Source organism: Camponotus floridanus, unplaced genomic scaffold (genome assembly GCF_003227725.1).
Source record: "Camponotus floridanus strain SB8 unplaced genomic scaffold, Cflo_v7.5 scaffold416, whole genome shotgun sequence".
NCBI lineage: Eukaryota > Metazoa > Arthropoda > Insecta > Hymenoptera > Formicidae > Camponotus > Camponotus floridanus.
Window position 1 is genome coordinate 1 of NW_020229566.1, and position 59897 is coordinate 59897.

The 59897-nt window shown below is 29.4% G+C and overlaps 2 protein-coding genes, 1 long non-coding RNA gene and 1 other non-coding gene across 4 annotated transcripts; 2 read left to right on the forward strand and 2 right to left on the reverse strand.

Moving 5' to 3' along the window:
- Nucleotides 1–1078: 1078 nt before the first annotated feature.
- On the reverse strand, nucleotides 1079–6704 carry LOC112638980 (the record flags this gene model as incomplete). Its single annotated transcript, XM_025411666.1, has 3 exons — nucleotides 6541–6704; nucleotides 6207–6340; nucleotides 1079–1277 (listed from the first exon to the last, which is right to left on the reverse strand). Coding segments are annotated over exons 1-3 (341 nt in total), but the record flags the coding sequence as incomplete, so codon positions are not given.
- A 2585-nt stretch (nucleotides 6705–9289) lies between these two features.
- Nucleotides 9290–9362, reverse strand: Trnas-gga. Its single transcript has one exon. It is a non-coding gene; the product is annotated as a tRNA-Ser (tRNA).
- A 13249-nt stretch (nucleotides 9363–22611) lies between these two features.
- Nucleotides 22612–27673, forward strand: LOC112638978. The gene is made up of 3 exons (XM_025411665.1): nucleotides 22612–24433; nucleotides 24595–26781; nucleotides 26994–27673. Exons 1-3 carry the CDS (start codon nucleotides 22612–22614, stop codon nucleotides 27671–27673), a joined length of 4689 nt encoding a protein of 1562 aa, XP_025267450.1.
- Nucleotides 27674–33885: 6212 nt separating this feature from the next.
- Nucleotides 33886–37502, forward strand: LOC112638979. The gene is made up of 3 exons (XR_003123237.1): nucleotides 33886–34051; nucleotides 34784–34978; nucleotides 37466–37502. It is a non-coding gene; the product is annotated as an uncharacterized LOC112638979 (long non-coding RNA).
- Nucleotides 37503–59897: the final 22395 nt, after the last annotated feature.

A 59897-nucleotide genomic window follows, 5' to 3' on the forward strand; every position in this document is an offset into this window, starting at 1 on the left:
TTTTTTTCTATATAACAGTTATTTTTATTTAAATACATATTTCCAAAGAATAGTATTTTAGAAGGGTTAGGTACAAAATAATTTGAAATAAAATTTAGAATACAATTTATTTACTTTGGGATTTTATTATAACAAATGTTAAAAATGTTTTTTATTGTTTTTTAAGTAACAATAAAACCGAGTTTCAAACTAAACGAACATTTTGAAAGACATCCGTTGGAAGGAATAGCTTTATACATATTTCTTTATACGATCATTTAATATAAATCGTTATATTTTTCTATAAAGTTTTATAAACAGTAGATTTTAAATGCCTTTACAGAAAAAATTCAGGTGAGTTAAAAATCGATAGTTTTTTTTTATTCATCTTCTCTCCAATCCATTTTTGTAGGAATTTTGTGTAGCTGAATAGTTACTTCTACTCTTATCAAGAATGGCTTAGTTCATGGAAGGGATACAATATATTCTTTAGATGTATACTTTTGACGGGTTCTAGAATAGTTTTATTGTGTATGAGGACAATTAAAAATTGTAAAAAATATTGTTATCTATAATTATTATATATATAATTGTTATATAAAATTTCATTGAAAAATATGAATAATTTGGTAAAGAATTATACAGAAATATATAACTACTTTAGCAGATATTTTCTAAAACATATTTATTTAGAATTTTTGGAATCATCTTTATTATGTCAAATATGATTTCTCAGAAAATATTCAAATTAAAAAATTAAAAAAAAACAAACATGATTGTAAAGAAAATCACAAGAAATTTTAAAATGATGTACTCACTTAACCTTTATTGTCATTTAAGCTTTTTGAAAAGCAACAACGATGAAGAAGATGAAAGACAACATCATTGAATTTATCGTATCGATATTCTCTTGGAGAAAATAGCTCCTTTTCGTATATTTTACAAAAATTAGTTACAAAATAAACAAGGTGACAATTTTTCCAAATAAATCACTGTATACACACACACACACACACATATATATTTATATTAAAACGTTTAATTAAATTTGATTTTTATCTACATTGGGATATAAATCGATTTGATGGTTCATTGTCACCTGTAACTGCTATCGATGATGCTCAATCGGCCTTGATACCTGCCAGATACGTGTCGGACAAATCTTATTGGAAATACACCGGACACTTTGCTGATATAATAAATTGGAAATAAGGCTTGGTATAGATCACTGTTTGCCGACTTGTTATTACTCGTCACATTAGGATTTGCCACGTCATCGTCCAGGTTTGAAGGCTTGTCTATATACATTTATTCCAGATTATCGATTTAAATTGTCGACACTCACGATTATACATACACACACAGACATATATATATATATATATATATATATGTATATATATATATATAATGGTCTTGGACACCCTGTATGTATGTGTGTGTGTGTGTGTATAAATATATACATACAGAGTGTCTTAGACCACTCGCACATCCCTTTTAAAATGAAAATAAATTATTTTTATAAAAAATCGCGAACAATTTTTAAGTAAATCCGGTACGCTCTAATAATTATATTTTCAACTTTTGATGCTGACCGGAAATGCGCCATCCGGAAGTTGAATTTTTTTAAAGGAATATGGTACTTTTATTACAGATTCGAATTGTACGTGAAAAAATAAGAAACTTTTGTATCGAACGTTTTTCCTAAAAAGGCCTTTGTTGATCTTAACATTTGAAGATGATTATTTCATCACAATTACTTTCAAGGTCAATTTTAAAATAATAAAATGTACCATGTTCCCCTAAAAAAATTCAACTTCCGATCCGGATGATGTATTGCCGGTCGGAATTAAAAGTTGAAAATATCGCTATTTGATAGAGCTTACCCGATTTACTTAAAAATTGTTCGCGGTTTTTGATAAAAGCCATTTATTTTCATTTTAAAAGAGGTGTACGGATGGTCTGAAACATCCATTATACAGGGTGGGAAAAAAGTATGGAAACAAACAATTAGTTCCGAAATTATTCATTTTTCGACAAAATGTCTTAGACATAATTTTTATGGTATGAAAAGATGTATTATGTGGCATAGACAGCATGACCTTGAAATGACCCCTACGAGCTGCATACAAATAACGTAAAAAATTTCAAATGGAACTCGTCAGTTTTTGTTACAGATTCTTGTAGCTGATGTCAAAACGTTTACAAAACACTGCATATGAGCCCCATTCCCTTAAAAACACTCCCAGTTACGAAACAATTGTGATAATTCGTATCTTCTACTTTTGGCTTATCCTTTACGGAATCTGTTTCATTAAATCGTTGAATTGTCTTAGCAACGGTAGATCTTACTATGCCCGGTTGTCCGATTCGAAAAGTTTCATTAAACAAAACTGTAACTTCATCGTGAGTTCTTTCATTCTCACCCCAACCACGCATCATCAACAGCGATATTCGATCTCGTTCTGTTAATCGGGCCATCGTGAAAATAACATTTGAAATTACAGAAATGAAAATCAGTAACAATTCCTATGATAGAAAACGACAAAAATAGCAAATTTTCAAAACACAATATCCGAAACTTGTATACCAATTGACACTACTTTTTTAAGGATAAAATAAATGATAATAATAAATAAGGTAGCGATGATCAAGAAATCAAAAAAATTCTATGAATACTCATAGACAGTGTATCATATGACAACAGGTACAATTACATGTTATTAGTGGACGCAACTGAACGTCATGATGCGAAATCAGTAAGCAATGTCAATGTGCATACAAATTGTTTGTATCACAATTGTTTCGTAACTGAGAGTGTTTTTAAGGGAATGGGGCTCATATGCAGTGTTTTGTAAACGTTTCGACATCAGCTACAAGAATCTGTAACAAAAACTGACGAGTTCCATTTGAAATTTTTTACGTTATTTGTATGCAGCTCGTAAGGGTCATTTCAAGGTCATGCCGTCTATGCCACATAATACATCTTTTCATACCATAAAAATTATGTCTAAGACATTTTGTCGAAAAATGAATAGTTTCGGAAATAATTGTTTGCTTCCATACTTTTTCCCCACCCTGTATATATATATATATATATATATATATATATATATATATATATACTTATCATATTAAACAAATATAATACAACAAGATTCTTCACGCAACATGATTGTCAAAATTTGTATGTAACATGTTTCATAATTCTTACAAATTCTTACAAACTTTTATATTTGTGCCGCATTTTTTAATACATTTTTAAATAGTGATTTTATTTTATTTTTGATAAATATAATTGATTAAATATAATATTTCAAAAATATTTAGATATATATTTAGATACCAATGGAATATATCTGACACGATTTTGCCAATTTCAATGCCAAAGATCATAATCTTGATCAAATATTTCAAAATCATCAAATTCGATAAAATTATTTATTTTTTTTAAATGATTACAACAATCATTTTTATACCTATCATAAAACGGATCTGTAACGTTACATTTTTTCTGTAACTATAAAGGCCATCGCACATAAGCATCGAAAATTATGCCACCATTTTATATATAGACTTACTTAACATATTATAAGCATAAGTATGATGCTCATTGATCCATATGGTTTTATGATATGCATATGCAGCTATGCAATTTTATGTGCGATAGTCCTAATGGTAACAAATTGTCACATACATTAGTTACTTTTTTTAGTAACAATAACGAATTTATGTTATTTTTCATATTTTGAACATATTTATGACATCGACAAATATTTTTATGTATTCAATCTTCAATCATCATATATATACCGATATTCATATAATAAATTCGGATGATGCAAGGAATATTTATACAAGGAAAAAAATAAATATTAAAAAGAATAAAAATAATTTTTAAAAAAGCCGGTTGTGGCTCTCAAATATGTAAGTAAAATGAATAGTGTTTTTTGTAGATTTTGACCTTCTGAATATGATAAAACTATTAAAAAATTTGTAGGGCTTAGGAATATTCTGAAAATTAAACAAGAATATGATGTATTTATAGAAATTTGGACGAGCTATTATAAAACGAATTCGTGTGTGAGTTGTTAGAAGAGAAGAGCGAGAAAGAAGGTATGTTTTGTGTTTGTATATAAGAGAAGTAACTGAATGCGAGAGGAAGAGATTTAGGGAATAAATTAAGATGAAAGGACTACAAAAACCCAATGTAAAATGAGTAGGAAGACGTGTTTGGAGTAGAATGTTAAAGAGTGAAATAGAGAAGATTATTTCTGTATGTCTAATTATCTAAACTGAATCATTTTACAATGCTTCTATAAATCAATTTAACTGTCCATTATATAATCTTATTATTATGTCATATAACAAAAAGATTAAGTTGATTTAACTCTCATTAAATCTTTTGCTACTTTTAATTCATTCTCCATTTAGATTCGTTTCTTTTCGAGCCCGGAATTGTAACAAAAAGGTGATATGTCGATCTTATTTTTTTTTTTTTTTTAATTTTCTTTATATATTGATCATGCCTTTAATTGGGAGGATGTGCAGATTTTAGATCGTGAACCATTTTTGAGTAAGAGATTAATTTCTGAAATACTATATATAAAAAGGCAAAAAATGGTTTAAATTTGCAAACGGACACTGAACGCTTACCCGAAATTTATTTAACTATTGTAAACAACTTGTCAAAGATTTAACTTAGTTTTCTATCATAACAGGTCTGCGACTTTGCTATGTGTACATTTTTATATCCTTTAACTCACTTTACCGTTTATAAATTAGTCACATCTATCTGTTAAAGACTAGTCGTTCTTTGTCTTTGGAGATGTGGACTTGTTTCCATTTGTCTCCTAGACTCGCCATTATCTTCGATGTCTGGAAGCATCGTCAAGATAATGAGATATCGAGACATTTAATATTACTTTGGACGGCATCCTATTTTATCGATTCAGATATGTAACACCTTTGTTATATTTTTACCACATCATCACATTTGCGCTGAAGATGACCCAAAAATAGAGTCGAAACGTTCGCTATTCTTTCGTATAATTTTATTTTTATTTTTTATTATTTTTTTTATATTTGTTTTATGCCTTTATTTGTTTTTATATTTGTTTTATGCCTTTGTTTGTATAATAAATAAATAAATATGTCATAACATCGACGCTCGACTCGTATTGCTATTGAAATTAATTTGTTAATTTTATATGTCGAATCTTATACCTCTATTATTTATTTTTATATATTGTTATATTTTATATTTTAATGGATTTTTTATTTAATTTACTTTTTACTTATTTTAATTTCAATTTTATTTATTTTTATTTATATTTTATTGAATTTCTATTTTTTGAATTTTAACACTTTTTCTATTTGTTTTTTACATTTTGATTAAAAAATCAATTAACTTATTAGGCAGTGTGTTTGAAATCAAAACTCACGTGGATATGTTTTGTGATAGCTTCATACATCGCCTGAATTTCAATAAATACACCATGTATTTACTCAATTGTCAAAATGTTCTTTAAATTCCATGAATTTTTTGATTGTTTTATTATATTGATGATATCAAAATTTATAAAAAACACTACACTTCTTCTTATTTACATTTTTGAAAGACAAAATTGCCTTCTTCTTAACATCCTCTTTTAACATATATTTTGTGATTTAAATAATTCTATATATTAATCTAAATATAATGGTCCTTATAGTTTCATGCATTTTAAGAACAAATAAGTGTAAAATTATCATATTAAAATTTGTAAATATAAAATTAAAAGTACAAAAAGAATATAATTTTGTGTTGTGTGACTGTATTTATAAATTTAATAAAATTCAAAATTTATTTGCTTTTAGGTTTTAAGACTTTTCTTCTAAATTTTTTATAGTTTTGCAAATTTAAAATAAAAAATTTATTGCTCTTATTAATATTTCAATAAAAAATTACAAAAAGTACAAAAAGTAAGGTTTTTATTCAAAAAAATTTTTTTACTTTTATCTCGTTTCAGTATTAAAATGAAAAAAGGGAGAAAGAATCGTTATTTTAAATAGTGATAACTAATTACTTTTAAAAATCAATAACTAATAATAATAACTAGCTTTAACTCAATAACGGTTAGTTATCTAGTTATTTTTAAAAAGTAACTTTCCATTCTTTGATTTCATATCAAATAAATTTCAAATTTTATCTAAAAATGATGTAAAATAAAGATATATCATCTTACTGTTTGTCTTATTTGTCATTTGTCCATTATCCAAATCGTTCCATTGCACATGCATTTTTCTGGACATGAGGGTAGTTTCGTTGATGATATTCATAGACGCGCAAAATAATTCGCAAGCTGTATTGAATAGACTCCTACGAGCACATGTAATAATTAAATTTACTACTTGTTAAATCTTTACTTTAAAATTTTATTATTAGTATTAAAATGAAATATAAAGTGAGTGTACAAACTGTATGTATGTAACATTTAATGTTAGTATGAAATGAAATGTAAAATGTATGTATAGTTTGCAAAAAAAAGAAATAAGAGCTAATATGTGTGTAAATTTTACCTTTTCATCACATTCAGCGGAAGAAATGAAGACACAAGATCTTTTACAAAAATACCGTTCCTTCGCGCAGAATATACTTTATAAGAATCATCGCACTTTTGTCAATTGCATCATTGATTACTGGAAAATCTATCTTTGCGAGATTTATCGAAAATTTACGAGAATTTGAGGCGTAACCCGCGCAACTCACGGAATGAAATGCGACGCAGCTGAAATTCTCTCTGCGTTTTATGTCCCGCTCTTTCCATTCATCTTCTTGTCAGGTTGTCAACGGATAATTGTTGTTGATCGAGCGCTCGCGAGAGATGCGTATCCTTCGAAAAATATATACTTGTCTATCTCCTATATGTATATTCAAACACGCGACAAGATTTTCGCGTGCAAATATAACGAAATCTATACAAAAGGCTTTACGATCTCAAATAAATTGGTAATTTTGCTCGTATGATGGTTATCTCATTGAAAACAAAGGGAAGAATTCTTTTCAAAACGATAAAGTCTCTTGGATGTTTTTCGCGTATGATCGGATCAATAGAACATAATTCTCGCAGCATATTTTTTTCTACCATGCAACGTATGAGGCAAATATTAACTGAGAATATTAAATACAAACCGTGGAGTATTATTATTGTTGTTATAACTCACGTGCAATTTTTTAACATGTGCATCTTTTAACATGCAATATTGCACAATACTTTTAATACTTCATACAAAAAATATTTAAATCTTTTGTCTAAAATTAAGTAAAAAGAAAAAATAATTTTTGATTAATTTTCGTTAATTTTTTTGTCTTATTTTCTATTTTATTGTAACAATTTCTATAATAATATATAAAAATATAATTACATGTTTACACACACACACACGCGCGCGCGCGCGCGCGTGTGTGTATATATATACATACAGGGTGTCCCAGACCACTCGTACATCCTACTTTTAAAATGAAAATAAATGGTTTTTATCAAAAATCACGAACAATTTTTAGGTAAATCGAGTATGCTCTATCAAATAATGATATTTTCAATTTTCGATTCTGACCGGAAATGCCATCCGGAAGTTGAGTTTTTTTAGGGGAATATGGTACTTTCTATTACAGATTCGAATTATACGTGAAAAAATAAGAAACTTTTGTATCAAACATTTTTTCTGAAAGTGGCTCAGTATTTCATCACAGTTACTTTCAAGGTTAATTCTAAGATTGACAGAGACACTTTTAGAAAAAACGTTTAAACAAAAGTTTCTTATTTTTTCATGCATAATTCGAATCTGTAATAAAATGTATCATGTTCTCCTAAAAGAATTCAACTTCCGATCCGGATGACGTATTTCCGGTCTGAATCAAAAGTTGAAAATATCACTATTTGATAGAGCGTGCCCGATTTATTTAAAAATTGTTCGCGATTTTTGATAAAAACCATTTATTTTTATTTTAAAAGGGTCATTTATTTTCATTTTAAAAGGTGTACGGGTGATCTGTTACACCTTGTATATACACGTATATATACAATATATTTATACATAAATTGTACATATATGTACATATAATGCAAATAAATTTGTATATATATAATCCTTTATATATATATATCCTATATATCCTATATATCCTATATATATATATATATATATATATATATATATAATAACATATAAAGCAAATCAACTTTTGCACACATCGTGTACGCGCGTGCATCAAGCAACGCGGTAACGTCGCGACGCCAAGTTTTTTTACATAAAAAACTGATAAGAAATTGGATCCGAGCATTGAGAGTCACTGTTCTCGACGTTACCAAGTAGCTTATCCGGACCTTTTACGTCAAATTGACGCCAAATAAACTTCCAATTGAAATATTTTAGAAACTAGAGCCGTAATTAAAAATCTAACGGCATTTTTCTTACGACCAGATTGAATAAAATGCTGTCAATCCCGAGAAGTGATAATCGCATGTCAGAATTATGACATTTTTCATAATAAGATTTAGACTCACGTACGGATCTTTGCACGCACACATTCAAAGCGATCTCCCTCAAGCGACGTTCACAATGCGCATCATATATGATTATCGCTTTGGTGTACAAAAATACTTTAAGATCCAAAATCATTTGTGTACAATACGTGCGTGTACAATACGTGTAATATGTGCATATGTGTGTATACGTGCGAAAGATTAATTTATCGTAATTTTTCAAAAACTCCTGTGGGGTGTCTTTTTATCATGCGATACCGAAATCCTAATATATAATATCCTAATAATATATCCTAATAATATATATAATCCTAATATATAATCCGTTTATTTTAATCCGTTTATTTTATGGATAAACTGACTGTTTGATTTGATTCTCAGATATTAATTAGAATTCCTGAAACGCTCGGTGTTGTAATTAATAGTGAAATGTATAAAAAATTTTGGACATAAAGAATTATATTTTTACAAACTTAAAATTTGTGATGTATCGAAAGCTCAACAAAGTTTAAAATTTAGAATTGAGAATTTAATAAAAAATATGTTTATAATAATTTGTATACGATAGATCAACAAATATAATAATGTGTAGTATGTTCAGTAAAGATAAAGATGTATGTGGCAGGAGGTCGGACGTGTCTTTACGCCCATTTCATCAACGACAGAATCCATCAGTGGCAATGGCATTGATCCTGTGAAGAAAGCATTCACACATTTTTTAGCCTAATGAATAATTGCTAGAAAACAATATTCGCAGATTAGAAAAATATGTGAGGCGCAAGTGGCTGAATCGGGAATCGAACCCGAGTCTTTCGCTTTCCAGGCAACTGCTCTAGACCACTGAGCTATCCAGACCTCACACATAATGCTGCTTTTGAACACAATGATATGCAACTCCAGAACGATGTTGTGTATCTCATTCGATGGATGCAATGCCGATTGACATGGAGAATCTCTGAAGATCGCTTGCTGACCAAATAAGTGCCGGTATTCGCGTGCATGCTGGCTTCCGACTGACTTTTCGTATAAAAACGGCACCAACGAGCACAACGCCATACAGACCACATCCCCCAAAATCCCTCTACTTTATTGCTCATATATGTATATCGTCTGTATATGATATACATTAATAGAATAAAATAAATTACGAAATATGCGATTCGAGAATTTTCGTCGCGATATATATATATAGATATTAATTATATGTTATTTATAAAAATTAATTAATCATATTATTATAATAAATAATTTTCCGATATTGATCGCGATCGTATCTATAGAACAGAAATTTAACGGCGTATCATTATATTACATATTGGAAAAGATTAAACAATAGGATATGAAATTATATAAATCGTTTCCCAATCGACATGAAGATATTACAAAATGCTATCTGCATCCGATTTATATAATTTCAAATGTCTAATATTTTCTAATCTGTCTTTCTAATTATTATTGTCTAATATTTTCTAATCTGTAATATTAATGTCACGTTGAAGGCGGATTAAAAGGTGAACTCGAAACGTTCGTGTTTATTGCATGTATTGTGACGAGTAATTTGAAATATACTAATAATTTGAAATATATTAATAATTAAAAGAAAGAGAGAGATTTTTTCTTGTGCTCCAAATACTACATCTTTTACTGGCTCTTAGTTATCAATTGTTTAATTAATTTTTAATTATTATTATTTAAGCCAATTGTACGTTACCCACTAAAAACATTCGTAGATATTAACTTCGTAGTTCACGTTCAGTTTCACGTTTTTACGTTTATAAACGTAAGAATAGATTCTTAAATAGCTTTTGATATATGACTATAGGGATTTTTAAGTGCAAAGAGAAACTTGTATTTTATTATTTTATTATATAAAATAATAAAATACAAGTTTCTCTTTGCACTTAAAAATCCCTATAGTCATATATGTTCTGCAAAGTACAAGAGAGAGAAAAAAAGATCTTTTTCCTCTTCCTTTATTTTATAAAGATTCTAATATAACACAAACTAATTTTTAATTTTTTTAATAAAAATTGTTTAATGTTAGGCATGTAGCTATTATATATCTCCTATAAGCGATAAGCTTCTGTTTTTTTCTACAGTTGTATGAAAAAAACATATAAAAGAAAAATGATTAGTTTATTTTTAAATTAGCCCCTTTCAATTGCAATATAATATTCTAATCCACAATAAAATATTTATAAAACCATCAAGGGTTTGGAAGAATGACATCTCGCAAAACGTTATTAAAAATATAGCGAACACGGTCAAGTCACGGCATTATGTCACGAATATCCTAAATCCTATGTTGCATTATCATTACAAAATCATGCGTAAGGACTCGATTACAAAGATACGCGTGAACATTTTTTGGTGACACAAACAAGATTATTTGTTACAAAAACGATTTGTCTAAGATTGTCAATTATGACTCCAGACCAAAAAAAACTGACTCGCTTTTCTGTAGTGTATTATCAGAATGTAAACGTGAATTAATATTTAAATTATAACGAGAAGCGCCGTAATTTATTCTTGATCTCGAAATAGTTTGACGATTAATTTAGTTGAAGTAAACAATAAGCTTGTAGATGTGGAATTAAATTTCGATAAATACAATGTATTCCGTTTGGGTAGAAATATTGTAAATAACGATTATTTATTTTACACGGAAGTGACGTATTGATAGCAATTTATAACAATTCATAACAATTTATTTTATTGCTTTAAATGTAACTGTAACATGTGTTGAATATCTTTTTGTCTACATACGATTAAATCATAAACACATGTTATTGACTTTTGCTTCTTAAACTCGGATTCTTCTGTTTATAATTCACATTGCCTTTGTGTTGAAGAAATGATGACAATGTGAGTTAATGCTGATAAATTAATAATCGGAAATTATAACTTGCTTTATACGTATTAGCATAATAATTATAATTATCTGTAATACTTGTAGTTAATATCATATGAATAAATAGGCAAATGTGAACTTGCATTATTTTAATTTCTATTGGTATAATAACATTGTTAATGTAAACAGTTAGGCATTAGATCTTTTTTTGTAATATCTCAGGATCTTTAGTACTAGATTCTTTATGTATTACAATTATTATCACACACAAATTGGGGGATTTGAATATCTCTCGATATTAGTGAAATTATTTTCCTTTCCCCAGTTTATAAATGGAAGTCAAATTTTAAGCAGTCCAATTATGAGAATATTAATTACTATCGTATTAATAATGCTATTGACTTTTTATATGATCGTCTCTAATATACGATTTCTGTTTAAATTAATAATAAGCTAATTATGTCTGCTTAACGTTTAAATTCAAAAATTTATTCATTAAAAATTAAACATTGAAATTGAACATTTAAAATAACATAAAATAAAAAAATAAAAAAATTTAATTGTAAATTTTTCAAAAAAATTTATTTTAAAATATTATTATATTTCAAAATAATTTATGATTTAATAGAAAGTTACTGCAATATGAAAATGTTTCTTTTAAAGCTAAAGCAATATGTAATGAAAGAAAAGTTGTAAAGATTTAAATACCTCAGACAAGTAGCTTTTCGAACAGATTACTATTGCGACACAATGGTTTTAACCTAATAAGAGGCATTTCAAGCTAATAAGGAATATTTCATTCAATATTTATTTTATGCTATATAAAATTTTATTCTATAAAGATAATATACATAATGTTGTACTCAATATGCTCGAATCGTCTCAAGGAAATCATCAAGGAAATCATCCCGACCATCTCATATATTTTTGATGTTCGTACAAAATTTATCCTATTGAAGAAACATCAATACCGCTAAAAATCATTGGAGAAGCGGAACGAATGTAGATTATAATATAAAGAAAATATAAAGAACAAGTTTCGCTCCTTTGGTGGACCTCACGGATCGAATCAAATTGTGATCAAAATAATATCTAATAATGATGTATTTCTTTGGGAAAAATTTCAAATTAAGCATAGGAACGGTTTTAGAAATATGAAGAGTTGTATAAGTTATTCAATTCGGCAAGCGAATCCATATATCATCATAAGCTATCATTAGATCACAATTCGATTTTATAATTCAAAGTCCACGAAATGGGCCAAAAAACATTTTGCAATTGCTCATCGATAAATTAAACTTTTGATCAAATCGAGAAATGCAAATTAAGAATATATACATATTGTACATAGATAATTGAAATTATTATATAGAATAGAACGTATTATAATTGTGCATAAGCATGATATATTCGTTGAAAATATAAATACTCTCTCTCTCTTCTTTCTTCCCCTCTCTTTCTCTTTCTCATTTTCTCTCTCTCTCTCTCTCTCTCTCTCTCTCGCTCCCGCTCTCGCTGTCTTTCGTTCAAATCTTAAAGTCTCAAGGTCCTAAATATTTTCAGCAACTGTTACCAGGAGAATAAATGTAAATAAATCATCTGAACAGTATTAAAGTTAGTAGTATCAAGATATTAACATACCGTGACATTGTGGAGAATTAAATTAATAAAACTCTTAGATATTAAGCCGTTATTATAACAAAAACTTACATAACAATGTTTATATAGCTCAATAAATTAATAATACAATTGAAAATGGATGAAATTGAAATGGCTCCCTTGGAAAATGTACAAAAACCGGGGGAAATTCAGGTCTCGCCAACGTTGGCGTTGTCATAAAGGTACGCAGTTTTATTTTTATGAAATAATCAGAGTTTAATAAATTTTCTTTACAAAGATACTTGTAGAATAAAAATTTTTTAAATCAGCATTATGCATTTTGTATTATAAACTTTTTTATGCATTACACACACATACATACACACACACACACACACACACACACACACACACACACACACACACACACACCCACAAACACACACAAAAGTATGTATCTATATAATTTATTTACTAAAAAAATTGTGGATATATATTATATAAATTCAACATTATTATTTAAAAAATGTATTATGTATATAAATCTGTTTATGATAGGTGCGGAAAAAAGAAAACTCTTATGCCTATGTAAGTGTAGAGAACTTCGTCAAACAAATAACGTTATGCACGTTCATTGTATGGAGGAAATGGCAAATACTCAAGACATAAATTATTGCCCATCTTGTTTCGCTTACTATCCATTACGAAGAAAGCGTAAAACAGTATCAAATGTGAGGTCATAAAAGATCTAATAATCATCAAAAATTTATAGAAAATAGCAAACTAATGTTTTAGAGAAATAAAAAATACTTTCTATTTTAATATGTACATTTTACAACTTAAGAAACATGTTTTCACAGAATAATAAAGAGATATTAAATTTAAAAAAGCAATAAAATCGTTAAGTCAAAATATATAAGAATATGCCACAATAATAAAGCTTAGTAGCAGAACTTACATTATATTATTTATATGTACGATCAGTTTGTAATTTTTTTCATATTTTTAAATAAAGATTTTAAATATTTGGCATATTTTGATGGGCAAACAGCCTACAATAATTAAGTGTGAATAAATTGGTCGACTCGATGATAAAGTCAAAAGAATTTAAAACTTAAACGGAATAATTTATAGATGTAATTATAACAATTCAATAAATAAATTACAATATAAATAAGAATATTTTATAAAGTAAAATGATAAAATAATTTGTATGATGTTCTATAATTTTAATGTTCGATGATTTTACTTATAATAATATTATAATAATTTATTTAAAAAGTTATTAATTTTTTATAAAATAATATTAAATATACGTCTATGATACAAATATAATAATATTATAAAGATGGGAACAATTTGTTTCAGATGCTTTGGAAAGTTCATGCCGCTTTTTTTATGATAATATTTATGTTGATTTTATATTTAATACATGGTAGTCTAATGATTTGGATGGTAATCGGCCAGAATACTCATACGATATCCATTTTTATGAAAATCCTTGCCATAATCATATATATTTGGTTTATTTTTGCGTCAAAACATATTATAATTGAAAGGTATAAGAGGTAAGAGTACATTCGATTAATAATAAATTATTCTAACATTTTACATTCGGAGATTTCGAATTATTAAAAGTATATGCACGAACGAACACTGAAGTTAATAAATCTAATTTTAACAATAAATTATCCGACAAATTTTGGACTTAATTTTTTTTCTCAAAACAAAATGATTGAAAAAACAATTAAAGTCAATTATACCTTATTATTACATCCGAAATGTAAATGAGTTAAGAGAATTCCTTTCCAAACAAACTTCACGACTAATAATCATATTTCTCTCTCTTAACTAATTTAAAATTTACTTTTACATGAAAAAAAATTAAAATTACACTGGTTTACGAGGTTTAGTTACAAAAAGCAGAGTAGATGAATTTGATTTGAATTTTGTGACGCTGAAAACGAATCTGGCCGCAGAATTTCCCTGTACGTCAAACTTTGTATAATTTGTAGTTGAATGGCCCAAAAATTGCAATTTTGGTCAATTTTATGAGTTTATTGTGAGGAAACCAAATTTTTTGGAATATTTCTGCTATTGTATAGTACTCATTTTCTCTTTTAAATCCACTTTCGATTACCGCTACACAATTTTTTTTCGCTGAGATGTATAAGTATGATGTTAAGAAAATTTACTTTAAAGAAAATTTACAGAGACATCAATATACTAAATCCATTATCTTGAAATTTGATAAGACTGACATATGTCAAGTTCGGTTGCTTAAAAAGTATTCTAAAGAAATAACATCTAATACAGTTGTTACACAATTTGAGTTAATAAGTTTTTCTAAATTTTATTGTGCCTTTTTATTGTGGTTCTGTACGGCATATTAAATGCGCCACTTTTAATTTTAAAAGATGACAAGGTATTTAAAAATGTATGTTTTTTAATCTTAATTTTAATTTGTAGTGAGATAGAGAGATGGCACGGTTGATTTAGAAATGCTTATTGGATCCCTATGACCGATCTTATAATATGTATATCTGAGCGAAAAAAATCGTGCGGCGGTAATCGAAAGCGAATTTGAAAGATGAAAGTTAGTACACTATACGATACCATTGACAGAAATATTTTAAAACATTTGGTTTTCTCACTGAGAATGAATTCATAAAATGGACCAAAATAGTGATTATTGTGTCATTCAATGACTCGAAAACCTGACATATGGGGAAATTCTGCGGTCAGATTCGTTTTCAGTACACAAAATCCATCAAATACTTTATTTTCTACTTTATTTCTACTTTATTTCTACTTTATTTTTTGTAACTGACAAAAGCTCAAATTTCGCAGACCTTATTAAGAGAAAAATATAATTATTTTATTATATAGTATTAGAAATATTATTATTTTATTATATAGTATTAGAAACACCATTATTATTAATTAAGATAAATATTTACACAGTCAGTCCAAAATAATTTGACATATATTGTCAAGATCACTACCGTAAGTAACATTCAAAAGGTTTTATGCGTCGCTTGTTGTTTATTAAAAAGTTATAAATAAAAGAATTTTTATAAAGTTCACAGAATTTTTGGACACCATGTACAATAATAGACCTTTCATAATTTCTATTATATGTTAATGTCCTCAACATTTCTTATGAGTTACTGTAACTATGTTTTCATGTAATTTTTAATTTGTATGCTATTTTTACATTACTTAAAGTCACAATAACAACAATAAATGTAAAGTATTGTTTCATCAATTATTTAACATTTTTAGTTTGTCAATTTAGTTTGTAACATACGCGCGACGAATGAGTTATATTAACTTAAAATTTAGAGTGAACTTTCTGGGATATGGGAAAAATGTTATAATTAATATTTTATTTTTTACTGTGCATATATATCGATTAAAATTGAGAACAACAATACAAAAAATCTTTCTATGCAAAGGTGCACCCCAAATTTTAGATTCCACATGGATTTCCATGCGAAACGAGGTCTATCCTGCACTATCCCTGAATCAGAACAAAACAATATCTATGATTCCTCGCTTTACATGGAAAGTTGTAAATCCATATAGAATTGTACAATAATAGACCTTGTTTCGCGCTGACTCAGGAGTCGTGTAGAATGGATCTTAAAATGAATCTCTCTTTTCGTAGAAAGTTAAAATAACCTTGACCTTCTTAGAAGTCAACATTGCTTAGGAACTCGTATAGTCGCATATTGCATATAATTCATGGAAATTCTTTTGTTAATAATTTTTTAATAAACAACGAGAGACGCCTTTTAAAGTTACTCAGGGTAGTGACCTTAGCAATATATGTCAAGTCATTTGGGGCTGGCTAAAGATAAATATTTACCTTAATTTGATACTTTTACTAAAATAATTTATCATTTACCAAAGCTAGACTAAAACAGAATCTTTAGACTAAGAATAATTGAGATATTTTGTATGCAATGATAAAACAATTTTATTTATTAAACGAACATTATTATAATTTAAATTAAATATTTGTAGAAATACTAAATTATTTTAATAAAAATATAAAGCAGCGTATATTATACCATAAATATAACGAAAAACAAATTGATTTTTTTATTTTTTATCTATATACAGTATATATCAATTTATTCATCGATGGGCCAGAGGTAAATATGAATGGAAATATGATAAAAGCTATGTTATTAAAAATAAGAGAAAAAAGATTAATAAAAGATCAAAAAGAAAAGCTGTTATTAAAAAGAAGAGGTAAAAAATAAGAGATTAGAATTTAATTTTCTTGTGCATTTGTAAGCAATATTGCGATTATTATAACATTTAAGAAAGTAAGACGAATGAAAATTTCATTATTCTATATTTGTAAGATATAATGCTATTGCTAGAAGAAAACAAAAAAAAAGATATAGATAAACCGCTTTTATAAGATATTTTACATTTTTGACGATATGTTAAGAAACTTACTAAAAATACGTGTAAATTTAATTGACAAAACATGTAAATTTAATTGACAAAATTGTGATAAATGTTTACTTTAGGTTACACTCGAAAAATGTTTATTTTCACATATGTTGTAAAGGATCCATTTCTAAGTAATACACCGTCTGAATTTTGCGGCGGTCTCTCTTCCTTCCTGAGATATGCGATTTTGAAATTTTATACTTACTTACTATCATCTTTTCGTTATATTTTAAATACGTTTATATTTTTCACATTTACTAAGGTCATCTTTCTGAATAACTTTCAAAAAGAGATTTTAGCTGTTTGTTATCTATTAAATAGTTGTTGACGAAAAAAGGTTCATGAGTAGAATATAATTTTATATCATGTATGTTTAAGAAGAAATATATTTAATAGAATATATGTATTTGTAAGCTTTGCTTTGTCTTATAAAGTACATGCGTGGACATCTCTACAGTGGAAGAAACTCCACTTCCGGAAGATATAATCAAACCCAATGTGTCTGAAGTGTGAAAAATATCTTGACATATGACATATTTTACTTCATATCATGAATTTATATAAGTTTGTAATTTTCTATGCCAGGTATATTTCACACTTCAGACACAGGTTGGGTTAGGTTATATTTTCCGAAGGTGGAGTTCTCCCTCGAAGGAAAGCGGAACTCACATATGTATTTTGCAAAACAAAAAAAGTTATATACAAATACATAAAACCGTAACCAACAAATGTAAACAAAAAATGTAAACAAATAAATAAAATACAATGAAATGACATAAAAGTATAAAACTTCGAAAGTGCGTATCCCAGAAACGAAAAGAGACCATCAAAATTTAAACGGTGTATTACTTAGAAATGTATCCTCTACAACATATTTGAAAATATAATTTTTTCGTGCTGTGTAACGTAAAGTAAACATTTACCAAAATTACTTCTTGTTCTTGGATAAAAAGATTACATCACAATTAATCAAAATTATACTACACATAAAGATTATAATGTAGCTCAAATAATGTATATTATTTGTACATATTATATATAATATATATTACAAAGATATAATATTATATAATATTACATTATATACATGTTATACAATATAATATATTATAATATATATACATGTTATACAATATAATATATTATAATATAATATAAAGATATAATAATAGGGATAGATATAATAATAAAATATAATAATAATATATAATATAATATATAATATTATATATATTTTATAGTATAAATTATACGCGCTCTAATAAGAAACTAGTTATCAGATACAGCGAGCACATTGAGACACATATGTTTCGTCTATGTTTATGCAAAATCCTGCGAGAGAGATAGATCTATGCAGAGACTCTAAACTTTTACTTACATCTACACGAATGTATGTTTCTGCAGATGTGTCTATTAGTATGATGTACACCAGAACTTTGTAACAATTCGTCAATAATATGAAAAATATAAAATAGTATGAAAAATTATTTTGACATATATTATTTTAAAAAATTTTTTAAATTAGTTTTATTTTTATATTTATATTACTATAAAAATAAAAAAAAATTTTCCTAAATAATATATGTCAAAATAATTTTTCAATATTATATATATTCAATATTATATATATTATATATATATATATATATATATATATATATATATATACATATACATATATATATATATAATATTGCTTATATTATCTATATATACAATATTCATTATCATAATAATTACAATTTGAATATGAGCGGGAGTTGCCTAAAAATGGCGGACCAATAAAAAGTGGCTCTCTGATGGCCAGTAACTTATTAGAGAGTGTCTAGTATTAATTATAAAGTTATTAATAAGGGCAAATTGTGTTAATTTCATATTCTTTGAAATATCAATGCGATTCATCTTACATAAGAATAATTTATAAAATTTCATTGATGATGGACACAAAAAAAATCTTTCATATAAATTTTTTATATAAATTTTATAAATATAGATTTTGCGCATTTACATATTATTATTTATTTTATTAATTAAACCTATACTAATAAAATATTAAATAAAATAGTAAAGAAATTCCTTCTTTATATTATAATGCATTAATGATGTAATATTTTCTTAATGTAATTACAATAAATATAATTTTGTAATAAAAATAAATATATAAATCGCTTATCTTTTTATTTTTGTAGTTAATTTTTATTTTCTAGACACGTAATTATTCAATAAACATAGCTTAAATGTTTCTATTTGCATTATGCAGATATGTTTTATCAAATGCTAGTATGTGTGTGTGAAATAAATAAATGTATTAATTTGTCGCTATTTGTTTCCATTTATAGAATTAAAATTATCATTTTTTTATCTATAGAGTATGTATAATAAATCAACAAATAAAAATATGAAGTTATAAATATAAGGAACACGATTAAAAATTGTTTGCATGTTAATAAAGTCACTACACTAAATTTAGTAATTAATATTTATAAGTCAAGAGAGAGAGAGATTTATTGTGATAATAGTAAAATTTATAATGTTATTATTATATTAATATTCTTATTCACAATCAGACAAAATATTTGTAAAACTGACAAAATTTAAGAAAAGTATCTCGAGATAAACGTTAAAGATTAAAAATGTAGTGAATAAACATAATTGAACATCATATCACGAATCGTTTCATCATCACAAAATTATAAGGAATGGATTTAAAGTTACGCGTAAAAATTTTTTGGCCGGACAAGCAAGACTAATCGTTACAGAAACATTTAAAATTGTAGAGATCAATTTTGATCTAGGCCAAAAACTGAATCGCTTCCTTTTAATGTATTATCAGAATGTGGGTGTATTAAGTTCTAAATTATTGCGCTGTAATTTATGTTTGATCTCTAAATAGTTTGACATCATTATTTTAGTTGAAACATTGTTAAACAAAGCATTACAGAGCTAGGTTTCGATAATTACATTATATTGGATAGAAACATTGTAAATAACGATTATTTGCATGGACACGATATAGCAATTTATAATAATTTATTTTATCGCGCTTTGAATGTAACTGTAACATTCGTTACATAACTTTTGCCATACAACTAAATCATAAACACGTAGTTATTGACACTCGCTTTTCGATTTCGGAATCCTTAAAATTAATAATCGAAAATTACAATTTGCTTTACACGTATTGGCGTAATAATTATTATTATTTGTACTTGTCATTACTGCCATATGAATGAACAAGCAAATGTGATCTTGCATTATTTTAATGAACTTAATTTTTGTCGGTATAATAACATTGTTAATGTAAACTATTATACATTAAATATAGTTTCCTTACAATATTTCAGAATTTTCAATATTAGAGTTTTTATGTGTTACGATTAATATGACATATATATTCAGCGATTTGAATATTTTCCAATATCAGTGAAATTATTTCCCTGAACCCCAATTTACAAATGGAAGTTAAATTATAAGAAGTTCAATTATGAAAACATTAATGACTATCTTATTAATAATGCTGTTGATTTTTTATTTAATTGTTTCAATTATGCAATTTCTTAAATTAATAATAAGCTACTTATGTTTAAATTTAAAAATTAATTTAAAAATTAAAATTGAAATTGTACATTTGAAAGAATATAAAATATAAAAATAAAAATATTGTAATTAAAAAACTTGTATTTTATAAATTTTCCGATAAATGAATATTTGGTTAAAATAATTTATAAGCTAGAAAATTTCATAAATAAACCTTTCTATTGAAATTATCATATTATCATATTATTATTATATTATTATATTATATTATCTTACGATATTATTAATTATTATAATTCAAAATAAAAAAAAGCATACTTGTACAATTATTACGATAAGATTCAATATTAATTACAATATATTTATTAGCATCATAGATTACGTTTATACGGCTACTAACTTCGATTTAATAACTCTGATGTTGTAACTCCTATTTAAAGTGAGTTGCGTTTATACGTTCAAGCTTATCCTATCCCCACCAAGCTAAAATAACTTATTGTTAGTAACTTTTGAATAAAGTGAGTCCAAGATTTCCAGTAGTAGTATCAATATAAAATGACGAAAAATTAGATGCTTATTTATAGTGGGATTGTGATGTGAAAGAAGTCATGTGATGTGTAAGTGAGTCAACAAACAAAGTGAATTTTTAGGTAGATTACAATATAAATTTTAAAATTATTAGATATTTATTTAACTAAAATGTAATATATAATTAACACATGAAATTAAAATTTTAGATTATTTCAATTTTGAAGCGGAAAGAATATGTGTACACGCTACGCATGTTTCTTTATATCAGTGTTTCTTTTTGCGTTTTTTTTGCGTTCTTGACCATACGCGAGCTGCGAGTACTCCTTGGCGACACTGAGCTTGCGCCCCTGCACATCACGTATCCTTCACATGTCCTTCTCGTGTACTTCGCGTGCCCGTCATGCGCTTCGCGCGCCTCGTTTTGCCTCACGCCTTGAGCGCCTCAGGCGTTCGTTTAGTATTGTAGTTCTAGTGTGTGTTCTTTTGTACAAGGCCGTCATGTTTTGTATGCTGTGCAGAGTTATGAATAAATATCGAGTACTGTAACATTCGGGTGTACTATTCTTCAGAATATATTCCCAGGAAAAGAAAATAGGCGTACACATACGCTACGGCACAAGCCCCCTCAAACATTTGGTCCTTCGAGCCGGATACATAAAATTCCGAAAGTCACGGATTACCGTCCGTGGTGATCGTTTTTCTATCTAAGAGACGAATGCTGTATATGCGTGGACATAATATTTTACTTCAGGTACGATCTCCACATTCGTTTTTCTATCTAAGAGACGAATGCTGTGTATGCGTGGACATAATATTTACCTCAGGTAGGATCTCCACATTCATTTTCTTCTTTTATCCATTCTCACTAGTTAAGCAGCCATATTGCATTTTTTGTGAATATCGAACTATCGTTACGCGAATTTAATAAGCATGGATTTAATGTCATTATCGGAAGCTAAAGTCAAGCGAACTACCATTAAGGCAACTTTAACGCGACATAAAAATGCTATAGATAGTTTTGACGTAGATCAAAATTCACGACACGATATTAATGAGCGTAAAAGAAGATTGACAGAATTATGGGATAATTTTGAAATCGTGCAATCGTGAATAGAAATGCTCGAATATGCAGATTCTTCAAACAAAAATAAGGAAGAGCTGCTCGTTCAACAAGAACAGCAAAGAACACATTTCGAATTCACATATTTTAATATGATTTCGCGTTGTGATTCACTCATCGAACATTTCGATAAAAATAATCCCCAACCGTCCACATCACATGTGGATGGTTCGCAAGGTGATCACGCCTCTACACATAGGGAATCGCGTATTAAATTGCCAAAAATCGAGCTTCCAGTGTTCACAGGTTCCTATGATGATTGGTATTCATATCAGGATGTATTTGAAAAACTAATATATGCCAATGAAGGTCTCTCGGAGATTGAAAAATTCCATTATCTACGCTCCTCACTCAAGGATAAAGCAGCTGAAATTAGAAAATCCATTGAGACCATCACTGACAACTACAATGACGCATGGGCGTCGGTTAAGGAACGGTTTGATAATAAGCGTTGGATAATCCATAAGCATGTACAAGCTATATTCGACGCTCCGATACTCATCAAAGAAAATCACAGTCGTTTACGCGAGTTACTAGATGCTATCTTAAAACATTTACGTGCGCTTAAAGCCTTGAAAAGACCCACAGAATCGTGGGATGATTTAATCATTCATATTGTCGTCTCAAAACTTGATCCAGCAACGAGTAAGGCTTGGGAAACTAGTTTGCCCGACAAAGACGTTCCAAATTTGAAGTCACTAATTGATTTTCTTTCCAAGCGTTGTCAAGCGCTTGAAACAATTTTTAGCAAACTGTCAACTAATCAATCCACCAATAATTCAAAATCCATTAAGTCCAAAGGGCCTTCCGTCTCAAATCTTGCTACATCTAATGTATCTTGTCCACAATGCAAAGAAGGTCATTATTTATATTATTGTGAAACGTTTCTTAAGCTACCAATAGAAAAAAGAATTTCAGTCGTAAGGAAGGCTCATTTATGCATTAATTGTTTAAGAACTAACTCACATCTTGCTAAGGATTGCAATTCAGGTGCTTGTCGTAAATGCAGTAAAAAACACAACACATTGTTACATTTACCGAATGCTGTGAATGATAACAAGGTTTCTATTGATGATGTGGCGTCCAACAAATCGACTTCTCAAAGCAAGGCGTCTACTCAGCCAATTGTTACACAATGCGTAGCAGCACATCACTCGTTGGGCATCATACTATCTACAGCTATCGTACATGTATTCGATTATAAAAATGATAGACATTCTTGTCGCGTGTTATTAGATAGCGGATCTCAGATGAATTTTATAACACAAGAATTTGCTGATAAGTTGCGTATTAAGGAACAATGCGTCGAGATTGCTATTACCGGAGTAGTGAAGGGAACTATTCAAGCTAAAAAAATGATCAATGTACATATACAGTCACGTTTTAATAACTTTAACGAAAAGGTAGAATGTATAATTTTGCCGCAGATTACTCAGCAATTGCCTCAAGCACTTGTATTCAAACAAGACATAGCGATACCTAAACACATAAAATTAGCCGATCCTAATTTTAACATACCGTCTAATATCGATATGTTGATTGGTGCAGAGTTATTTTGGAAACTTATTTGCGCAGGTCAGATTAAATCTTCCAGAACTCAGCCAATTCTACAAAAAACTCTTTTAGGATGGATTATATCTGGTCCGACTCCGAGCAATATTTCAAGCTCGAGCTCTTCAGCTTCTAATTGTTTAGCTGTAACAACAGATCTAAATCGTGCGCTCAGCCGCTTTTGGGAAATTGATCATTTAGGGTCATCTACGTCCCTTACGCCAGAAGAACAAGCCTGTGAACGTCTATTTCAGGATACCGTAAGGCGTAATAACGAAGGGCGATTCATAGTTCAGCTACCAATCAAAGTAGATAAATTAGTGAATCTTGGAGATTCCCAAGAAATAGCCACAAAAGTTTTAAGGCTCTTGAAAACCGTCTTAAAAAATCACCGAAATTACATGTGGAATATAAGCTATTCATCCAAGAGTATCTACAGCTTGGCCACATGCGTGAAGTTACTTCTCATTTGGAATCAACCCACAAGAATTATTATTTACCACATCACGCGGTATACAAAGAGACGAGCACCACGACTAAATTGAGAGTTGTTTTTGATGGTTCCTGCAAATCTTCAAGCGGAATTTCATTAAATGATACAATGATGGTTGGTCCTACGATTCAGGACGATCTATTCTCAATATTAACAAGATTTCGCACTTTCAAGTGCGCCTTAACTGCCGACGTCACCAAAATATACAGACAAGTTTTGGTAGATCCCAATCAAACCTCTCTTCAACGCATTTTGTGGCGTGACTCTATGAACGAACCAATTCGAACTTTTGAGCTTCTCACTCTTACATATGGCACCGCTGCCGCATCATTTTTAGCCATTCGATGTCTTAGGAAACTCGCCGAAGACAATGCCATCGCATACCCAAAGGGATCCAAAGTCGCTTTAAGAGATTTTTACGTGGACGATTTGGTAACTGATGCAAACACATTACAAGAAGCGTTAGTTATTAAGTCAGAGACGTCTAAATTACTAATAGAAGGAGGATTTAAATTGCGAAAGTGGACCTCTAATGAACCCTCCCTTCGAGACAATCAATTTCTAGATTCTCAAAAGGAATTTGTTTTATCGTGCGATAAAGAAGACGAGACGCGGACATTAGGTCTCGTTTGGAACTGTAAGACAGACCATTTCAAATTCTCAAATATCGCATCTTTGCCGCCATTGTCGACACCATCTAAAAGAGCTATATTGTCAAGAATTGCATTAATCTTTGACCCTCTAGGGCTACTTGGACCTACTACAGTCATCGCTAAAATCATTATGCAAGATCTTTGGCGCCTCAAGATTGACTGGGATGAATCTTTGCCCTTAGATGTGAATACTAAATGGAAACGTTATGAAGCTGAGTTACCAATGTTAAGAAATATATTTATACCACGAAGAGTCATTGAATTGGATGACTATGTCAAGCTAGAAATACATGGTTTCGCGGATGCTAGCGAGATTGCTTATGGAGCATGTGTGTATGTGCGTGTCACTGATGCCAATGGAAAACACTCTACTAGATTACTTTGTTCGAAAGGTCGAGTAGCGCCCTTGAAGGCTTTATCTATTCCACGGCTTGAATTATGCGCAGCACTATTATTGGCACAACTCATCGACAAGGTACTGAAATGCCTGACTGTCAAAATAGATTCGGTTTACTTATGGACCGACTCTACTATAGTATTAGCTTGGCTGCAATCATGTAGTCGAACTTGGACTACTTTTGTTGCTAATCGCGTTGGTGAGATCCAGCAATTAACTACTCCACATCACTGGCATCATGTCAGCAGTCAAGACAATCCAGCAGATCTTTATTCAAGGGGTGTGACTCCAACATCGCTACTTCAATCGCAACTTTGGTGGTCAGGGCCTACATGGCTAAATCTCAATAAAGGGAGCTGGCCTCAATTTCCTTTTGTCATAAACAAACAGGAGATTCCTGAATATAAGGCTACTGCCATCACCACGATCGCAACGAAACAACCTTTCGACATATTTGAACGATACTCAAATTTCTTGAAGCTGACTCGCGTGGTAGCGTACATCTTTCGATTTTTTAACAACTTAATGAGGAAGATCAAACCTTCGAGAAGTTATCCGCTACAACCTGGTGCGGATAACAGTGTTTCGCCCGATGAGATAAATCATGCTACTCAAGTTTTGGTGAAATTGGTCCAGAGATTACACTTTCCCAAGGAATTGGAACTACTCATAAAACAACAAGATTTGAACAAGAGTAGTCCTATTATACGTCTAAATCCATTTGTAGACGAATCTGGAGTTTTACGAGTCGGAGGTCGGCTCAAGCTATCTTACCTTCCATACACTGCCAAATATCCAGCATTACTGCCAGGACATCATCCATTCTCACGTCTCATTATAATTCACGAGCATGAAAGACATTTTCATGCAGGCCCGCAAGCCACTTTGTCTGCTGTTCGTCAAAGCTACTGGCTTGTCTCTGCCAGAGATGTAGTACGACAAATTACACGCAAGTGTATCACTTGCTTTCGAAGTTCTCCAAAAACGTCTTCAACGCTCATGGGAAATCTTCCCAGGGACAGAATCACAGTTCCTAAACGAGTTTTCGAAAAATGTGGAGTAGATTACGCTGGTCCTTTTTATTATAAAGACGGATCAAGAAAGACAGCTAAACTATTGAAATGTTACATGGCAATTTTCGTTTGTTTTGCAACAACGGCTGTTCACATTGAATTAGCGGTTGACTTATCCACTGAAGCTTTTCTCAATGTTTTAAAGCCAGTTTTATTTCCAGAAGAGGATACCCTTCGGACATTTACTCTGATAATGGCCTAAATTTCATAGGTGCCAAACGAGAGTTAAGTGAATTGGCGGCATTGTTTAACGAGCAAAGGGATCAACAACAAATTAGCGATTATATGGCTATCAAAGGGATCAATTGGCATTGCATACCGCCTAGAGCACCTCATCATGGTGGGCTTTGGGAAGCTGCTGTTAAGGGAGCCAAGCGTCATCTCATTCGAGTAACCAAGGAAGCCCATTTAAGATATGAAGAATTAGAAACTCTGCTCATCCAAGTTGAAGCAATTTTAAATTCTCGACCACTTACACCTATGTCCTCTGATCCATCAGATCTTACATCATTAACTCTAGGACATTTTTTGATAGGAAGTCCGTTAACTTCATATCCTGAACCATCGATAGAAAAACTGCCAATAAATCGCTTGTCACGCTGGCAACATGTCGAACAAATACGACAACATTTTTGGCAAAGATGGACTCGTGAATATCTACATCACTGTCAACAACGAAATAAATGGATAATTAAAGGGAAACCAATGCACGTCGGACAGATGGTCCTCCTAAAAGAGGATAATAACTCGCCGTTAACCTGGCCTCTTGCTAAAATAATAGAGGTACATCCCGGTGATGACAATCTTATTCGAACCGTCACCGTACGCACAGCTAAAGGCATCTATAAGCGCCCTATAACACGTTTGTGTTCTCTTCCATTTGAGATTTAATTCTAATTTTAAGTTTTTATATTTTATTCCGCGTGCGTATTTAGCTTGAAGTTATTATAACTAGTTTCAAGCTTACAATTTTAGTTATAAGTTATTCTATCATGCCAATTACATTATCTGCAAATTTTGTATTGCGTTATATATATAAAAAAAACCTTTCTATATGTCGTTACGTTGAAAGCGAAGGCTTTCAAAGGCGACGGTTTGTACACGCTACGCATGTTTCTTTATATCAGTGTTTCTTTTTGCGTTTTTTTTGCGTTCTTGACCATGCGCGAGCTGCGAGTACTCCTTGGCGACACTGAGCTTGCGCCCCTGCACATCACGTATCCTTCACATGTCCTTTTCGTGTACTTCGCGTGCCCGTCATGCGCTTCGCGCGCCTCGTTTTGCCTCACGCCTTGAGCGCCTCAGGCGTTCGTTTAGTAGTACTAGTGTGTGTTCCTTTATACAAGTCAGTCATGTTTTGTATGCTGTGCAGAGTTATGAATAAATATCGAGTACTGTAATATTCGGGTGTACTATTCTTCAGAATATATTCCCAGGAAAAGAAAATAGGCGTACACATACGCTACGGCACAAGCCCCCTCAAACAATATGAAAAAGGACATTGAAATTGCTCACATGTTTGTTGCCGTATACTTGAAAATTATAGAAAACATGATTATGCAATGTACACATCCGAAATATTTTAATTAAACGACAAAGACGTCTGAAAGAAATTATATTACAACACTTATTAAATTCCACATTACCAAATTATTTGCTTTATTTCGAACCTATATTACAATTTTCACGAGAAAGGAAAATATGAATGGAAAAACGAAGTACTAATTGGTGGGATCGAATTGTTAACGATCACTTTAAGGAGAATGACTAGTTAGAAACATTTCGAATGACAAAACAACTTTTCTATGGTTATCTGATCAATTACGAGAAAAACTTGCTCCAAATTTAAATCAGATAGGAACCTGAGAACCAGTATCAGTGGAAAAGCAAGTTGCTATTTGTCTATACTTCTTATCTAGCTGCTGTGAATATCGCATAATCGGAAATAATTTTGGAATTTATAAAACAACTCTGTGGAAATATATTCATAGAATAGGTAGTCTATAATACATATGAGCAAGCGACGAATTCTATACTTCCTTTAATGAGTATAATTATGCATATTTTTATTACGCATTCACTTTTTATTTTGTTTTATTTCTTATATTATATTAATTATGTTATATCTAAATTATGTTATATCTAAAAGATCAGAGAGAGACTGTTCAGCAAATTTTTTATAAGATTCGAAATAGACATTCTGTGATATATATCTTCAATTTTTATTTTCATAGATTGCATTCTCAACAACCATCATTCGGTCCCGTAAAGATAAAAATGTATGTGGGAGGAGGTCGGACGTGTCTTTATGCCCTTTTTGGTCAACGAGCGATAAAATCTATCCGCGGCAACGACCATTGACTCCTAGAACAGCAAATCCAGTTCCTGAGAATAAACAGGAACAACGATTTTTAAACGAAAAAAAAATTACTTTTTCTTACTGGTGATGAAAATCTTCATTTAGATGAGCCAAGAGAAATTAATTTAAATGAGTTTTGTCTCGTAAATTGTCGGCCTTCTGGCATAAGTAGCCGAAACTTTGGTTTACCCTAAAATTAGAGAGCGAATTTTTGGTCTACAGCATCCGCTCAAATGACGTAAAATATAGTTCGATCATATGGCATTTCGACGAACAGGCTCCTGTAACAATTTCTGAAATAATCGAAAAAATTGAAAAAACTAAAAAAGATAAATACATTCATTTAAAAAACTTTTTAATAAATGGATTTATTGATTATGAAGAAAAAACGCTCCGTTAATTATTAGCCGGTATAGAATTAAACGATAAGAAATCTGTTCTATATTCAATTTTACAAAGATTACTTTTAGAGTACAAGCGACTCTAGCCGTAGTCGAATTCTTCATTAATTAAGCTGGCAGAGTTAGCCGACAAAATAGTAAAGGACCAAACTTCAGGTTGCTATTGTTTCTCCAGAGCTTCAAATCTTGCAGAACATAGAAGCAATTTAAAACGAGTCGCAACACTTGAAGTTAACCGCTCTCCAGATAAGCCTAGATTTAGGAACATATTAAGAGGAAGGTTTAGATCGTCTTCCAGAAAAAAATCTGACAAAAATGATGAAAACGAAGTGCCAACTTTTTATCATAAGAAATTTAGCGAAAAAGCAAGGAAATGTATCATACTTTACACTGTCCGAAGCCCTTATAGATAAACAGAAAAATTAGCTAAACCGTTGAAAATTGAGGTAGCTAACAATATTTCCACCTCCCATCGTCTTATCGTAACAGACAAAAATTCTAATCTCCATTTCTTGATTGACATAGCTACAGATATATCATCCTTGAGCCCCAAAAGATTTGTACGCAATACTCTACCTTTGTCCTTCAAACTTTTTGCAGCAAGTGACACCAAAACTAATACGTATGGAATGAAAACCTTATTTTTAAACCTTGGTCTACGTAGAGATTTTCAATGAAAATTTAGGATTATTAAATTTTTTTAAGAAAATTTTGTATATACTTTTGTATATACTTATTAAGAAGATTTTGTATTGAAATAACGAACGCGTTAATTTAAATATACAAGTTTTGATTACGCTCATCTTTTTTCCATATTTTATAATTGCATATAACTTGTTAAAACTTGCGAAAAGATAATACCATCAATTACTTTGATACTTTTCATACATATTATAATGGATATAATTCTAAATATTCAGTCCACTTTGAAACATATTATTCTTTTAGATTTTTTTTTAAATGGAACACTTCATTTTTGCCTTTAATATGACTACACTATCGTTAACAGATTTCCTCTAATCTTGTCTATTCTTAAATAGCTTTTGATATATAACTATAAGGATTTTTAAGTGCAAAGAGAAACTTGTATTTTATTATTTTATTATATAAAATAATAAAATACAAGTTTCTCTTTGCACTTAAAAATCCCTATAGTCATATATGTTCTGCAAAGTACAAGAGAGAGAAAAAAAGATCTTTTTCCTCTTCCTTTATTTTATAAAGATTCTAATATAGCACAAACAAAGATTTCTAATATAACACAAACTAATTTTTAATTTTTTTAATAAAAATTGTTTAATGTTAGGCAAGTAGCTATTATATGTATATCTCCTATAAGCGATAAGCTTCTCTTTTTTTCTACAGTTGTATGAAAATAACATATAAAAGAAAAATGATTAGTTTATCTTTAAATTAGCCCCTTTCAATTGCAATATAATATTCTAATCCACAATAAAATATTTATATAACCATCAAAGGTTTGGAAGAATGACATCTCGCAACGTTATTAAAAATATAGCGAACACGGTCAAGTCACGGCATTATATCACGAATATCCTAAATCCTATGTTGCATTATCATTACAAAATCACGCGTAAGGACTCGATTACAAAGATACGCGTGAACATTTTTTGGTGACACAAACAAGATTATTTGTTACAAAAACGATGTGTCTAAGATTGTCAATTATGACTCCAGAAAAACTGACTGATTGTCAATTATGACTCCAAAAAAACCGACTCGCTTTCCTGTATTATCAGAATGTAAACGTGAATTAATATTTAAATTATAACGAATAGCGCCGTAATTTATTCTTGATCTCGAAATAGTTTGACGATTAATTTAGTTGAAATAAACAATAAGCTTGTAGATGTGGAGTTAAATTTCGATAAATACAATGTATTCCGTTTGGGTAGAAATATTGTAAATAACGATTATTTACACGGAAGTGACGTATTGATAGCAATTTGTAACAATTCATAACAATTTCTAACAATTCATAACAATTTTTTTTTCGCTTTAAATGTAACTGTAACATGTATTGAATATATTTTTGTCTAGATACGATTAAATCATAAACATGTTATTGACTTTTGCTTCTTAAACTCGGATTCTTCTGTTTATAATTCACATTGCCTCTGTGTTGAAGAAATGATGACAATGTGAGTTAATGCTGATAAATTAATAATCGGAAATTATAACTTGCTTTATACATATTAGCATAATAATTATAATTATCTGTAATACTTGTAGTTAATACCATATGAATGAACAGGCAAATGTGAACTTGCATTATTTTAATTTTTATTGGTATAATAACATTGTTAATGTAAACAGTTATACATTAGATCTTTTTTGTAATATCTCAGGATATTTAGTACTTTATGTATTACAATTATTATCACACACAAATTGGGTGATTTGAATATCTCTCGATATTAGTGAAATTATTTTCCTTTCCCCAGTTTATAAATGGAAGTTAAATTTTAAGCAGTCCAATTATGAGAATATTAATGACTATCTTATTAATAATGCTATTGATTTTTTATATAATCGCCTCTAATATACGATTTCTGTTTAAATTAATAATAAGCTAATTATGTCTGCTTAACCTTTAAATTCAAAAATTTATTCATTAAAAATTAATCATTGAAATTGAACATTTGAAATAACATAAAATAAAAAAACAAAAAAATTTAATTGTAAATTTTTCAAAAAAATTTATTTCAAAATATTATTAGATTTCAAAATAATTTATGAGATATTCAAAAAAATTTATTTCAAAATATTATTAGATTTCAAAATAATTTATGATTTAATAGAAAGATACTGTAATATGAAAATGTTTCTTTCAAAGCTAAAGCAATATGTGATGAAAGAAAAGTTGTAAAGATTTAAAAAACCACAAACATGTAGCTTTTCGAACAGATTACTATTGCGACACAATGGTTTTAACCTAATAAGAGGCATTTCAAGCTAATAAGGAATATTTCATTCAATATTTATTTTATTCTATTTAAAATTTTATTCTATAAAGATAATACACATAATGTTGTACACAATATGCTCGAATCGTCTCAAGAAAATCATCAAGGAAATCATCCCGAACATCTTATATATTTTTGATGTTCGAAAAAAATTTATCCTATTGAAGAAACATCAATATCGCTAAAAATCATTGTAGAAGCGGAACGGATGTAGATTATAATATAAAGAAAATATAAAGAGCAAGTTTCGCTCCTTTGATGGACCTCACGGATCGAATCAAATTGTGATCAAAATAATATCTAATAATGATGTATTTCTTTGGAGAAAGTTTGAAGTTAAGCATAGGAACGGTTTTAGAAATAAGAAGAGTTGTAATAGTTATCCAATTCGGCAAGCGAATCCACATATCATCATAAGCTATCATTAGATCACAATTCGATTTTATAATTCAAAGTCTACTAAATGAGCCAAAAAACATTTTGCAATTGCTCATCGATAAATTAAACTTTTGATCAAATCGAGAAATGCAAATTAAGAATATATACATATTGCACACAGATAATTGTAATTATTATATAGAATAGAACGTATTATAATTGTGCATTAAGCATGATATATTAGTTGAAAATATAAATACTCTCTCTCTCTTTTTTCATCCCCCCCCCTCTCTCTCACTCTCTCTCTCTCCCGCTCTCGCTGTCTTTCGTTCAAATCTTAAAGTCTCAAGATCCTAAATATTTTCAGCAAGTTGTTGTCAGAAGAATAAATGTAAATAAATCATCAGAACAGTATTAAAGTTAGTAGTATCAAGAGATTAACCATACAGTGACATTGTGGAGAATTAAATTAATAAATCTCTTAGATATTAATCCGTTATTATAACAAAAGCTTACATAACAGTGTTTATATTGCTCAATAAATTAATAATACAATTGAAAATGGATGAAATTATTGAAATAGCTCCCTTGGAAAGTGTACCAAGACCGGAGGAAATTCAGGTCTCGCCATCATGTTGGCGTTGTCATGAAGGTACGCAGTTTTATTTTTATGAAATAATCAGAGTTTAATAAATTTTCTTTACAAAGATACTTGCAGAAAAAAAATTTTTTAAATCAGCGTTATGTATTTTGTATTATAAACTTTTTTATGCGTTACACATACACACATACATACACACATACACACACAAACACACACAAAAGTATCTATATAATTTATCTATATAATTAATCTATATATCTATGTATCTATATAATTGATTTACTAAAAAAATTGTGGATATATATTATATAAATTCAACATTATTATTTAAAAAATGTATTATGTATATAAATCTGTTTATGATAGATGCGGAAAAAAAAAAAACTCTTATGCCTATGTGAGTGTAGAGAAGTTCGTCAAACAAATACAGTTATACACGTTCATTGTATGGAGGAAATGGCAAATACTCAAAACATAAATTATTGCCCATCTTGTTTCGCTAAATATCCATTACGAAGACAGCGCCAAACAGTATCAAATGTGAGGTCATAAAAGATCTAATAATCGTCAAAAATTTATAGAAAAAAGCAAACTAATGTTTTAAAGAAATAAAAAACGCTTTCTATTTTAATATATAGATTTTACAACTTAAGAAACATGTTTTCACAGAATAATAAAGAGATATTAAATTTAAAAAAGCAATAAAATCATTAAGTCAAAATATATAAGAATATGCCACAATAATAAAGCTTAATAGCAGAACTTATATTATATTATTTATATGTACGATCAGTTTGTAATTTTTTTCATATTTTTAAATAAAGGTTTTAAATATTTGGCATATTTTGATGGGCAAACTGCCTATAATAATTAAGTGTGAATAAATTGGTCGGCTCGATGATAAAGTCAAAAGAATTTAAAACTGAAACGGAATAATTTATGATTATTTATTTATTTATTTATTGATGATTTATGATTATTTATTGATAATTTATGATTATTTATTTATTATTATTTATTTATTTATTTATTTAGATGTAATTATAACAATTCAATAAATAAATTACAAAATAAATAAGAATATTTTATAAAGTAAAATGATAAAATAATTTGTACGGTGTTCTATAATTTTAATGTTTGATGATTTTACTTATAATAATATTATAATAATTTATTTAAAAAGTTATTAATTTTTTATACAATAATATTAAATATATTTCTATGATACAAATATAATAATATTACAAAGATGGGAACAATTTGTTTCAGTAGCTTCGGAACGTTCATGACGCTTTTCTTATGATAATAGTTATGTTAGTTATATATTTAATACTTGGTGGTCTATTGATTTTGTTGGTAAAAGGCCGGAATACTCATCCGTTATCCATTTTTATGAAAATCGTCGCCATATTCGTATATGTTTTGTTTATTTTTGCGTCAAGACATAACATAACTGACAGTTATGAGGTAAGATTACATTCGATTAATAAATTATTCTAACATTTTACATTCGGAGATTTTCAATTATTAAAAGTATATGCACGGACGAACACTGAAGTTAATAAATCTAATTTTAACAATAAATTATCCGACAAATTTTGGACTTAATTTTTTTTCTCAAAACAAAATGATTGAAAAAACAATTAAAGTCAATTATATCTTATTATTACATCCGAATTGTAAATGAGTTAAGAGAATTCCTTTTAAAACAAACTTCACGAATAATAATCATATTTCTCTCTCTTCACTAATTTAACATTTACTTTTACATGAAAATAGAATTAAAATTACACAGGTTTACAAGGTTCAGTTACAAAAAGCAGAGTAGATGAATTTGATTTAAATTTTATGACGCTGAAGACGAATCTAACCGCAGAATTTCCTTGTACGTCAAACTTTGTATAATTTGTAGTTGAATGACCCAAAAATCGCAATTTTGGTCAATTTTATGAATTTATTGTGGGGAAACTAAATTTTTTGGAATATTTCTGCTATTGTATAGTACTCATTTTCTCCTTTTAAATCCACTTTCGATTACCGCTACACAATTTTTTTTCGCTGAGAAGTATGAAGTTAAGAAAATTTAAAGAAAATTTACAGAGACATCAATATACTAGATCCATCATCTTCAAATTTGAAAAGACTGACATATGTCAAGTTCGGTTGCATAAAAAGTATTCTAAAAAAATAACATCTAATACAGTTGTTACACAATTTGAGTTAATAAGTTTTTCTAAATTTTATGCCTTTTTACTGTGGTTCTATACGCCATATTAAATGCGCCACTTTTAATTTTAAAAGATGACAAGGTATTTAAAAATGTATGTTTTTTTATCTTAATTTTGATTCGTAGTGAGATAGAGAGTAGTGAGATGGCACAGTTGATTTAGAATGGCTTATTGGATCCCTATGACCGATCTTATAATATGTATATCTGAGCGAAAAAAATCGTGCGGTGGTAATCGAAAACGAATTTGAAAGATGAAAGTTAGTACATTATACGATACCATTGACAGAAATATTTTAAAACATTTGGTTTTCTCACTGAGAATAAATTCATAAAATGGACCAAAATAGCGATTTTTGTGCCATTCATGACACGAAAACCTGACATATGGGGAAATTCTACGGTCAGATTCGTTTTCAGTACACAAAATCCATCAGATTCACCTACTCTATTTTTTGTAACTGACAAATGCTCTAATTTCGCAGACCTGTTATTAAGAGAAAAATATAATTATTTTATTATATAGTATTAGAAACACCATTATTATTAATTAAGATAAATATTTACACAGTCAGTCCAAAATAATTTGACATATATTGCCAAGATCACTACCTTGAGTAACATTCAAAAGGTTTTATGCGTCGCTTGTTGTTTATTAAAAAGTTATAAATAAAAGAATTTTTATAAAGTTCACAGAATTTTTGGACATCATATACAATAATAGACCTTTTATAATTTCTATTATATGTTAATGTCCCCAACATTTCTTATGAGTTAATGTAACTATGTTTTCATGTAACTTTTAATTAATTTGTATGCTGTTTTTGCATTACTTAATGTCATAATAACAAAAATAAATGTAAAGTATTGTTTTATCAATTATTTAACATTTTTAATTTGTCGATTTAGTTTGTAACATACGACGAATAAGTTATATTAAAATTTAGAGTGAACTTTTTGGGACATGTGAAAAATGTTATAATTAATATTTTATTTTTTACTGTGCATATATGTCGATTAAAATTGAGAATAACAATACAAAAAATCTTTCTATGCAAAGGTGCATACCCCAAACCAAATTTTAGGTTCCACATAGATTTTTAACTTTCCATGCGAAACGAAGTCCATCCTGCACTATCCCTGAATCAGAACGAAACAACATCTATGGTTCCTCGCTTTATAAGGAAAGTTGCAAACCCATGTAGAATTGTACAATAATAGATCTCGTTTCGCGCTGACTCAGGAGTGGTGAAGAATAGACTTCACTTTTCATAGAAAGTTAAAATAACCTTGACCTTCTTAGAAATCAACATTGCTTAGGAACTCGTATAGTCGCATATTGCATATAATTCATGGAAATTCTTTTGTTAATAACTTTTTAATAAACAACGAGAGACACCTTTTAGATGTTACTCAGGGTAGTGACCTTAGCAATATATGTCAAGTCATTTGGGGCTGGTTAAAGATAAATATTTACCTTAATTTGATACTTTTACTAAAATAATTTATACCAAAACTAGACTAAAACAGAATCTTTAGACTAAGGATAATTGAGATATTTTGTATGCAATGGCAAAACAATTTTATTTATTAAACAAACATTATTCTAATTTAAATTAAATATTTGTAGAAATACTAAATTATTTTAATAAAAATATAAAGCAGCGTATATTATACTATATATATAACGAAAAATAAATTGATTTTTTTATTTTTTATCTATATAGAGTACATATCAATTTATTCGTCAATGGGCCAGAGGCAAATATGAATGGAAATAAACGCTATGTTATTAAAAATAATTAAGAGATTAAAATTTAATTTTCTTGTGCATTTGTAAGCAATATTGCGATTATTATAACATTTAAGAAAGTAAGACGAATGAAAATTTCATTATTCTACATTTGTAAAATATAATGCTATTGCTAGAAGAAAACAAAAAAAAGATATAGAAAAACCGCTTTTATAAGATATTTTTCATTTTTGACGATATATTAAGAAACTTATTAAAAATACGTGTAAATTTAATTGACAAAACATGTAAATTTAATTGACAAAATTGTGATAAATGTTTACATTAGGATACACTCGAAAAATGTTTATTTTCACATATGTTGTAAAGGATCCATTTCTAAGTAATACACCGTCTGAATTTTGCGGCGGTCTCTCTTCGTTCCTGAGATATGCGATTTTGAAATTTTATACTTTCTATTATCTTTTCGTTATATTTTAAATACGTTTATATTTTTCATATTTACTAAGGTCATCTTTCTGACTAAAAGAGTTTTTAGCCGTTTGTTATTTATTAAATAGTTATTGACGAAAAAAGTTTCGTGAGTAGAATATAATTTTATATCATGTATGTTTAAAAAGAAATATATTCAATAGAATATATGTATCTGTAAGCTTTGCTTTGTCTTATAAAGTACATGCGTGGACATCTGTACAATGGAAGAAACTCCACTTCCGGAAGATATAATCAAACCCAATGTGTCTGAAGTGTGAGAAATATCTTGACATATGACATATTTTACTTCATATCATGAATTTATATAAGTTTGTAACTTTCTATTCCAGGTATATTTCACACTTCAGACACGGATTGGGTTAGGTTATATTTTCCGAAGAAGTTCTCCCTCGAAGGAAAGCGGAACTCACATATGTATTTTGCAAAACGAAAGAAGTTATATACAAATACATAAAACCGTGACCAACAAATGTATACAAATAAATACAATGAAATGACATAAAAGTATAAAACTTCGAAAGTGCATATCGCAGAAACGAAAAGAGACCGTTGCAAAATTTAAACGGTGTATTACTTAGAAATGTATCCTCTACAACATATTTGAAAATGAAATTTTTTCGTGCTGTGTAACGTAAAGTAAACATTTACCAAAATTACTTCTTGTTCTTGGATAAAAAGATTACATCACAATTAATCAAAATTAAAATACACATAAAGATTATAATGTAGCTCAAATAATGTACATTATTTGTACATATTATATATAATATATATTACAAAAATATATATAATATATATTACAAAGATATAATATTATATAATATTACATTATATACAAGTTATACAATATAATATATTATATTATAATATATTATAAAGACATAATAATAGAGATAGATATAATAATAAAATATAATAATAATATATAATATAATATATAATATTATATATATTATATAGTATAAATTAGACGCGCTCTAATAAGAAACTAGTTATCAGATAGAGTGAGCACATTGAGACACATATGTTTCGTCTATGTTTATGCAAAATCCTGCGAGAGAGATAGATCTATGCAAAGACTCTAAAATTTTACTTACATCTACGCGAATGTATGTTTCTGCAGATGTGTCTATTAGTATGGTGTACAGCAGAACTTTGTAACAATTCGTCAATAATATGAAAAATATAAAATAGTATGAAAAATTATTTTGACATATATTATTTAAAAAAATTTTTTAAATTAGTTTCATTTCTATATTTATATTACTATAAAAATAAAAAAAATACAAAAATTACTATAAAACTACAATTACTATAAAAATAAAATTTTCCTAAATAATATATGTGAAAATAATTTTTCAATATTATATATATACAATATTATATATATTTTATATATATATATATATATATATGTATATATATATATATATATATATATATACAATATTCATTATCATAATAATTACAATTTGAATATGAGCGGGAGTTGCCTAAAAATGGCGGACCAATAAAAAGTGGCTCTCCGATGGCCAGTAACTTATTAGAGAGTGTCTAGTATAAATTATAAAGTTATTAATAAGGGCAAATTGTGCTAATTTCATATTCTTTGAAATATCAATGCGATTCATCTTACATAAGAATAATTTATAAAATTTCATTGATGATGGACACAAAAAAAATCTTTCATATAAATCTTTTATATAAATTTTATAAATATAGATTTTGCGCATTTACATATTATTATTTATTTTATTAATTAAATCTATACTAATAAAATATTAAATAAAATACTAAATAAATTCCTTTTTTATATTATAATGCATTAATGATGTAATATTTTCTTAATGTAATTACGATAAATATAATTTTGTAATAAAAATAAATATATAAATCGCTTATCTTTTTATTTTTGTAGTCAATTTTTATTTTATAGACACGTAATTATTCAATAAACATAGCTTAAAAGTTTCTATTTGCATTATGCAGATATGTTTTATCAAATGCTAGTATTTGTGTGTGAAATAAATAAATGTATTAATTTGTCGCTATTTGTTTCCATTTATAGAATTAAAATTATCATTTTTTTATAGATAGAGTATGTATAATAAATCAACAAATAAAATATGAAGTTATAAATATAAGGAACACGATTAAAAATTGTTTGCATGTTAATAAAGTCAATACACTAAATTTAGTAATTAATATTTATAAGTCAAGAGAGAGAGAGATTTATTGTAGTAATATTAAAATTTATAATGTTATTATTATATTAATATTCTTATTCACAATCAAACAAAATATTTGTAAAACTGACAAAATTTAAGAAAATTATCTGGAGATAAACGTTAAAGACTAAAAATGTAGTGAATGAACATAATTGAACATCATATCACGAATCGTTTCATCATCACAAAATTACGTATAAGGATTGGATTTATTAAAGTTACGCGTAAAAATTTTTTGGCCAAACAAGACTGATCGTTACAGAAACATCCAAAATTGTTGAGATCAATTTTGATCTAGGCTAAAAACTGAATCGCTTTCTTTTAATGTATTATCAGAATGTGGATGTATTAAGTTCTAAATTATTGCGCTGTAAATTTATGTTTGATCTCTAAATAGTTTTAAATAGATCATTAAATTAGTTGAAACATTGTTAAACAAAGCATTACAGAGCTAGGTTTCGATAATTACATTATATTGGATAGAAACATTGTAAATAATGATTATTACATGGACACGATATAGCAATTTATAATAATTTATTTTATCGCGCTTTGAATGTAACTGTAACATTCGTTAAATAACTTTTTGCCATACGACTAAATCATAAACACGTAGTTATTGACAATCGCCTTCCGATTTCGGAATTCTTAAAATTAATAATCGAAAATTACAATTTGCTTTACACGTATTGGCGTAATAATTATCATTATCTGTAATACTTGTCATTACTGCCATATGAATGAACAAGCAAATGTGATCTTGCATTATTTTAATGAACTTAATTTTTATCGGTATAATAACATTGTTAATGTAAACAATTATACATTAAATCATGTTTCCTTACAATATTTCAGGATTTTCAATATTAGAGATTTTATGTGTTACGATTATTATGACATATATATTCAGCGATTTGAATATTTCCCAATATCAGTGAAATTATTTCCCTAACCCCAATTTTCAAATGGAAGTTAAATTTTAAGAAGTTCAATTATGAAAACATTAATGACTATCTTATTAATAATGCTGTGAATTTTTTATTTAATTGTCTCAATTATGCAATTTCTTAAATTAATAATAAGCTACTTATGTTTAAATTAAAAAATTAATTTAAAAATTAAAATTGAAATTGAATATTTGAAAGAATATAAAATAAAAAAATAAAAATATTGTAATTAAAAAACTTGTATTTTATAAATTTTCGGATAAATAAATATTTGGTTAAAATAATTTATAAACTAGAAAATTTCATAAATAAACCTTTCTATTGAAATTATCATATTATCATATTATTATTATATTATTATATTATATTATCTTACGATATTATTAATTATTATAATTCAAAATAAAAAAAGCCAACTTGTACAATTATTACGATAAGATTCAATATAAATTAAAGTATATTTATTAGCATCATAGACTACGTTTACACAGCTTCTAACTTCGATTTATAACGCTGAATTTGTAACGTGAGTTGCGTTTATACGTTCAAGCTTATCCTATTTAAAGTGAGTTGCGTTTATACGTTCAAGCTTATCCTATCCCCACCAAGCTAAAATAACTTAGTAACTTTTGAATAAAATGAGTCCAAGATTTCTAGTAGTATCAAAATAAAATGACGAAAAATTAGATGTTTATTTATGGTAGGATTGTGATGTGAAAGAAGTCAAGTGATGTGTAAATGAGTCAACAAACAAAGTGAATTTTTAGGTAGAATACATTATAAATTTTGAAATTATTAGATACTTATTTATTCAACTAAAATGTAATATATAATTAACACGTGAAATTAAAATTTTAGATTATTTCAATTTTGAAGCGGAAAGAATATGGAAAAGGACATTGAAATTGCTCACATGTTTTGTTGCCGTATACTTGAAAATTATAGAAAACATGATTATGCAATGTATACATCCGAAATATTTTAATTAAACGACAAAGACATCTGAAAGAAATTATATCACAACACTTATTAAATTCAACATTACCAAATTATTTGCTTGATCTCGAATCTATATTACAATTTTCACGAGAAAGGAAAATTCGAATGAAAAAACGAAGTACTGATTGGTGTGATCGAATTGTTAACGATCACTTTAAAAAGAAAGACTAGTTAAAAACATTTCGAATGACAAAAACAACTTTTCTATGGTTATGTGATCATTTACGAGAAAAACTTGCTCCAAATTTAAATCAGATAGGAACCTGAGAACCAATATCAGTGGAAAAGCAAGTTGCTATTTGTCTATACTTCTTATCTAGCTGCTGTGAATATCGCATAATCGGAAATAATTTTGGAATTTATAAAACAACTCTGTGGAAATATATTCATAGAGTAGGTAGTCTATAATACATATGAGCAAGCGACGAATTCTATACTTCCTTTAATGAGTAAAATTATTCATATTTTTATTATGCATTTACTTTTTATTTTGTTTTATTTTTTATATTATATTAATTATATGTATATTGTATTAACCAGTCAGAATCTAATTCTTAACGTAAATCCTTCCCTGTATATTCTGACTGATGACTTCCGAACGATTGTAACACCCGCGAAAATATACAGGGTCTACCAAAAGTGTGGAAACCCCTAAATATCTCGGAAAATATACGTTTTACAGAAAAGTGTTTCCAACAAAAGTTGTAGGGTTTAAGAAGATCTATATACTGATTCTATCAGTTTGACCTTGGATGGCGTCGTCAAGGTCAGGTCAAGGTCACATTGACTTTTTTAAATGACACCCCCTACATTTGATTGCATATTCTTATAGCTTAATTCAAGAGCTTTCCAAAACACTATAATAATGTTCATTTTTATTAAGTACTTTGCGAGTTATGAGGGTTGAAATAATTTCTTAATTTTACATAAACCATAAAATATCTAGTAAACCATTCATTTTTCGATTATCTTACCTTCATACTTTTATGTACAAATTAATGAGAGGAATCAATTGGTGTAAAGAAAACACATAGTTGTTTCTAAGAAAAAATATGTAATTTGCAATTAACAATTCCATATTTTTTCTTAAAAACAACTGTATGTTTTCTTTACACCAATTGATTCCTTTCATTATTTTGTACATAAAAGTATGAAGGTAAGATAATCGAAAAATGAATGGTTTACTAGATATTTTATGGTTTATGTAAAATTAAGAAATTATTTCAACCCTCATAACTCGCAAAGTACTTAATAAAAATGAACATTATTATAGTGTTTTGGAAAGCTCTTGAATTAAGCTATAAGAATATGCAATCAAATGTAGGGGGTGTCATTTAAAAAAGTCAATGTGACCTTGACCTGACCTTGACGACGCCATCCAAGGTCAAACTGATAGAATCAGTATATAGATCTTCTTAAACCCTACAACTTTTGTTGGAAACACTTTTCTGTAAAACGTATATTTTCCGAGATATTTAGGGGTTTCCACACTTTTGGTAGACCCTGTATACATACACGTACAGATACCCTCTCACGCATACAACTGTTATGATGTATTTTTCTTTCCTTATTTTTTTTGTAATATATGTATTTTTAATTTAATGTATAATTTAATTATTTAACCCGTTCTCTTCCCTAAATCCTGAGATCACACTAGGTCCCATCCCGCGTAACAAAAATTAAATTCTTTTACCATCGAAAAGGAATCATCGAACGAATAGGCTTAAAAACGCAGCATTAAAGAGACCTTCGGTCGCTGACCTGTGTCAGGCCCTTCATATTCGTCCGATTCATACGTCCCATCCATTCCAAAGTCTGAACGTAACAATATTAATAGAATATAATAGAATATTAATAGATTATAATAATTATATAATGCAATCATTTATATAATGCACATACCTTTCTCTATTTCTCTTCTTCCGTTTCTCGTACTCTTTAACTTCTTAACTTGTTTTCACATATAAATTATCACTCGAACTGTCAAAATTTGTAAATAACCGCAAATCAATATAAATGACTTTCGCAAAAAGTATTAATCAGCATCTTAGAAAAGAGGCTTTAACGGTTCGATATATTTAAGTATCAACTTAATATCTTTTTTAGAGAAAAATCTTCGTCGACAAAATGAAAAGATGTTTTAACATTTTGAAAAGATACTTAAAAAAGACATATTTCGTTATCTTTTAGTATAATGTGTTGTACATAAAGTGTTTTTCTCTTAAAATAAAGATGAATTATAATATATATTATAATATATAACATAATATATATTATACATTCTAATGAAAGTTTTCAAGAATACACAATATGCATTTTCAAATCTTAGAAAAAGATTTAAATTAATCTGACTATAAAATACAAAAATACGATTTAAGGATATATATACAGTGACCGGCAAAAATAAAAAGCCATTTTCCTAGTTATACTGTTTTGCTTAATGAAAGAGTAAAAATATTAAAACAATGAGATTTTCATTGATGAAAGAAGAAGCATTTATTATTTATTTTAAAATTTTATGTTACAATCACATAAATTATTTTTTACTTTTCAGTTTTATTTATATTTCTTAAATATTGCTGTTTATTATATTGACAAAATAAAAAAGCCATTCAGATTTGTTCGATTTAATATATACAATATTTTGTTTGGTTGTCATGTCAACATGTTCGTGTTATTGCGCTCACTTCTCGTTGTTGTTAATCATTTTTGCAACATTGGCTTATCTCGATTATTACAAAAAATTCGCGGTCAAAAATGGGAGGAAGATCAATTTCCACACAAGTTCGAAACTTAATTGTGCGAGATATTCAAAAAGGTCTTTCCCAACGGAATATAGCCAAAAATTATGAAGTAAGTAGAGGAGCAGTAGAACAGATCAGAAGAAAATTTCAATCAACTGGATCGGTGGCAGATAGAATCGGAAGAGGTCGAAAACGAGCAACATCCAAGCGGGAGGATATGAAAATAATCCGTGAAGTTAAGAAAAATCCAAAGATTACTGTTAGAGAAATTCAGGAAAACATTTATCTTACTGTTTCTGACCGCACTGTACGTCGAAGACTCAATGAAGCAAATTTACACAGCCGGTTTGCACGTAAACGACCTTTCTTTAGCGTCACCAATAAGAAAAAACGTTTGCAATTTGCTCGGAAGTATGCAAATATGTCATTGGACTTCTGGAAAAATATTTTATGGACAGATGAAAGCAAATTCGAGTTATTTGGACAAAAGAAGCGGATTAGAGTCTGGAGAAAACACGGCGAAGAGCTTCAAGATCGTCATATTCAGAAAACTGTAAAGTATGGCGGAGGAAATATTTTAGTCTGGGGATGTTTCTCATGGGCAGGAGTGGGAAATCTTGTCAAAATTAACGGAATTATGACAGCAGATGTCTACATTGATATAATAAATGAAAATTTGGAGGAGTGTTTGTTGAAACTCGGACTAGAAGATAATTTCATTTTCCAACAAGATAATGACTCGAAACACACAGCAAAGAAAAGTCAAGCTTTTTTTCGTTCCTGCCGAATTAAACAACTTGAATGGCTCCGCAATCTCCAGATTTAAACCCTATCGAAAATTTCTGGGCAATTTTGGATAATAGGATTAATAAAAGCGGAGTAACTAACAAGAATTCTTATTTTGAAGTATTACAACTAGCCTGGGAGAATTTGGAGCCACAACATTTAAAAAATTTAATTGAAAGTATACCAAAAAGACTGCAAAAAGTAATTGAGGCTAAAGGAAATCATATTAATTATTAATTAAAATAATATTGTTGTTTTTTTAAATCGTAATACTATGTTACCTTAACTGGCTTTTTTATTTTGTCACTCTTAAATAAATGATTATATAGAAATAAATACAGTATTAAATAAAAAATGATTTCTTTTTAATTAAAAACATTAAATTACTTAATAAATTTTCAGTTTTAGTTATAAAAAACTTTATAATGAATTTTTTTTACCTTTTAGCATCAAATCAGTTTTATAGTTAAGGTGGCTTTTTATTTTTGCCGGTCACTGTATATATATATATATATATATATATATATATATATATATATATATACATATATTATATATTTCTAATTTTCATTGAGTATACGAGTATATATTATATTTAATATTTTTCTTTTCTTTTTGCCAAGAAAAAAATTATAATGCTCTTGTGCAATTTTTGAGATTAATACTAATTTTAATACTTAGCGATTGTTACATTTACGCAAAAAATGACTTTACAAATATAGATTACATATTTCAATATCCAGCACATTATTTAAAGCAAAAAAAATTGCTTTTTTTTACTTGTGTACAATATTTGTGCAATTTATTTTATTAAGGATGTTTTGTACCTATTTTCAAAATATTGAGAATTTAATGAAAATTGTACAGAATATCCTTACATATGTTTAGAATCTTCAGCACAATTTTTAAATCGATTCACTAAGGCGTTCACAAGTTATAAGGATTTTAATTTGCACCGAATTAACATGTGTTCTTATGGGAAACGTATAACCACGTCGATTCAAATGACAAAAACACATGGAAATAATATTCAGAATTTCTTTAAAACTTGCAAAAGTTAAGATATAGAGGAAATATTTGGTCAAATAATATTATACAAGTACTAACTGGTTAAAAAGATATTAAATATAATTCAATGAAGTTAGACATGTATCTGTCAAGGCGAAATTCTCTGCCAAACGTTAATTCAGTCATTTCGATTAACAAAATTCGGAATATTTCAGTAAAAACGCAATAAATACTAAAAAAATACATCTCTGCACTGTAGCTAAGATTTCACACAATTTTTCATACTCAAAATACACCAAAAGTGGATATTCGTCAATATTGATTTTCAGCTACTTTTTGCTGGGATTGTACATACAAAACATCCTTAAACAAATTTTCTTCATCAGCATTGTTAGAAAAGAAAGGACAGTAGAAATTGTCGGCGAAAAAGACATAAAAGACCGATTTATAAGTTGACAATCAGTTTTAATAGTTGCAATAGAAAACAATATACAGAATACAGATACGGAATAATCCTAGCTGACGAAAGGCTCCCCTAGGTAAAATGTTAATCGTGTAGTGAAAAATTACGAATGAAAAACAAGATGATACACATAATGAGTGGCTTATTTTTACCTATCTGCTTATCGGTTAGTTCATTTATCTAATTACAATGATTGGAATCGTTAATTATAATTATGTCTGTATAGACACGCAGGTGTGTGTATACGTAATAGAGATTCTTAAACGCTACACAATGTTGCTTTTACTTTGGTTTTAAATTAAGGACTAGCGTGTCGAGCTTCGCTCTGTTTCTATGTATGCAAATATAAACCAACCATTTATGGCTCTTGTTTTAATATCAATGTAAAAAATATTGGCAGTAGTTCGAACATAAATCACATCGTTAAGTTCTGTAGAAGACCGTGCGACAATGATCGAGAAACACGTAATCATATTTAAACAAATAATATGTAAAAAAATAACATGTCTTTTTAATTTTTTTATATCTTGAAAATAAGATCGATATCCTGCTACAAATTTTGACAACAAGTACAATTCAGACAAATCGCGCGAACATGTCTCAAAAACAAGTTATAAATGCATCGCACCCAAGGTTATTCTTCTCTTCTACCTTCGTTCTGTCTTATATATTACGGTTTAAGTAACGGTGCGGCGAAGGCACAAGGCATATATTTATTGAACGTCTTGCAGCAGCGCGAAAGTGCACGGGAATTAAAAAAAAAAAAACAGAGAAAGGGGGATGAGCAATAATCTCGTTATAAATGCATTTTTGTACGAAATACATCTAGTTCGACGAGGGATGGACCGACAAACAGCTGTCGTCAACGCGAACAAATACACAGATGACGGAGCGAAGCTCACAGTGAGTGTAGTGTTGTGTATACCATTTAGAATTGGAAATGTAATTTAGAATTAGAATGTAAAAATACTATGTATATGTACATTAATCAGTTAATCGTGGGCATTCAATTATGTTACATCGATCGTTACGCCGATCAGAGAGCTTTTCATTTTCGCTTCTATTTTCCATCTTCTCTTTTTCTCCGTTTCTTCCTTTCTTTCTTCTTTATTTTCTTTCGTTTTTTGATTTTTGTTGTACTCGGAGAAGCAGCGCCGAGAAATTTCCGTCGACCGCGGTGCTAATCATTTGTTTGTGTTTTTTTTTTTTTTCTCGTAATAGTTCTCATTTCGCATTAACACACGGTATGTTACACATGTCGAAGAACAACATCGATCGGTTGGCACATAAAACGGAAGCAACACTTAGACCAGTCGCAGCGATAATAGTTACGTACAAATTTGAAAGGGAAGGAAGAGTACAACTCGTACTTTCGTTTCGATTATTGGCGCAACCCTCGGCACAAAGGGATAAAAATTATCTCCTACGCGTGAAAAAGTAGATTAGTAGAGCCCGGTTCGTAATAAAAAATTGTCGTAAAAGACCGTCGTCGTAAAAAACATGGCGCGACGCAAAGACGGTGGAACACTGGCGATATCAATTTTGGAACGGATACAATTTTTTGTAATGTCTCTCGTGCATTATTCGCATACTCGTCCTGATGCGATCTTCTTCGTTTTTCCTTTTTTTGTATTTCGTCATCGATTCGCGATACTCGCGTTTTTTATCATTTCGTCGCATTTTTTAGAAACAATTGTGCTGTCGTTAATCTCTATTTATCATCGATAATTATATCATCGCGATAAAAAGAACGATATATAAAGTGAATATACATCTAGTATACAAAAGCTCTCTCGATTCGTTTTTTTTCTTTTTTTTTTTTCGTAGTTTGATATAATTCGTTCAAATATTTTCATTTCTTTCATTCCTTTCGTGTCTATCTAAGTGCTATGTACATTATACGTTTATATATTTATATATATACATGTAAAACGATTAATTGATTCTTTTCCATATCCTTAATGATTGTATAATTAGGATTGACTATGTCTTAGAGTAATCAACGAAATTACAAGTGTTATCATTATTATTATGTAAAATATCAAATATCATACGTGTTAGATGGTATGTCCATCTCCAAGGTACCATTTTGGACGAATAGCGGTCCGTCTAACATGCCTAGCACTTTGATGAGCAAATACTTTGGAGATTACATAAATCTAATAATAATCTTCAGGTAATATTAAGTATAGATGATTTGTTTTTTTTTTTAATTACAAATATAAAACATGTATATGTAAATAGAACTCTTAATTATGCGCGAACATGTTCATCTCTAATTGAGCATACGTGAATTTCTTATCATCAGTCTAAGCCGAACTGTACGGCTCCATATACAACGGCGGTTTAACAATACATTCTCTCTCTTTCTCTATCTCTTCTTCTCTTCCTCTTTTTTTTTCTTCTTTTTTTTCTCTCCTCCTCTCTCTTTTTTCGTCTTATAAGCTTCGTAGAATCTATTGTGTTAACAAATAATCGCTGTAATGAGAAACAACAATATATATGCGTACGCTACGAAAAACGTTATTCATAAAACTTTCAAACAATCTCTCCGCGATGAGCGATGTGACGCACGTGACCGTCCGGGCGGATAAAGTATAATTGTTTCCTACAAACAATTCCTCACCGTCCGTAGTGAGATGTGAAAGATGCCGGAAGATCTCTTTTCCCATCGCTCCTTTTTTTTTTCTTTCTTCTTCCCTTTCTTTTGCGATCCCTGGTTAAGAACACCATTGTAGGGAGACCTCATCGCGCCGACGAGTAGACAGGATTTCGCGCGGGAACGAACAATGGAATTTTATATATATATATATATATATATATTTATGTAAGCGAAAATGATAACAATTATTATAATTATCGTAAATCGTCGCGAGCTGCTATCATCGGCGACAATGATGTTCTCCCAATCGAAAGACTCGCGATGTCTTCGGGACTTACACCTCTCATTGTCACAGCCCTTTACCGCCGGAACGCAAATGCATCGTGCGTTACATGGCTCCCTTGTGGCAATATATATCCCTCCCCCTCTTACGATAGGCCAAACGCATCGAGTTTCGTCGTCGTCATCATCATTTTTTTTTTTTTCAAAAATATATATACGCTGACTACTTAGGCTTTCGACGAAGAACGGAAAAAACGCTGTCTCGTCCAATCAACGGGAATTTAATTTCTTCCTCCTTGCGCGGATATACAGCATTATTACCTTCTCTAAGCAATACTTCGTTTATAGCCTAGGTAATAGTGAAGACCCTCATATGATCCATTTGAATTACTTGATTTTTTCTCGGCTTTTTTTTTTAATTTTTTCCCTCTCTCTCTCAACCGCGTGAAACACTGAGACGTTATCGCACACTATTTACATTAGTTTTAATCATAATTAGTAATTGGAAATAAATGCAAAAATATATGTATATGTGTCGAACATTTAGCTAATAATACGAGCATCCGCGATAATCATGCATGACGCGAATATCTCCCTCGCGCTGTCGGTAGAGTATCTTTATACCCTTAACTAAAAATCATGTAGCAATTTAAACTTATGTACTATTGTCTTTGTTCGAGATATCACTACGCCAAGACATTCACTGGGATGGCTCCCCATTCTTTTGTTCCTCCTTGAAGAATCCCATTCTCTCGTCTCGTGTATCTTCATCTCGTGTAACAATTGATCGCGAATTTGAGACCGAAATTGCGATGTCGACGACTCGAATGAGTCTGCACCGGTCGTGTACCTTGATATCGTATTCTGGTTTTTCGATTCATACTTTTAACGCACTTTTAAACGCATTCCTGCCCAGATAGCACAGGACATTCTATGGACATTCATTTTATGTCCATTTTACGTCCGCACGTCCATAGACATGAATGACCGTTCATCGTACATTCGATTCGGGACATCCGCTAACGGCCAATATTTGGACCACAAAATGTCCGATCTTGGACGTCAAGGACTTTCGCGCGAGCACGCAAGGATGTGTTATTTAAGTTTTAGTTATGAGAATTATATAAAGTTTGCGAAAAGTAACAAATAAGATTAAAAATATACTGTTCAATTTAATTTCTAATCTCAATGCAAGAGTTTCAGATATTAAATTGATTTTATAAGTCGGACAAATAAATGTCGGCCAATAAACGACAATAATCCGTTCATTATCTATTTAAAATGTAAAGTGTAATATGCGAGTATAAATTATAAATAAAATTTTTATGTAAAATTTTATAATTGAATAGATAAAATTTTATATATTGAAATAGATAAATTATATTATTATTTAGGGATTAAAGCATGTCCATCAATTTCAAACAGATATACCACGTTCGCTGAATGTCCGAAGAACGTAAAACGGATTATCTGTGGATATCCTCAATATCCTTAATGATCATCTTATGGATGTCCTTCGGATATTTCTGTGCTGTCTGGGTGAAAACGCAAACTCGACTCGTTCTCGTGACGAGAAACTTGGACCTCTCATTATCTCGGTTGGTTGGAGTCATCAGTAAACACAAATCCCAGACAGCACAAAAAAAGGCCAAAAAATGTCTAAAGGATTTAAGACGTCTTCAAGTCGTCTTTTAGATGTCTTTTGGACATGTGTGCTGTCTGGGATGTACGTAGGTTTTTAATGAGCGATTAACATCGTAAAAATCGGCGTGATACGGCGAATGGCCGTTTAATATACATTTTACATGTGTTTATGTATATTATGTGTATGTGTGTGTGTTTAAGAAGATAAAAATATTTATCAACATGTATACGCGGTCAATGGACTATCTATAGTATTGACTTTAGGATCGGCAGTGAAAACTCTGTTTTCTACGTACGATACGTGTCGGATTGATTTTTCATTTTGTAAGAATTACTCGCAAAAGACAAGAATCGCAGCGCAACTGTATAATACACATAAGCAAGGCAAGTAACTTCAACATAAGTAAATGAACAACTCGTAAGTGCGAATTATGATATGCAAATTACACTATGCTAATAACGTATTCGAGAGGTTGCGGTTCATTTTCTAGAAATAACGGATCAGTAAAGTTCTCAGCATGCCTTAGGTTTCCGTGTAAGTCTTTTTTTCTACGCGATATACAGAATAGTCTGAAGTCAATTTAAAGAGTCCAAGTGTCAAGAGGAATATAAAAGTCGAATATAAAAAGGAACGTTCTTAACGAGTCGTAAGTTAAAAAAATATTTCAAAATTTTCGTGCGCTCTCTATAATTCAATGTGATTCAGGGATATATTAACTATAATGTATAATATAATTCTCTTTTGTTACAATTGACTTCAGGCTCATCTACCTGTTCTCGCAGGGATCGCAAGATCCTGAATGCCCTCGTAAAACGCAAAATGATGGACTCGGATTTTCTTGCCGTTTAGTGATAAAAATGGCTATATCCTGGCATTAGATGGTGTTTCACCAATGGAATGGAAATGTCGAGATTCGAGATCAAACCGCCGCACATTTAACGCTAAATTTGACTATCTAGTACCGTGGATTGTGTGTTCGAAGAGACGCCGTTAACTCAAATAGGATCATAAACGACACGGATGGAGGACGGGAGGGGAAAGAAAGTTTAATCTCGCCGCGTTTCTTTCGATTTTCCAAGCGTTCCTCTTTGTAATAACGATTGTCTCGTTTCCCTCAACATCGAATCGTCGGGATAAACCGACTTATCGACGCGAAAGTAAACAATGGACGGTCATGACGGATATGCCCACTCTTGCGTAGCTGTGAGTTCTAAAGGGGCAATATTGTGCGGTCATTAATTAACATTGCTATCACTATTTCGAAAATCAATATCAGTGATTGTGCGTGATAATCATAAGTATGAAAAACTTGTATCAATACCTTGGAACTGGAATAACCAATTCAGCCTATAAATTGGAAGACAGATGGATAAACTTATATAAATGTAAAGGAGGGATATTGCAAATTCTAAAAATAGGACTTGCAAGTTAAAAATTGAAAGAGAAAAATAACATTTTGCATGTAAAATACAGTATAAATGCTACTCAGCATTATTTTATAATATTTTCCTATAATGCTTAATGCTATATTAACACGATTTTTCTATTGATAATTTAATAACAAATTTAATCTATACTTTTCCTTATAATATGAGATCAATCAAATATTTCGAAATTTTCGTCCTTCCAACTTTAAGCTATGGAATGGGGTTAGCTATTCTAGTACCAAGGAAAACGGATGTAAATCCGTTTGATATTTATACTGACAATAATAATATCAGTGTTGATCGTGAAGATCTGTGATTTCAGATTTAGAATTATTTCAGCGTCAATCACACGTTCGGAGTGAAGAAAATCACTTTTCGGGTGACATTTCAAAGATGTCTCGCGAATTTCTCGACTGTCGTTGATACCTGCATAGTGATATCTAAACATAATTGTTACGATAAATATATACTGACATGAAGTAACCAAAGAACGAAATTATTGCCGCGAGTATTTTTTCATCTATCTTTCTGATTACGTGTGTATTTACAGAAAATATACTTTCCTCGATAAAATCGGTATATCGATTTGGAGCTTCGATCGTAAGCATTGATTACGCTATGATCGCTGTGTTAGCGGATATCAACTAACGCTAAGGCGAGCAGACAAAGACAATGAGTTAGAGTACCCAGACAGCACGAAAAGGCCAAAAGATGTCTTGAAGATGTCTAAAGGACTTTAAGACGTCTTTAAGTCGTCTTTTAGATGTCTTTTGGACATGTCTGCTGTCTGGGAGAAATGGTAAAGTTGGGGGAAGAGGCAGAATAGCGGAAATGGAACAGTAAAATCATCCTTCGAGGTTTTTTTGGAGTACGCTCACGCGTGCTAGCGTGATCGTTCTCTCTTTCTCTAGGATCGCCATCGCTCATTCGATTATACATATATTCCTAAGATTAGAATTCAATCGCATAGGAGAGCCCCGCGCATGTCTCCTCTCATCTAGAAAGTAGCCGCATGGAAGGGAAAGGCGTGTTTACAGCATGTTTATCTGGTGCACCGTTCTCGTCTCTCAGTATCCTTTTCATTCTCTCCCTTTCTGTCTTTTTCTATTTACACACTTTCGTTCTCGTGCACCAAACAGAGTCCTCGGAGATTGTTTAGATGCATGATGATGAGTGCTGTAGGATCTTCAAGCCGTGATGCCGTCGTTCGCGAACCTGCTCGTCGTCGCTCAGGGAGATGATCGGTGACGATTTCAACGATGCGAATGATTTAGAAGAGGATCCGTCATCACGACACTCCGCGTCGTTCAAAGACGCGTGCTCCTCTCCGTGACCGCGACCGGTCGACAATCCTCGTCGTCGTCCTGGGCGACGGCGCGGTATTTGCCGCGCACCGAGCTGGGCCCGAAGATTGGTGAGCCTCAGACAAGATGGCCATCGATGTCGGAATAACTCGGTGTTGCCGCGAACGTTGACAGCGGGTGGCTCTGGCAGGGCGGTGGCGGGGGGGCCGGGTGCGAATGCGGGTGCGAATGGGACCCACCGTTGGCGCCGACCCGGGCGAACGTGGCCGGTGGCGGCGGTACTGACGGCGGTATCGGCGACTTGGTGCCCGCGGTCATCACGGTAACGTCGGGCGGAGGTACAGGACGCGGCAGCGTCCTGGTGCGCGTCAGGGTGCCAGTACCAGCACCCACCAAGTGCCCGCCCATTATATGACCAGTCGAGCCCATCGACGTGGGGTAGTAAGGCCCGCCAGATGGATCGCCGATGACGGGAGGCGCCGGACTCGGATTGCTGTCGTAGCTTATGTAGCCCCGACCGCCGTTGTCCATCTCCACGCTGTAGAAGCTCACATCATTGGGCGGCGCCGGGCTCGGATTACCGATGTAACTCGACTTTGACACTGTAACATTCGTACAGATGGTAATATAAATAATGTACAATACAAACGTTAGAAAGATATTAAACATAAGAGGTAGTTAGAATTTTATACAGTCAGTGTTTGCTTATCTAGGTAAAATTATCTAGATAATCATCTAGATAAAAAATGGATCATCTTTATCTTTAACTAGATGAAGAAATACAAAGTATCTTTATCTTTATCTTATATGAAAAATATATGTCATCTTATTTAAAAATTGTCTAAGATGACGTTTTCATTATGCAAAAAAGTTTTCCAGGCAAGCTTCTAAAAATCTATCTAAAATATCTAAAATATATTTTTTATATTATTATTATTAATATATTATAAATATATTATAAATATAAATTAATAAATAAACATTTATCATATCATTTATATACCTTTTTGCTATTATTTAAATATTCTTTAGGAAAAGAGAAAGAATATGTGTTAATGATTTTAATATCCCATTTATAATCTGCGTCACATTTTTTACAAATATTTATAGTCTTCTAAAATAAACAAAAATATCTAGATAATTATCACAATAATTATCTCATCTTTCATGTAGATTAAGTAAAAGCAAAATCATCTTTATCTCATCTAAGATAAATTTACAGATTTTTATCTTTATCTAGATAATTTTGAAATTATCTACAACAAACACTGTATACAGTATCGATCAACAAGTATCACTTATAGAAAAAGAGAAGTTACATTAATTAATATTACCAAGAACAAAACAAAATATATTAATATTACCAAGTTATATTTTATTGTTATTATTATTTTATGTTTTGATCGTAAATATTATAAATAATAAAAATATTATTAAATTTTTGATTCTTCAAAATAATCTTTAACGTTCAATACTATTGCATTAATCTTGGCATTCTTGATAGTTTTCTTTTATAATTGTTACTGATTTGATTTCAGTATGTTTGCAAGTATTTTCACAGTTATTTTTTATTAATAGAGCTCATTTTTTGGACATTTTTATTTATATCCATAATAGTTCTATTGGATGAAGATCCGGTGATTGAGAGAGTCAGAAACATTATTTAAAGGACCAAAAATTTAATATTTCTATTCTTATATATTTGTTATAATTTTTAATTTTTTCATCATATTAAGACATAAAATAACAGTAAAATAAAAGTTATAATATTTATATGTTTTATTCATTACAATATAACATCTCTGTAAGCGATGCAATATTTTTGACCGATATTGTAGCTAAAGAAATGGCAAAATATTGGCCAAAGATTGAAAGATTACTTGTGTGCTATGATATTATTAAAATGTAATTTATTAAAATGTGATTTATTAAAATTCAATAATTGCGCGTTTGATTTGACATTTCTTTCCTCTTATACCTCATTTCTTGTCTATCTCAGAAATAAAGAAAAATATGCGAGTAAATTGAATATCTCGTGAAGTTTCGCATAAAAATATGACGGAGCGTATTTAAAATTATATAACACTGCAAAATATAAACGATATATTTTATCGTGTTTGTGTATCCCTTATTGTTTAAAAAATATAATGTACCTGAGAGAGTCCGCTAGCGGTAGTTCGCTGGGGCGGCGAGTCCATATTCATGGATGTTTGCATGTGATTGCTGCGACGACCGAGGGTGCCCTGATGAACCTGCATCTCTAAACCGCCTTTCCCGAAATCCTGGATAGTTTGATCTATTAAATACGTGCTAGCTGCGGTCTTCCGTCCTTCGTCCTGTTGAACGACAATTGTTGACTTATGATCTGACAATGAGTCTGATTTCGATTATTCCAAAACGGACTAAATTTGTTCGTCTCAAATTTTTACTTTCGATAAAACCTCTTTACTACCATAATATTATTTTCTAATATATAATATAAAAGTTTAGAATTATCTTTTATATTACATATTATTTTTCTACGTATAATAAATTTTATTATATATAAATTAAACTTATAATGTATACATCTATATGTATTAAATTTATTTATATTAATAAAATTTATATATATAGAAAAAATATATAATATATATATAGAAAAATATATAATATATATAAATAAAAAATATAATTTATATATAATAAATAAATTATATATATGTATTATTTTCTATATATAACTAATTTTAATGCAGTGTACCTTAAATGTACGTCAATGTTTTATCTTTCATTTCTTACGTTTTACAAGTATTCTTATCTATATCTAAGATCTTATTTTCGGATGAAAGTATGGATAGTGGAGGAATAGTGGCTTATTAACATCTGGCTATCAATTGGTATTTAAAAAATCTATTCAATTACAACTCTGAGTAATTAATTAAGTACTAAGAATATTAAAATATTAAGTACTAAGAATATTAAAATATTCACGAGACATATATGCGTTTCATCATGTCAGGGAAAAAAGGCGCGAGAGATAAACATGAACAATATTGTTAACGTAGATTGCACTGTACTGTAAACCGAAACGAACGCGTTGCAAATTAAAATCGTAAACCGCGTGATTCAAAGTCGATAATTGACGTGACATTTCCTCTGTATTGTTTGAACGTGTAGTTTCCGTGTTTTTCATTCCGAAAATCTTTATATTAATACATATTTTAACAAAAAGAACCATATGTATATATTATAAAGTCAATAATTTTACTAATCTAACTAATATATAATCATTTATACTATACAATCGGCCCGTGTAATTAGCAACTTATTAATAATGATATAATCAATAATAAATTAATCACCAACCGTGTAATCTGTAATCATTTATAATTAACAACTCTTAATCGCTATAATCCGATCGCCGTATTAAGCATAAATCTGTAATTAATATCAATAGAAATGTATTGCAAAGTTTACACAAACTTGGTATCGATCCACGTTTTTTACTTTTTCGAATCGCCCCTCGCTATTTTAATTTGCGACGCGTCAATTTTTGACCTGCAATTGCGCAATTTAACGATTTTCTTCGTATTTATTTTTCGCGCTTTTTTCTTCGCTTGACGAGAAGCACGTCTCTTTTTCTTTCTTGTGCACGCAAATATTTTAGTTATTCAAAGTTCGTATTTTTCCGAATTATCTTATAAGATGGAATATGTTCTTTTTTAAGCCAAAACTAGATATTTAATCGTAAATAATAATTCGTTCGATCAAATTAATATTTCATCAATTATTAATAGTAGCAATTTGAAGTACGCCACGCTTGAATCAATGAACCTGCAAAAGTGCGATTGGACAAGTGATGATCACAAGTAGATCTCACATAATTTTTTTTAAATTCGTCGCGAATGCGGTAAACATCAGGAGTGTCTCGTACAAAGCGATAAACGATTGTCGCGTTAATTAATGTCCGCGTAATTAGTGTTTCCGATCGATTATAATACACTTGAGTGGATACTCGAAGCGAAGTAACGATGTGGAAATGACGCAATGGCTGGTGAGCAAATTTATTCAGTCATCAATTGACTTAGCACATATATTATCTCGGGAAAAAGTCTGCCGTAAATCCGTATTTATTAAAGAAAAATGAAAATCCGTATTTATTAAAGAAAAATGAAAATATGTATTCTGTTGTTCGACATATTTTTGTTCAATCATAAGGATACGATAATAAGAAATTTGGAAATTTTATTCGGAAATTTTCGAACATTAAAAAATTTTGTTAATATTTTTAACTAGATAAATAGTAAAAAATAAAGAACGAGTCAAAATTAAATAATTAATATAATAATTTGTCAGTTGCAAATCGTCATGCAATATAAGATTATTTAATCCTGGAAAATTATATAATTATATTATATGATTAATAGATTTTGCAAATTTTAATGTTTTTTTAATTTGCAGATCGGCACATTCTGCTGAAATTCTGCTTCATCATTTACATTGTTCTACAACAGTATGCTGTATTATTTGGTGAGTTATATTAATTTTTTATTATATCAGATAGCGCTAATAATTAAAAAAAATGAATAATTAAAAGGGTTATTTTTTCATAATTGAATTTTAACGCCAGCATTCGGTTATTTCATATCTTATTACCCCACTATTCTTACTTTCATTGTATACTAATAGATTTAATATTATTGCAAAAAAAAAGAAACTAATGTTTTAATGAGTAACTACTTTACGAAGCGTATTACGTAAAAGTTTCTTAAAATCTCGTTAAATTAAAATGTTGCAAGTGTCAAGTTCAAGCGGCTTTTACGACAGCATTATTCCAACATTCTTTAAGAAATATCTGTTAGATTTACCTGAGATTTTATACTTAGCTGAATTAACTGTTTGCGCTCGGATGATATGAAATTATTATGACATATGTCACAAAGAATCAAAGTTTACATGTAAAAAAAATTATAAAGTTATAATTAAAAAATATAAAGTTATAATAAAAGTTATAAAATTACTAATGCAATAAAAATAAATTTACTTCAAATTGTTAAAATTAACTTCGCAATTTAAAAAACTTTCAACAAATTTCACTAATATACCCAAAAATTTCCTGCAGCTTCCAAAATATTTGAATTAAAAATAAAATAATATCAAGCTTAATAATATGACGACATATTATTCCGAGTGCAAAGCATAAAAAAATAAATTAAATAGCAGAAAGAAGAATAGTGTCGTATAAATAAATTATATAAATAAAACGCGATATATTACCTCTTGCATTAAGAGATAGATAGAATTATGAGGGAAGAAAAAATGCGGAATACAAACAAATGTAAGAAAAAAGAAACGAAGCAAAATTAGCAAACTAATAGGGAATGGACAGAAAAATTGTTGGAGAACTCAAACCTACCCCCGGAATTATTTGTGCTAGACATACTACTGATGGCACTGACCACTAATCATTAGCGTCGAAGTTGACGTCGCTTTT

Bases quoted from the DNA above. Each gene is read 5' to 3' on its own strand.
- LOC112638978 (XM_025411665.1), top strand. From the start codon at position 22,612: ATGCTCGAATATGCAGATTCTTCAAACAAAAATAAGGAAGAGCTGCTC. The intron at 24,434-24,594 runs GTAATAACGAAG...TATTCATCCAAG, and splicing joins ATTTCAGGATACCGTAAGGC to AGTATCTACAGCTTGGCCAC. The intron at 26,782-26,993 runs GTCCTTTTTATT...TAAATTTCATAG, and splicing joins ATGTGGAGTAGATTACGCTG to GTGCCAAACGAGAGTTAAGT.